This window comes from Eleutherodactylus coqui, chromosome 5 (genome assembly GCF_035609145.1).
Source record: "Eleutherodactylus coqui strain aEleCoq1 chromosome 5, aEleCoq1.hap1, whole genome shotgun sequence".
Taxonomy (NCBI): domain Eukaryota; kingdom Metazoa; phylum Chordata; class Amphibia; order Anura; family Eleutherodactylidae; genus Eleutherodactylus; species Eleutherodactylus coqui.
The window spans coordinates 275,228,299-275,300,387 of record NC_089841.1 but is presented as its reverse complement, the minus strand read 5'-3'; the positions used below and the strand labels follow the sequence as shown (position 1 = coordinate 275,300,387).

The 72,089-nt window shown below is 48.1% G+C and overlaps 1 protein-coding gene across 1 annotated transcript; it reads left to right on the top strand.

Moving 5' to 3' along the window:
* The first annotated feature begins 18,757 nt into the window (after nucleotides 1-18,757).
* Nucleotides 18,758-65,272, top strand: CIMAP1D (CIMAP1 family member D). The gene is made up of 4 exons (XM_066602078.1): nucleotides 18,758-18,809; nucleotides 25,205-25,315; nucleotides 25,428-25,541; nucleotides 64,788-65,272. The coding sequence occupies exons 1-4, from the start codon at nucleotides 18,758-18,760 to the stop codon at nucleotides 65,270-65,272; spliced, it is 762 nt and encodes a 253-aa protein (XP_066458175.1).
* The last annotated feature ends 6,817 nt before the right edge of the window (nucleotides 65,273-72,089 follow it).

Below are 72,089 nucleotides of genomic sequence, written 5' to 3'. Positions count from 1 at the left end.
AAAAATGGAGATGGAAAAATACCAAAAAATTGTTTGGTCCTCAACGCCAAAATAGGCCATGTCATGAAGGGGTTAAACACTCCTCCAGCCTTCTAGCCATCTTCTCCCCCAGCACAGCTGCCCCCTCCCCATTTAGATGCAGCCCGTCCCTACGGTAGAGCCTGTAGCCGACAGCAAAGTCAGCCCAGTTCTCCAGGAACCCAAATCCCTCCTTCTTACACCAACTCCGGAGCCACTTGTTTACCTCCCTAAGATCCTGCTGCCTTTCTAGTGTGGCTTTAGGTGCAGGTAGTATTTTCGAGAAAACTACCCTGGAGGTCCTCGCCCTAAGCTTGGACCCTAGGTCCCTGAAATCATTTTTGAGGGCCCTCCATTGACCTCTAACTTGTTCATTGGTGCCAACGTGCACCATGACCGCTGGATCCTCACCAGCCCCTCCCAGTAATCTGTCAATCCGATCCGCGATGTGTCGAACTCGAGCGCCAGGAAGACAACACACCGTCCGACGATCCCAGTCTTTATGGCAGATTGCCCTATCTGTCCCCCTAATAATTGAGTCCCCCACCACTAGGACCTGTCTAGCCTGCCCTATGCTCCCCGTCCCCGTCTCACTGGAGCAGTCATCCCCCTGGCGTTCAGAGGGCCTGTCCTGCTGCAGCGGTGCTGGCTCTGTAATGGCATCCCCCTCATCTGCCAACGTTGCAGACATGTTGGGTTGTGCCAGTTCAGGACCAGCCTCCCTGGTTCTCTTTCCTCTACGCCTCCTTCTTTCTGTCACCCAGCTTCTTGCCTGCTCTCCCTGCTCTTCCGTACTACCATCCGCCCCCGCCTCTACCCCAGCGAGTGTCTGCTCAGTCAGCACCAAACTCCTTTCCATGATGCCAATGGCTCTCAGTGTTGCCAGTTGCTCATTTAGATCCAGAATTTGGGCTTCTAAATGTGCGACGTGCACGCATCTTGCGCAACAGTATGCACGGCTGATCAAGGACCGCTCACATTGCACAAGTAGCACACTGGATGGCAGTGCCAGGCATGGAGCTCATCCTAATGGGGATCTACAATTTACTTGTGGAAGTAGTGAAGATAGACTTGTTCACACTCCGCTCACACGCTGCTGGCTCCGCTCAACCGCTCACACGCTGCTGCCTCCGCTCACACGCTGTCGCCTCCACTGGACTGCTCACACGCTGCTGCCTCTGCTCAACCGCTCACACTTTGCTGCCTCCGCTCAACCCCTCACACGCTGCTGCCTCTGCTCACACGCTGCTGCCTCCGCTCACACGCTGCTGCCTCTGCTCACACGCTGCTGCCTACGCTCACACGCTGTCGCCTCCACTGGACCGCTCACACGCTGCTGCCTCCGTTCAACCGATCACATGCCGCCGCTCTCGCGCAACCGCTCACCCGCTGCCGCCTCTGTGCAACCGCTCACCCGCTGAAACTTACGCGCAACCGTTCACACAAATTTTTTATTTATTTTTTCCCCCTCACAAACACTTAGACCCCAGACGCACACACAGACAGAAGACACAACTGGGGCGCACCAGATACACAGAAGACACACACTTAGCTCACAAACACACACAGAAGATACTTATCGGCTCCTGCGGCTCCTCCACTCCTCCTGGTGACGTCACCTGCTCTCCCGGCGGCCGCTCTCTCTGCCCTCCTGTCACAGTACCTGCTGCTCTGCTGCTCCGCTCTGTTCCCCTCCGCTGCTGCTGGCGCTGGACTCCTAGTGGCCTCTTGGTGTCGGGCGCCGGCTACTGCTCTGCTCCGCTCTGGTCTCACCTTACTGCCCCCGCACCTGCTTCGACGCTTCTGCCTCAGCGCGCGCTCAGTCACCTGCTCTCCCGGTGGCCGCTCACTCTGCCCTCCTGCTGTTGTTCCGGGACCTACTCCGCTCCGCTTCTGCACTCCTGCCGGCTTTTCCTCGGACTCCTGTCGCCTCCGGGCGCCGGTATCGGCCCCTGCGCTGCTCCGATGTCCCACCGCTCGTGCATACGCTTGTGTGAACGGCTTTAAATACGCAACTCCTGCTGCAGCGTGCGGGCGAACGATCGTGTGAAGGAAGCCTTACAGTTATGGATGTTAAGAAGCCTGTCAAGTTTTAAAGTCAAGCCTCTTTGGGCTCCAGCTTCCCTTGAGCGAGTGTAGTGACCCAGCACACCATCCCGGGCCCCTCCATACAGGTCATACATGTTTGTCCTATGTAGATGCACTGTGCAAAGCTTGTCCTGTCATTCCCAGTGTGTGTGTTGCACAGATGCGGCGCTTGAGAGGTTAACAGTAATAAAATCATTGTCTGCGTATAAGGCCTCATGTCCACTCAAAAAATACAATCTGCGCAGAATCGGTCGCAGATTTCCGTGGCGGATTCCGCGCGGATTTGCTTTAAATGGCATTTTTTTGCATGCAGATATCCGCACACATTGCTATCAATGTGATAGCAATGTTGCTGATCCGCGCGGATTCCGTGGCAAATGGAGCATGCCGCGTTTTTTCTCCCGCGCATGAAAAACGCAATTCTTTTAAAATGCCATCCACGGGTGCAAAAATTAATTTAATGGACCCGCGGATGGCAATGATTCCCTAGGGGCAAAATCTGCTGCGGATTCCGCGGTGGAAATCCATTTACCCAGTGGACATGAGGCCTAAATGTATCAGTTTGTCTTGTCATGTGGTGTGAGACAAGGTATACATAGGAGTGACTGAGAGCGGGAAAGGAGTTCCATCTTCAGGAGAGAGAGTGCTAACACAGAGCCACATGGGAGCACCTTCAGCTTCCATGTAGGTGAAGATGGAGGAAGAGGAGAGATATCGTGTACGAGTGAAGACTAGATGTGAATGGAGTGATTCCCAGGAATCTTAGAGCGAGAACAATCTACAATGGTTCTGTACAGAAGAACCCATCGCACAGGTACCAGTTCACACTACGGTTTTTTCCTGTGCAGCTGTACAGAGTCTGGATCACCGCACAGAGATCCGCTACTGAGTCACAACCACGCGCCTGCCGTGCTGGGTGTTAGTACTAAGGCTGTTGCTTTAAATAACTGCCAGAGAGTCTGTGGAGTGACCCCCTACCCCCTCCCTCCTCCGGAGTCCTCCCAGTCCAGGAGCGGTGCCGTACACATAATGTGGACTGTAGGACCGGTTTTCTTCCTGTGTATCCTCCCTACCTCTGAGCCTTAGCCTTGCTTGCACTTAAAGAAAACTGTACCTGCTTTGCTTTGAATAACTGTTTTGTAAAAGTTTATTCTTTAAGTAAAGTTATACGGGGCCCTAACCGTTCCTGGGGACCCAAGGTACTATGCACAAGTCTCTGTGTTAATTTCTTGGCCATGTAGCTTACCGGTGTGTGGCAATGGTGGCGTCACGAGTGATAACTACTACTACTCCCATCAACCCATTTATTGGCATTCCCTATTCTAGGGGTGTAAAAGCTGGCCTGCGATCCTGCTCTGGCCTTGGCTACGTGGCATCCCTCTGGGTCCAGAGCCTGGTCAGTGCCACCGTGACAAGCCAGCACTTAACCCTCCCAGCTCTTCACGTTAGTCAAGTGCCCGGAGTCATCCCTCTGGGGTGTTGCAGGAGCACTAGACTCTTGGCCGGCTCCCAGCTCTCTGAATCTTCTTTAGTAGAGTAGATAAACAACAAAAGAGGCCTGCGGTGCTCAAGGAGGATCCTCCATGGGATAGAGCGATTAGTAAGTGAGAAGACTAAAAGATGGGTTACTTCACCAGGGAGGCGTGCGGCCCGTGGGAACCAACCCCTGTTTCCAGAGCCGCAGTAATTCAAGCAAGGTGGTTTGAAGAAACAGGAACTGACACTTCAAGTGGCAACTTACTGAAAGGGGGGATGGCTTAGCTTTAACCCCCTAAACACATTGCAGAATACCCCTGGATGTTAATTTACCATTTTTAGTCATCTATATTTTATTGTATGTTTATTTTAGTATTTTATTGTGTTTTTGATCCATAAGGTATTTTGCCAGTACCGGCATGTAGCTGCTTCCAACATCATGGCTGGGTTACAACAAAGATCCGAATCATCAATGCAATCACTTTCCCAATAACTACATCAGCATGCGAAGGCTGGACACTCAAGAAAGCAGACAGAAGGATGGAGGCCTGTGAGCTGCAGTGCTGCCGGCGTATGCTGCGCATACCATGGACAGAGATGGCCACAAATAAGGCGATCCAAAAGTATCACTAGAAAGCAAAATCACCAAACAACGGCTCTCATACTTTGGTCATGTCATGTGAGCCAAAACCCTGGAAACAACATTAACACTCAGCACAGTCAGTGGATCCAGAAGAAGACACCATAGAACATGCTGGCTGGACACAATCATGGATGACACCAACATGACTGTGGAAAATCTGAAGGAAGCGGCCAAAGACAGGGAAGCATGGTGTATGATGATCCACAAACATGCTGTAATTCGCCACTTTTTAGTCTCACTAACTGATCATTCTATTGCCATTCTGTGTCCCGCTGCATTCCTCTTTTGTTATCTACTCTCCGTACTATCCCGGATCACTGGGTTGGATTGAATAGCTGCAACTTGCGCTCTCCTCAGTGGAAGTCCACAATGATCCTCTGCTACCCATTGAGGTTTCATACAAAACACCAACCCGCCTGTCAGGTGTTGTGGTGCATCCCGCACATGCAGGGGCGACCCCACCACACCAGGTGCCTTTTTCCTGTACATTTCCTATATTTCGGGGTGCTGTCCTTCCTTTTTATACATTTTATCTGGGCATCTTCTTTAATATTGTAACTTTTGACTTTCTAACAGCGGCTACAAAAGTTAGCAAGTTTCCACTTCTCTTTAAGTTGAAGGTCCTTTGCAAGACTGCTGGCTGGATAGTGTCCTGCATCCTCACCATTTCCTGGCAGCAACAATCCATATGTGAAGACATGTTGCAGAGTTGGTAGTTTAGATGGCAAGAGGTCTCAGGCTGTGCCAATAAAATTGCTCCTATCAGTGAGTGTTACTTCTCTAGTTTGTCTTTTGGGAGCCATTCTAACATTCACAACAATACAGTCAGACTTACAACATTTTCACCTGCAAGAAAGAAACATCAAGGCCAGATTCGGATCTCCTAAAGGGCTCCTCCAGCAAAACCACATTTTTCCATGCTTGCCCCCTCACCTGGTTGCCTATCCAGCTATGAATATCTCCTCTGTGTATTCCAGCCACCTCCATGCATTGCAGCCCCTGTCTGATGCTTATCAGACAATAGAGTGAGATTTTTTACTTTCACTCTGATGATGCATCAGCACAGCATTAGCTGTAGGCTGTACCATTTCTGCCTGCGTGGGGGACAGTTTATCATTAATTTGATATTTTTCTAAATAAGCTAATTACCATGAGTATACAGTCAGGAGGCTGAGCTGTGATCTCCTCTGTTATCACTGTGTGACAGGAGTTGAGTGATCATCAGCACTAACAGGATAGGATAGGAGATTATGTGTCCCTCATTTTTACATGCTCGTTTATCAAGCAAAACCAAATTACATCAATTTAAAAACATTTTTGAAAATCTCTAGTCAAGCTGCAACTTTTTAGCCTACCTCATTATTGAATTTTGAAAGTCGGAAAATTTGCCACACCCTCTTCCTACAGCAGCGTTATCTGGTCCTAATGCCGAGTTGGAGATCTTGGATGTCAAGAAGTCCAGAGGAAAGATTTGGGTATTTCATTGACTAGAAATCTTAGGAACCCGCTGAGACTATTAATGGACCCTCTCTCATCCATAAATTCCATCTGCGTCCCGGATCCAAGAAGGGGGTATTGTAAACTATTCTCTGTTACCAATCCCTATGCCTCGTCCTCAGCAGATGTGACTTACCCCTCTGGTTGCCCACCCATGCAGCTCCTGGACTCCTAATGGGCCAGTGCTATTAAAGGGGTTATAATAAACATTCATCTCCAAACCTGCTCCACTTGCTGTGTCCACATAAAGAAGACCTTCCTGCCTGGCGCCCTGCCAATCCATCATACCATGCAGGAGATTTCGTCATGTTGTCACTTTTCCATCACGCTACGTGGCAGGACCGCAGCCGTATTTTTGTTGTCTGATGGGACCCATTGAAGTCGATGCATTCTGTCGGTGATCGGGTCGGATGACCTGCTGTAGCTTCATGGCTTGCATTCTGACTAGGTTGACAAAGGAAAAGAAGATTGTCATGTTTTTTAGAACACCACCATGAAAAATAAAATAAGTTGGCTGCTCATTAATGCACAAAAGAAGCCGTCCACCAGGGGGCTGAAGGCGCAACAAGAAAAAACCTGTTTTCTGTGTAAATGTTGCCCTAGGCCCTGGACCTCGGGCACCTGGAGCAAACTACAGCTCTGGGTGACAGCAAGAGTCCCCCGCACCACGGGATGTCAGTCTGCTGGTGGCTTCTAGACTCAGACCTGCACCAGAGATTCTGCATCTTCATGTTAACTTTAGACCACATGTGTCAAACTCACTGACTGTGGGCCGAATCTGTCCCTCCATGCCATTTTATATCGCCCACAATGAGGTCAGGATGCAAAAAAAAACCACTTCTGCACCTTTCCCGGAGACCTTAGCCAACTATAGGCAGAAAGGAGCTACATGTGGGGCTCATTCACACCGACGGATGCCGTTCCAGTCCGTGAAGCATGCAGCCTGTTCAGACTGACACTGTGCGCACTCACCACATATTTGGACCTTCCTGCATTTTTTTGCACGCATACTAACAGTACTTTACAAAAAATGAAATTCCCATAGACCGCTCCTGCAGAGATGAGCGAGCACACTGGTCCAAGCTTGCTGCTCGTTCGAGTATTAGGGTGTTCGAGATGCTCGTTACTCGAGACGAACACCATGCGGTACTCGAGTCAATTCCATTTCCTTCCCCGCATGTTTAGCGCCATTTTCTAGCCAATAGACATGCGGGGAAGGCATTACCACTTCCTGCTGTGACATGCCAGCCCTATCCCACCCCACAGTAGTGAGTGGCTGGGGAGATCAGGTGACCGCTGAGTACTTAAACTGGTCCCGCCTCAGACACATGCTGGCAGAGGTTAGGGACAGTGCTGCTGCTGATATAGGGACTGATATTAGAGTAGGATCCAGTCTTCAAGAACCCCAACAGTCCTTCTTAGGGCTACTCACTCTTCATAGTGTGCATTACAGTTGTGGCTGGCTGGGAGCAGTAGTGCACCAGTTTTCTTTTTAAGCATCTTTGGTTGTGCATGCCATTACAACTATAGCGTTCTCAGTCTGCAGTGTATTACGCAGAGTTTAGGGACAGAGCCGCTTCTATAGGGAAAGTTATACAGTCCTGATTCTCCGTACAAGAACCCCAACGGTCCTTCTTAGGGCTACATCTGACCATGTGCTTTACAGTTGTGGCTGGCTGGTAGTAGTAGTGCATCCATTTTTTTATTACGCATCTAGACCTGTTCCCAGCCTGTCAGTAATAGCGTTCTCAGGCTGCAGTGCCGTACAACCAGCTCTCACCCTGAAACTGCCCTCTAACATCTCCTAGCCTGCTGCGAACGACTTCAGTTATACCGTTCTGTGTCTGCAGTGCATTAGACAGCGGTCTCACCGCTAAACAGTACTGTAATATTACCGGGGCCACTGCAGAGTATTTCAGCTCTGCCGCTGTGCAGAGAGTCTCACAATACCCTTTCCTTGGTGGGGTTGAGATCGCCGCAGTTACCAGCACTATCCACTGGCTTTACAGTCTTCTCCCCCTCCATACAGCCTCTCTTATCTACAAGTCTCTGCGAGCGGTAAATTACCCCTAGGTATCGGCGCAAGACAGCGGTCACAGCATAGAGCCTCCGCTATCTACAAGTCTCTGTGCGGTGAATTAAGCCACAGTTGTCAGCGCTGTACAGTGGGGTAATTTATTTGGGCCCTGCTCTATTCTTAACCCTTTGCAATCCAATTTTGGATTCAGGGTTTCCTTGGGGGCTTTCTCTTTTTGCCATTATACAATGGCGCTATCTGCAGGCTAGAGCCAGTACAGCGGTATGGGACATGCTGGAGAGGCCGCCTGCAACAGAGCGGTCAGTAATATACAGTAAGAATACCCTGACGGACGTCTTCCGACATCGGAGCTGTACAGCCTTCAATCAGAATGTCTTAGACGTCAGACAGTGGATTGGAAAGGGTTAATCCACCATGATGAGGAGTAGGGGTAAGGGTCGAGGACGTGGATGTGGAAGAGGACGCGGGCGTCCAAGTAAGGGTGTGGGCACAAGCTGAGTTCCTGGTCATGGTGAATCACAGCCGGCTGCTGTGGGATTAGGAGAGAGGCAAGTTTCTGGGCTCCCCAGCTTCATATCAGGCGGGGATTTCAAGCCCCGCATTCCAGAAAGCAATGCTCTGCCGGGGACCAGGAGGGAGCAACAGCCTGCAGCAGCGCCGCAGAATGCGGGGGAGGTGAGTAATGTTTTTTTTTTTGACAGGAGGAAAGAAATCTTCTAATTGATCGCACATCTGTTTGTGCAATCGCGAATTTAACGCGCAATCGCGCTAAATAAATCACGTCCGTGCGTTAAATTCGCGATCGCGCTAAAAATGGCGATCGGAACGAATTTTCGGCTCATTCGCTTTATAAGACACAGGAACTCCCCCCCCCCCCCGCTTTGGAGGCGGAAAAAGTGCATCTTATAAAGCGAAAAATACGGTAACTCACGGCACCTTGGGTCACACAAGGTGGAGGCTGGGACCCAGCCTGACCCAGGGCCCGCTCACATACCTCCCACACAGACTATTGCGGGTCCTACCTCGATCATGGTTTCTCGGCCTTATTATGCCACCTCCTCCTCCTGCTTGGTGTCTGGGGATCAGCGCTGGGCAACATGTATTTTCTCCTGTGTTACCACAGTTATCTGAGACTCTGGTTTGGGCCAAACAAAAGGAGAGTTACTGCATTAATGAGACGTTCACAGCTGCATAAGCATCCGAGTCCGCTTTATGCCCACGATTAATGAGGGTGTGAGCTGAGGCCGAGGTCCTTGACGGGGTGAAACTGCCTTGTTTGGGCACTCTGATTTCTTTATGTGTAATACTTTCCTTGGGTTCCTTTGGCTCCCCTATGCTGTGAGTGCACAAAGACTTCCCATTGCGATGTTTTACCTGTCCGGCACAAATACACTGACTGACTAGGGCAGAAATGTGGGCCGAGGTCCTTGGCGGGGTGAAACTCTGCCATATTTGGGCACTCTGATTTCTTCTTGTGTAATACCATCTTTGTGCACCGACAGCATAGGCGACACCAAGTAACTCAAAGACTTCCCATTGCGGTGTTCAGCTATCTGACACCTTCACAGAATGAATTGTGTGGGGACACATGGATTTCCCATTGCTATGTAACTCAGGGCACCTTGGGTCACACAAGGTGGAGGCTGGGACTAAACCTGACCCTGGGCCCGCTCACGTGCTTCCCACACAGAGTATTGCTGCATTGTGGAGATGTGTAGAAGTGCAGGCACCTGAGTCCCCTTTATGCCCACAGTTGCGGCTCCTGACAATTTTGTGACGGAGGTGGCACGGGATTGGAATGATGATCGTACATCAATTTATCATCCATTTTCATCAGCATTGTGGGCTATCACCCACACTTTCAAAGAGGGTCACTGCCTGGCCCTGCCAACCCTCTGCAGTGTGTGCCTCCGGTTCCTCCTCATGGCAGATGCACTTATAAATCGACATGAGGGTGGTATGGCTATGAAGCGAGCGTGTGGCATGAGGGCAGCTGAAGGCTGCGCAGGGACACTTTTGTGTGCGCTGTGGACGCAGGGTCATGCGGGGGGGGGGGGGGGAGGGGGGTTGGACAGCAATGCCAGCATGTAACCCAGTAGAAGAGAGAGCAGTGTCACCCGCAGGCAGTGATTGTCCTTGGTTGCAGCTAGTGTGGTGCTTAGCTAAGATGCGCCAGTGCATGTGCCTTGCCAATGAGGGTTTGTCCAAGGTAAATTGTTAGGGGGGTGACGCCAGACTCTTGACCCCATTTTGGCTTAATAGTGGGACCTGGGAGCCTCAGATGCACCCATGCATGATGCCCCTGCCCTTCCCTATCCATTTCTGTGGTGTTCCCATGACTTTTTGATGTTTTCTGGTGTTTGGTTATATACAAAAATGCTTGAGTTGCCCATTGACTTCAAGCTCTCGAGTATTAAGGAAAGTTCGACTCGAGCAACGAGCACCCGAGCATTTTGGTGCTCGCTCATCTCTAGTAAATACGCAGTGACCATGCATGTATTATGCATATATACTCCATCCCATTAACTTCAATGAGTAATTACAGTCCAAATGAAAAACACATGTAATAATAATCTTTATTTGTTTAGCGCCAACTTATTCCTCAGCGATTTCAAGGCTCACGGGGAACACAAACAATACAAAATCCACAGGAATTAAAAAAGCTACATGTGGTAGTTAATATTTAGAAACAAAGGGGCTGGGGTGATACAGGAGGTACAGGGGCAGGTGGTGGAGCATGGGGGTGGGGTGATACAGGAGGTACAGGGGCAGGTGGTGGAGCATGGGGGTGGGGTGATACAGGAGGTACAGGGGCAGTTGGGGGTGGGGTGATATAGAAGGTTACAAGGGCAGGCTATGGAGCACGGGGGTGGGGTAATATAGAAGGTACAGGGGCAGGCGGTGGAGCATGGGGGTGGGGTGATACAGGAGGTACAGGGGCAGTCAGGGGTGGGGTGATATAGAAGGTTACAAGGGCAGGCGGTGGAGCACTGGGGTGGGGTTATACAGGAGGCACAGGGGCAGCCGTAGTACAGGGGCAGGCTATGGAGCACGGGGGATGGGGTGATACAGGAAGTACAGAGGCAGGTGGAGCACGTGGGTGGGGTGATATATAGGGTTACAAGGGCAGGCAGTGGAGCACGGGGGTGGGGTGATACAGGGGGTACAGGGACAGTCGGAACATGGGGGTGGGGTGATACAGGGGGTACAGTGGCAGGCGGTGGAGCACGGGGGTGGGGTGATACAGGAAGTACAGGGGCAGTCGGAGCATGGGGGTGGGGTGATACAGAAGGTTACAAGGGCAGGCTATGGAGCACGGGGGATGGGGTGATATTGGAGGTACATGGGCAGCCGGAATACGGGGGATGGGGTGATATTAGAGGTACAGGGGCAGGCGGTGGAGCATGGGGGGTGGGGTGATACAGGAGGTACAGGGGCAGGTGGAGCAAGAAGGAATACAGCAATGTTACGATAACATGTGATATGTAGTTTTTAGGACACATACAGGGTGGGGGGGTAGTACAGGAGGTGCGGGGCAGGAAGTGTACATGCCATAGGGAGGGGCATGGAGTGTATTGTGGGGTGGGGGACCAGATCGGGATTTGGTATGCTTTTATGAGGTGCATCTTTAAGTCGTCTGACGATCCGCGCATCGGGGATTGTCCGGATGTTTTGCCCGGATCAGCAACCCAACCATATTGTGGATGTGGCCCTCGGGGAGATGCGTCTGACACCCCTGTTTAGGACAATGTTTTATACTTCATTTCATTCTCGGATTGTGTAACAGTATCGTCTTCAGAGCTCACAGGCTGAACCAGATGGACGTTGTCATTCAGCAAACATCCAGATAAGATCTATACATCTTCTATACAATCCAGGCAGCAGGAGATGAAGGGAAAAGTGGCATTCTGTTGGCGGCTCTGTGTTTATTCTATGGAGGAATAAGGACTGTAACCTTTCCCTTCGTCTCCTGCTGCCTGGATTCTAGACATCTTATCTGGATGGTTTTCTCGGTTCGGACCTAAGCCGGCTGTGCATTGTTCCCCTTGCCTTGGGAATTAGGCGTATATAACACCGAGGGATGTTCGCGGTCTCTAGTGCTGCTGTGTGAATTAGCGGATTATCAGCCTAACATACTATGTTACTAAGTCACACATGATGACATCATACCATTCAGGAGATTTCAGTCACGTTGTCACTTTACCATTACGTTACGTGGCAGGAACGCAGTATGTTTGCTATCTGATGGGACCCATTGAAGTCGATGCGTTGTGTCGGTGACTAGATCAGCTGCCGATGACCTGCTAAAGCCTCATGGGTTGCGTTATAAATGGACGTCATGGCACTAATGTCATCCCACTGCTGGGGACAGGTTGTATCTGTTGACTGACGGGTCTGTGAGTGAGATACAATGTAATGATTGCAGTCACAAATGGATACATGTAGCGCTTCCTGTTCTCTCCACCTATCAGAGCCTGATCATTTTTTGCCCTGTTTTTTTTCATGTGATGACAAGTGTCTTTACACGCAGCATAAAGGTGAACTATCCGTCACACATTGTATCAATCCGATGCAGCGATCCCTGAAGGGTTCGGATCATTCATGAGGTAAGGGGCGGGCGTTTTCTTTCTCTTTGATTTTCAGTCTGAATATCGGACAGAATTAGTCCCGGAAATAGTAGCCATTCATTTGATAGTCCGAGTAAAAAATAAAAAGCAGCATGTCCTGATCTTGTCTGATTCTTGGATGGGAATAGAACGTGTTAATGTGACGTTTTCGCACGTGGACAGGATGTCTGAGGATGCCGCGGGAGAGGTGAGCGCCGCACTGGTCCCTGCAGGGGCTCGGGTCGGGATCTGACCTGGCGGTCTGCAGGCGGCCTTGGGGCAAATTTTGCAGCACAATCCACATTTATTCTGCAGATTTCTGGAGTGTCTATTTTCAGATGGTTTTTGGACTGATATTCATATAAATATCCCATTGTATGGAGCTGTGGGGATATTTCACATAATGATCCACAAGTGTCCCTCTTACCATGCTGTGGGTTGAGAGATATTATGAGGATATAAAAATATATCGCACTTCTGAAGGCTAGAGATGAGCGAGCACCAAAATGCTCGGGTCCTCGTCATTTGAGTCGAGTTTTTAGTAAAATTCGAGAGTTCCATTTGAGTAACGAATCCCATTGACTTCACTGGGAGACTCGAGCATTTTTGCATTTGGCCCGCCGGCTGCGAGCTTTTTTTTCCCTGTGCTTGTTCTCTCTCTCTCTCTCTCTCTCTCTCTCTCTCTCTCTCTCTCCTCTGCCAAGCCAGCCACAAACTACCGTTGACGTGCGCAGTGGGGAGGGGTCAAATCTGACATGTCAGCGGTGGGGAGCGGCCAAAACTGGGGCGGGGTCGAACACGGCGTGATGCTCGCTCGAGTAGCAAGTACCATCAAGTATGCTAATACTCGAACGAGCATCAAACTCGGAAGAGTAGGTTCGCTCAACTCTAATGAAGGCGAGAAACCAAAAGGCACTAATTGACTCAATGAATGATTACCATGTTTGATGAAGCATCAACATAAAGAAGCCCGAACCTCGGGGCATTCCGTTAGTTAATAAAGGCTGCAGGATGGATGAGATTCCTCGTTATTGTGCTTTGCCGGATTCAGGAAGATTTAATATGTAACTATCAGGATTATCAATTCATAGCGGAAAAATCTCACTGAGGGTCGTCTCACACAGGAACGCGACAAAGCGCCAAAATCTCACTTTCGTTTTTGGCTGCAGGGAGCTGCGGTCGACAGCGTGTTTTAGCGCACCCTTCATTGTGATGAGTGATGAGGTGCGCTAAAATGACCAAGATACAGTAGACAGCGCTCCAAAATCAAACTCGTCTGTGAGGCCCCATTGACTTCAATAGGAGCATTACACGGCAATTACCGCAGCGTTAAAAACGCCGCGTTAATTGTGGTAAAAAATGCCCGTGTGCCTTAAAGCGGCTAGATGATGTGGGGTCACACAAAATAGGAATCGGATCGCTGCAGATGTTCTTCATCAATGTCTGAATGGGTTTTTGGGGAACCCGCCTGATGTAAGGTTGGGACAGCAACACAAAAACATCGACTATCGCTGAACAAACTATCGATTATTGTAAAACTATCAATATTTCGATATATCGACTTTTTAAAATGCTGTATAAAAATAAAGCAGGTCTGGGGTTAATAAAGCAAAAATCAGCAAATAAATTATAGTTTTCTTTTAGAACTTTAGGGTGCATTCAGACGACCGTATATCGGCCGGGTATTTACGACGGCCGGGTGTCTCTGTCTGCAGAGGGAGGAGGCTGGAAGGGCCAGGAGCAGTGCTCTGAGCTCCCGCCCCCTCTCCGCCCCTCTACACGATTTGCAATGAGAGGAGGTGGAGCGAGGGCGGGGCTAAGGTCCGGGAATTAGCTCCACCCCGTCCCACCTCTCCTCATTGAAAATAGTGCAGGGAGGTGGAGAGGATGCACCCTTAAACTGTTGAATTTCTTATTAACTTCTAACTATTAATAACAGGAAAATATATTAAAGTTACAGATGAAACTTAGAATTAATATTCGGTCTATGAGAAGAAGTATTTTATCATCGGCCCCAATAATCGTTATCTAGTATTAATGTGCTGCCTGCTCTCCCTTCACAAGGCTCCTTCCAGCAGACGTGACTGGGAGTGCAGGAAGATGATTGGAGGTAAGCACACTGAGACGAGGTGCTGCCAGGAGCTGCCGCTGGAGCTGACGGATGTGAGCGCGATCTCTGTGTGCTTGTGGGGCTGCCTGCCCTGCATTTTTTCAAGTTGCCGCTGAGGGACCAACGGTCTCCGTGGCAACCTGTAAACAATGCAGGGTCTGATAACGTGAACGCAGCGCCCCGAACAAAATGTCGGGTCTCCTTTTCTGGCTGCGACCTTCGTGCGTTCAGCGCAGCCCTCCATCTTTCATTTAGAAAGCATTGCCCACAGCCATGGCGTTAGATGCCAGCGTTCAGAGCCTGCATCTAACGCTATGAACAGACACATGTGGCGGAGGGGCCGAAGACCCCACTATTCTGAGAGTCGTTTACAGTCGTTTATTACTTAGGTGGCCAAGTGAAGGGGTATTATTACTTAGGTGGGTCAGTGAAGGGGCATTATTACTTAGGTGGGTCAGTAAAGGGGCATTATTACTTAGGTAGGCCAGTGAAGGGGCATTATTACTTAGGTGGGTCAGTGAAGGGGCATTATTACTTAAGTAGGTCAGTGAAGGGGCATTATTACTCAGGTGGGTCACTGAAGGGGCATTATTACTCAGATGAGCCACTGAAGGGGCATTATTACTTAGGTGGGTCAGTGAAGGGGCATTATTACTCAGGTGGGTCACTGAAGGGACATTATTACTTAGGTGGGCCAGTGAAGGGGCATTATTACTTAGGTGGCCAAGTGAAGGGGTATTATTACTTAGGTGGGTCAGTGAAGGGACATGATTACTCAGATGGCCCAGTGAAGGGGTATTATTACTCAGGTGAGCCACTGAAGGGGCATTATTACTCAGATTGGCCAGTGAAGGGGCATTATTACTTAGGTAGGCCAGTGAAGGGGCATTATTACTTAGGTGAGTCAGTGAAGGGGCATTATTACTTAAGTAGGTCAGTGAAGGGGCATTATTACTCAGGTGGGTCACTGAAGGGGCATTATTACTCAGATGAGCCACTGAAGGGGCATTATTACTTAGGTGGGTCAGTGAAGGGGCATTATTACTCAGGTGGGTCACTGAAGGGACATTATTACTTAGGTGGGCCAGTGAAGGGGCATTATTACTTAGGTGGCCAAGTGAAGGGGTATTATTACTTAGGTGGGTCAGTGAAGGGACATGATTACTCAGATGGCCCAGTGAAGGGGTATTATTACTCAGGTGAGCCACTGAAGGGGCATTATTACTCAGATTGGCCAGTGAAGGGGCATTATTACTTAGGTGGGTCACTGAAGGGGCATCATTACTTAGGTGTTTCACTGAAGGGGCATTATTACTCAGGTGGGTCACTGATGGGGCATTATTACTCAGGTGGGTCACTGCTGGGGCATTATTACTTAGGTGGGCCAGTGAAGGGGCATTATTACTCAGATGGGCCAGTGAAGGGGCATTATTACTCAGGTGTTTCACTGAAGGGGCATTATTACTCAGGTGGGTCACTGATGGGGCATTATTACTCAGGTGGGTCACTGATGGGACATTATTACTTAGGTGGGTCAGTGAAGGGGCATTATTACTCAGATGGGTCAGTGAAGGGACATGATTACTCAGATGGCCCAGTGAAGGGGTATTATTACTCAGGTGAGCCACTGAAGGGGCATTATTACTCAGATTGGCCAGTGAAGGGGCATTATTACTTAGGTGGGTCACTGAAGGGGCATCATTACTTAGGTGTTTCACTGAAGGGGCATTATTACTCAGGTGGGTCACTGATGGGGCATTATTACTCAGGTGGGTCACTGATGGGGCATTATTACTTAGGTGGGCCAGTGAAGGGGCATTATTACTCAGATGGGCCAGTGAAGGGGCATTATTACTCAGATGGGCCAGTGAAGGGGCATTATTACTCAGGTGGGCCAGTGAAGGGGCATTATTACTTAGGTGGGCTAGTAAAGGGGTATTATTACTTAGGTGGACCAGTGAAGGGACATTATTACATAGATGGGCCAGTGAAGGGGCATTATTACTTAGGTGAGCCAGTGAAGGGGCATTATTACTTAGGTGAGCCAGTGAAGGGGCATTATTACTTAGGTGGACCAGTGAAGGGGCATTATTACATAGATGGGCCAGTGAAGGGGCATTATTACTTAGGTGAGCCAGTGAAGGGGCATTATTACTCAGATTGGCCAGTGAAGGGGCATTATTACTTAGGTGGGTCACTGAAGGGGCATTATTACTTAGGTGTTTCACTGAAGGGGCATTATTACTCAGGTGGGTCACTGATGGGGCATTATTACTCAGGTGGGTCACTGATGGGGCATTATTACTCAGGTGGGTCACTGATGGGGCATTATTACTCAGGTGGGCCAGTGAAGGGGCATTATTACTCAGATGGGCCAGTGAAGGGGCATTATTACTCAGATGGGCCAGTGAAGGGGCATTATTACTCAGGTGGGCCAGTGAAGGGGCATTATTACTTAGGTGGGCCAGTAAAGGGGTATTATTACTTAGGTGGACCAGTGAAGGGACATTATTACATAGATGGGCCAGTGAAGGGGCATTATTACTTAGGTGAGCCAGTGAAGGGGCATTATTACTTAGGTGAGCCAGTGAAGGGGCATTATTACTTAGGTGAGCCAGTGAAGGGGCATTATTACTTAGGTGAGCCAGTGAAGGGGCATTATTACTTAGGTGGACCAGTGAAGGGGCATTATTACATAGATGGGCCAGTGAAGGGGCATTATTACTTAGGTGAGCCAGTGAAGGGGCATTATTACTTAGGTAGGCCAGTGAAGGGGCATTATTACTTAGGTGGGTCACTGAAGGGGCATTATTACTTAGGTAGGCCAGTGAAGGGGCATTATTACTCAGGTGAGCCACTGAAGGGGCATTATTACTCAGATTGGCCAGTGAAGGGGCATTATTACTTAGGTGGGTCACTGAAGGGGCATTATTACTTAGGTAGGCCAGTGAAGGGGCATTATTACTTAGGTAGGCCAGTGAAGGGGCATTATTACTTAGGTGGGCCAGTGAAGGGGCATTATTACTTAGGTGGGCCAGTGAAGGGGCATTATTACTTAGGTGGGCCAGTGAAGGGGCATTATTACTTAAGTGGGCCAGTGAAGGGGCATTATTACTCATGGGCCTAAAAAGGGGAATTATTAATTATGGGACAGAAAGGGCAGCATTCTTTTTATATCTTATCTTCTTTTCTTGCGTTCTCCATCGGCCCTCCTCAGGCAGAGACTTGCAGTCTCGCTACTCCTAGGCCAGATTCACATGGACATAAGCTTCTCTGCACTTGCTGTTATGGGGCATTTATGCAGAAGGAGCGTTGTGTATTTGCACGTGTATCACATGTATTACTGTACTTTGCACATACACAAGTCGTACACAATTGTTCTCAGCAGCTATTGAAATGGGTTCAACATGTTCTCTTTCCCTGTGCATTTTGTAAGCAACCGAACTGTGTGCAAACATGCTTGTGTGACTCTGCTCTTACTGTAAAGAACCCCCTCCTATGTTGGTGTAGAAACCTTCTTTCCTGCAGACGTAGAGGGCGCCACCTTGTTACAGTCACAGTCCTGGGTATCATAGATAATGGGAGAGAACTTACCTCCTTATAGAAGCTGATCAGGTTGGTCCGACAGGAGCGACCCCCCGACATAAGCCCGCTGATACGGAGTTATACCGCTATTGTCCCAGAGGTCCTCCAGCGTCTCTTAGAAGCCCTTCATACATTGTACCCACAATAGGAGTCAGACTCACCTGTAGCTTCCAGGTTTAAGTATTGACCCCTTTGTGAATATTAACACCACATTTGTGATGCCCCGCCGATCCAGTGGAACAGACCCGTGACCATAGAGTCCTTACATAGAAGTAACTATGGCCTGTCTATCACATGACTTCATTCACAAACATCACCACACTGACTACAAAGTATCAAATGTACAATAAAGTAACAGCGCTGATTCCATGAATGTGACGCCTGCAGGGGCGGATGCAGGAGATAAAGGGTTAAGGAAGCCTGCAATAGTCATAATGGAGCCGGTCTTGCACCAGTGACTTGGAACCTGAGTGAGTGGGGCGGATGGCCGTGTTGGGGAGGGGTGATGAGACAGCCATGGGATAAGCTTACACCTATTAGAACATCCTCCGGTCACATTACCATGCTGTGACCTGCAGTGACAAGACAAGCTCACTAATGGGGTCCAGGTGAAATTCTGCAATCCACTGGACTGATTCCATTATTTTTCTGCATAGCATTTACTGATGAAGAGGCGGCCGAGCGATGGGCGAAACATGGGAGCGCATGCTGAAAGAAAACCCCCCATGATTGCAGCGAAGGAGAGCGGTAGGTAGCGCCCGGGCGGTTGGTCTTCCTAGATCCCGTCCATTCTGTAGATCTTATTTGTCTTCTTTCTTCCATAGAGCATCTTGTATTTTAACATAATCTATAGCTAAAACTGCCAGCATGGCGCAATAAACCGTAGGAGCGGTCGCTGGTGGCCTGCCGCATCTACAGACTTGGAGGGGATTCCTGTTTGGATGATGGTCAGAGGAATCTGTATTGCATGGCTCCATATTCCACAAATCAAGGGATACATTACATACAGGATTAGGCTAACAGACAATGAGAAGAACTGGGGCTTATTCACACGAGCGATATCAGCCGGCCGATATACATGACCATCTGATGCATTAGATTCCAATGCATGAGTTCAGATGGCCAATGTTCGGGTTCGTAAACACGGTCGGCCGGAAAAGATGGCGCGTACGGTGTGCATTACGCTCGTTTTTACGCCAGCCAGAAAAGATAGTTCTGGACCTATGTTTTCGGCTGGAATACGGCGGTTGGTCCCATAGACTCCTAAGTTTAGCAGCAGCAATGCTAAGCTCTCTCCCCCACTCCACCCCTTGCTGGATGTTGGCAAAGGGAGGGGACGGGGCGGGAGATTAACACACTAGCGCCCACCTTCTCCCTTTGCCGACAGCCGGAGAGGGGGAGCGAGTTTAGCAGACCTAAACTCTCCCCCCCCCCCCACCCAACAGTATCCTGGACTTAACGTATACTCGCCGCACCCGGGCTGCCTGAACGGGCGTATAAACGGGAGATGCAGCCGTGACTTGGTCATGGCCGTCTCATGTGATTTTTAGCGGCGCTTTGGCAATGACGCAGCGCTTGTGTGAAGGAGCCCTGAGGGCCTTGTTCACAAGAGCTTACTATCTAGGAGTCAATAAGGGTGACACGAGGTGATAGGATGGTATATTCACACACACATACATATAGTGCAGTAGGGTGCACGGAGCGTGTGGAATACTGTGAGATGAAGGTGGAAGGTTAGATTAGGGGATGGGATTGGCCTCCTTAAGGAGATGAAGTTTTAGAGCTCCCTTAAGACTGTGGGTGTTGGAGATGAACCTGATTGTCTGTAGTAGCACATCCCAGAGAACTGGTGCAGCTTGGAGAAAGTCTTGGAGATGCAAGAGGAAGTTTGGATTATGGAGCAACTGAAGTAATTAGATGACCAGAGAGCTGAGGGAGGATATACAACGTGGTGCAGCACTGAGGAGAGCCTTATAAATGAGAGTGATGAATGACAATTGTATTCTCTAGTGGACAGGCAACCAGTACAATGACCGGCACAGGGTGGAGACATCAGTGCAGTGACCGGCACAGGGTGGAGACATCAGTGCAGTGACCGGCACAGGGTGGAGACATCAGTGCAGTGACCGGCACAGGGCGGAGGCTTTGGTGCAGTGACTGGCACAGGGTGGACGTTTTGGGAAGTGAGCAGCACAAAGTGGAGGCATTGGTGCAGTGACTGGCACAGAGTGGAAGAATCATTGTAGTGCCTGGCACAAGGTGGAGGCATTGATGCAGTGACCGGCGCAGGGTGGAGGCATCGGTGCAGTGACTGGCACAGGGTGGAGGCATTGATGCAGTGACCGGCACAAGGTGGTGGCATTAGTGCAGTGACTGGTACAATGTGGAGGCATCGGTGCAGTGACTGGCACAGAACGGAAGTATTGAGAAGTGACCGGCACAGGGTGGAGGCATCGGTGCAGTGACTGGCACAAGGCGGAAGTTTTGGGAAGTGAGCGGCACAAAATTGGAGCCATTGGTGCAGTGACTGGCACAGAGCAGAAGTATCAGTGTAGTGCCTGGCACAAGGTGGAGGCATTGATGCAGTGACCAGCACAGGGTAGAGGCATCGGTGCAGTGACTGGCACAGGGTGGAGGCATTGATGCAGTGACCGGCACAGGGTGGGGGCATCAGTGCAGTGACTGGCACAGGGTGGAGGCATCAGTGCAGTGACCGGCACAAGGTGGAGGCATCAGTGCAGTGACCGGCACAAGGTGGAGGCATCAGTGCAGTGACTGGTACAATGTGGAGGCATCGGTGCAGTGACTGGCACAGAGCGGAAGTATTGAGAAGTGACCCGCACAGGGTGGAGGCATCGGTGCAGTGATTGGCACAGCGTGGAGGCATTGATGCAGTGACTGGCACAGGGTGGAGTCATCAGTGCAGTGACTGGCACAGGGTGGAGGCATCAGTGTAGTGACTGGTACAATGTGGAGGCATCGGTGCAGTGACTGGCACAGAGCGGAAGCATTGAGAAGTGACCAGCACAGGGTGGAGGCATCGGTGCAGTGACTGGCACAGGGTGGAGGCATCGGTGCAGTGACTGGCACAGTGTAAAGCTTGGAAAGAAAGATGGGCTTGGCTGCTTCATTTAAAACTGCTTAGAAAGGGAGTTTAGTGAGTGGAAGACTGATTAATAGTGAGTTCCACCATACAAGATGAGAATGGATCAAGCCAACAAGATGAGTTTTTGCTTTTTCTTCAGGTTGAAAGGGAAAATATCTGTCATTAATAGATATTGCTGTAAGCTTTTAACATCAAGGGGACAAATAATTGCCATCCTAGGGACTGTGGGTTGGTATTAGTGTATCTTGACGCCACCGGAACTAGGGGGTAGAGTCAAAATACACTCCCACAACCAACACCCCCTGCAGGATTGGCTGCCCAGGGCAGCTTCCGCCAAGTGCTGCGCTGCTCACAGTCGGCTCCACTGCCGCTGTGTAGCGTTCAAAGCAGGCAAATTAGAGCCCGCTGTTGTTCCGTGGATGATGTGTGCGGTGCTGTGCGTGTCTAGAGATCCGCTGCTCACACTCACCCCACCGGCACAGTGCATCGCAGTCCTCCATCTCGCACTCCAACAGTGGGCACGGGAGCTGCTCTCACGGACTCCTCTGCTGCCTGGACCGCTTCCAAAGTCTGCTGTCTGAAGGTCCCCCGCTGACACATGCCATCAGGTGTCAGTGGGGCCGGCGCCACAGCTGTTGCTTCAGTTCTGCCAGCTCCGCAACACTGCGACTTCCTCAGCCAGCTGAAGGAAACTACAGCGACCAGAGGGGTGGATTTACAGTAGGCGGCTGTGGAGCGCAGAATAAAAGCAGCAGCAGCCTATTAAGGCCGACTGGCGGAGGGGAAATTTAGAGGAGCAGGCTGGGGAGATTATGACAGCAGACGGCTGGGGAGCGGCGGAGCCGACATTGCCAGCAGCAACAGACCATGAAGTCCGAGCGGCGGAGGGGACATTCACAGGAGCAGCAGCCCATTTATCCCGAGCATTGGGGGGGAAGGAGGGGAACTTCACTTCAGCAGCCTGGGGAGATGAAGCCCTGGGCAGTCAATCAAGTGGGGGGCGTTGTTTGTGTGAGTGTATCTTGTCGCCACCCCCTAGTTCCGGTGGCGTCAAGATACACTAATACCCTGTAGGTCTTCACCCTCTAACCCTTTCAGGTGAGTTGTGGTCATCAGCTACTGTGAATCCCCAGGGTGCTACCAGCTGCTGACTGTTGTCGCGAACAGGTGAAAGAGTCGGACAAACCAAGGGCCAGTAGACCAGAGAAGAGACAGAGCCAAAGGTACAGAGCATGGTCAGAACCAGGAGGACTACAAAGTACAGAACAGAAGGTCACAATCACAGGCAGTCAGAAGTGGACAGGATAAAAGTAAACTATATCAAGTACAAAAACAATAAAAACAGGAATGCAGGTAATTAAATAAGGTTCAGTTTCAGATCAGGAAGTCAGACGGAGCCCGGGGCTGAGCACACAAACACCAGGCAATCTCCACAATGATTGGCACAGGCAGAAGGCGCGAGCAGCTTATATAGCAAGTACTACTCACTCATTGGCTGCATGGGAGGAACAGGGACTGATCGTCTGTCAACCAGGCCCGGCCGGCAGAGCAGAAGACTTCGGAGCCAAATCAAACCCACACTCTGGAATAATACCCAAAGTCCCTTATGCTACCGCCAGGGTCAAAGAGAGGAGCCTTGACATGTAGGTTCATAACATTTGGAAGCTTTTTACAGAATGCAGACATGAAGGAAACTTTCCATGACAATTGTGACAACGGAAGCAGTATGTTAAATATGTTAAAGTATAGCTGTACTTCCTGATCATTCTACTCCCCAACTCTCTATAGGACACCAAGAGAAATGTCAGTATTATGGAGGACAGTATACAGCAGTGCTGAGCAGTGTAGTTGTGATTCCAGTAGCCGTCAGTGCCAGTAAGCACTTGCTATTAGCTGCAGCAACACATCTGTGTCACTCTGCTTCTGTCTCCCTCCTTCTCTAGACTGTATCTAGCAGCATAAGACAACATCCTCCGCTCACTTTCTATGTTCCATCTTGTTATCTCTTGTGAGGGACAAGCGTCGTTTGACAACAGGCAGTGGCAGCATATTAGGAAAAAGGGAGGTCCCTAGTGGGCAGCACTTTAGAGGCATTTTTCAGCACGAAAACTTTATTTGAGGTAAAGCGATTTGCACTTTTGCTTATTATTACATTGGCTATCGCATAAGCACAAGTTGTCGCAAAGTGTGGTGACCATTTAAAGAATGTTATCGGCTAGCACAACATATACTTCAAATTTGATTCCCAATTTAGGCTTTGTTCACACGGATATCTTGGTCATAGACTGGTAGAGTTGGAAGGCTCCTCTGGGGTCATTGGGTCCTCCGGGGGTCATTGGGTCCTCCGGGGTCATCGGGTCCTCTGGGGGTCATTGGGTCCTCCGGGGGTCATTGGGTCCTCCGGGGTCATCAGGTCCTCTGGGGGTCATTGGGTCCTCTGGGGGTCATTGGGTCCTCCGGGGTCATCGGGTCCTCTGGGGGTCATCGGGTCCTCTGGGGGTCATTGGGTCCTCTGGGGGTCATTGGGTCCAACCCCCTGCTCAGTGCAGCATCACTAAATCATCCCAGACAGATGTCTGTCCGCCTCTGAAGACTTCCATTGTAGGAGAACTCCCCACCTCCTGTGGCAATGTTGTTACCGGCTGCAGGATGGCTATCAGTCCTGATCCTCTATGACCAGTTATCATCTGTTTTTGTATCTCATTATTTTTTACTCCATAACACGACACGCTGCGCTATTCTCACCTTCAAGAAGCAACCAGATCTTGATAGAGTATAAGTAGCGCCGGTGTGAGCAGAGCCACAACCTCGGGTGCTTCTAGACGGAACCATTATATCGTTCCAAAAATCATCCATACGAGCGAAAACGAACAGTGATCTTCAGTCTAAACGCAGACCAACGCCGACCGATAATCGCTTACTTTTCGCTTGCCGTTCGTTTTCTCCCCGTTGGCTCGTTGACTTACCGTTGGGTGTAACCGATGCTCGTTCAGTCCTCTCAGTCACTTATGCCGAATGTGGAAGGCTGAACCATTGTGAATGATGTCTGGTTCTGTGAGCCAACCATGTATCTGCCTGTATGAACGGAGCGCTCGAACCAACGATGATGTCAGTCGCTTGTTTGCTTGTTCACACGATAAATGGGCTCGTCTAAAAGGACCCTTAAATGTCACGACCAGCGAATAAGATATTCCCCACGGTATGTAGGAAGTACACGTGTTACTGCGTACTTGTAGCGTGTGAGAGAAACGTGCGCGGCCCGCCGGACCGGCAGCCATGTGAGCCTGGCCCAATAGATGAGGGTCTCTGATGTCTCGCGGTTCTCTACAAGCTACAGAAGCAACCATCGGCTCACCAGCTTGTGTGGCTCGGCAGGGGATTCATCCGCAGCACGGAGATGAAGCCGCTTCTTGGGTGATAGAAACATTATTTCCGACTTCAGTGTATAAAAGTTTATTTGACTGTTTTAAAAAAGGAAGAAAAGATGGCGTCCCATATAAAGTCAAGGCAAACGTGTTTCAGGCTCTTGATCGCAACATACAGCAAATGTAGAGGAACACCCAAGTATGAACACCAGTGAGATCAGGAAAAGGCCACGCCAGGACCCTACTGCCCACTGATGAGGGGCAAACACCCCAAAACAGCGCTCTGTGTGAAGACTTGCATAAAGGGTCAAGCATTGATTTGCAGGAATGCCGCCATCCACTAGGTGGCGCCTCAGAGGCATTGTTCCATCTCCCTTATTTGCATCAGGAAGAAGCGTAATGGATTAACAGTTTTAAGTTTTGCATGTAACCAAAACCGCAGTAATCTTCCACAGAAATGCATAAAGTCACATTTAGAATTCAGTCCCAATGGGAAGTGAGTGCACCCATGCATTCTCCAGTAAGCTTCTCGTGCAGAAGCTTTCTCCGCTAGCCCCCCACAGGCAGGCCAGTTGACCCCCCTGTTACATATAAAGAACCTGTATTACCATGCTGAGATACCTGCACCTCCTAATATTGCATATGACCACAGTTCCTGACTCTTCCTTTAGGTCCCGGTCCTGGAAGGTACAACCTGCCCCCTACAGTAGGGTTTGTGGGCCACGACTACACCAAGTACTCCAATCCAGCATATTCCTTCCATGGACAGACAAGTCACTCCGGTGAGTGTGAGGTTTAAGTCTTTGCAGTGATACATTGATACATTGTATCTCCTTTATATTGACTATCTATTGTTCCTTTCACTTGTTTCTCTCTTCTTTCTGGCTTCTTCAGCTCATCTGAGTGATTGCAGTCCGGGACCTCGCTATTATGTAGAGCCATGCATAACCCGCTATGGCCGGAGTGCTGGACCTGCCTACTCCATGCTGATGCGAGGTAAGACTGCAGGTAAGTGCAGGTAAGTTACCTACATTGTAACGCACAGTAGGGTCTCCTGGATGTCTACTATAGTAGGCGGTGGATGGCATCACTGATGCACACAATGCCCTTCACTAGCAGTAAGGAGCTGGTATAGCTGGCACCAGGTTACCCCGTATGTTTGTATTCTATCATGTCACATTCTGGAAGCACCTGAGAGCAGCAGTTGTGGTGGCCGAAGGCACCTGAGCATAAGTCAATGTCATTACACCTGTCAGCTGCATATTCAGCCCCTTCCACCCCCCAGGGTTGTATGCAGATCCTGCTGCTGTAGAAATATTAGCATTTACCCAAGTCCTTGTCATGTTCATGCAACTTTCTGGAGACCACCTGTTGCTGACGGCAGCCGTTGGAGGTTGTGCAGACAGTACAAGGGCTGTTACACTACTCACCCCGTGGCATTACGGTGACGCACATTAATCAATAGCGAGAGCATAGGATTAGTGTCTACAAGCAGTCTGAACCAAGACAGCCTAATCCCATGCAGTCACCGGACTCAGCGCCTCTTCACATGGATGCAGAGGAGAGGACCCATCCATTTCAGTTGTGCAAAAAGAAACTACAACCCGCTCCGTCCTTCTGTGTATTTGGGCACCAAAGGTGGCACCATAGAAGTCAATAGGGGGTGTGCAAATGCGGGCGCTATCCGCAGGGAGATGTGCGATACGCTGCGTAACTCCACCGGAAAGAGAACGCATCTGGGACTCATTAGACCAATTAGCCATTTCAGTCGGTGTGTTTGTGTGCCGCATGTAAATGAATACCTCCCGCGGGCAGACCATGTGCGGTAACATACGGCGACACAAAACAAGCCGCCTTCACAGTGCAAAGAGGTGGCGCTAAGGGCTACTTTTCTGCACATTTGCGCACCAAATGTCCACATAGAAGTTGGTGGTGGACGCGCAAAGGCGTAACAGACTGTGGAACACACTGCGCCATTCTGCGAGAAAAAGAGCACATTTGAAACTAATTATGCCAAATATCCATTCAGATCGGGGCGCGGCTGCGTCCCTGCGCCAAAACCATGCCCTTCGAGTGCAAAAAGTACAGTAAAATACGCTTATACGTGCGCAAAAAAGGAATGTTCATAGCGCAAATAAATATATTCCGCTGAGTTCCGTACAAAAACACATGCGCCCGCGTGCCGGAGCCGCAGACTTGTATCGAGCATGCTATCTGCACGAACCGCAAAAAATGCAGTATTGTCTGATTCTCTACTGTTGGAGGGCTCATTCACACGGGGCGCTAGCCGCGCAGCACTCTTGTGCTTAACCCCTTAATGACCCCGATACACCTTTTGACTGCCTGTATCGGTGATCTATGTATAAAGAGAGATCATGTAGCGACCTGTCTTCATACATCCCGGGTGCCGGCTGTTTCGTACGGTGCGATGAGCCCCGCAACTCATCAGGGCTGTTAACTAGAGATGAGCGAGTACCAAAATGCTCGGGTGCTCGTTACTCGAGTCGAACTTCCCACGATGCTCGAGGGTTCGTTTCCAGTAACGAACCCCATTAAAGTCAATGGGCGACCCGAGCATTTTTGTATTTCGCTGATGCTCGCTAAGGTTTTCATTTGTGAAAATCTGCAAAAACCCAAGAAAGTGATGGGAACGACACAGCAACGGATAGGGCAGGCGAGGGGCTACATGTTGGGCTGCATCTCAAGTTCACAGGTCCCACTATTGAGCCACAATACCGGCAAGAGTGCCCCCCCCCCTCCCAACAACTTTTACTTCTGAAAAGCCCTCATTAGCATGGCATACCTTAGCTAAGCACCACACTACCTCCAACAAAGCACAATCACTGCCTGCGGGACACTCTGCTGCCACTTCTCCTGGGTTACATGCTGCCCAACCCCCCCCCCCCCCCGCACGACCCAGTGTCCACAGCGCACACCAAAGTGTCCCTGCGCAGCCTTCAGCTGCCCTCATGCCACGCCACACTCATGTCTATTTATAAGTGCGTCTGCCATGAGGAGGAACCGCAGGCACACACTGCAGAGGGTTGGCACGGCTAGGCAGCGACCCTCTTTAAAAGGGGCTGGGCGATAGCCCACAATGCTGTACAGAAGCAATGAGAAATATAATCCTGTGCCACCGCCATCAGGAGCTGCACACGTGGGCATAGCAATGGGGAATCCATGTGCCACACAGTATTCATTCTGTCAAGGTGTCGCATAGCTCAATCCACACTGCAAGGGGAAAGCAGTCAGCACTCTGCCCCCTACCCAAGTCAGTCAGTGCCTTTGTGCCAGACAGGTCAAACACCGCGATGGGAACTAAGTTTGCACCAACAGCATAGGTGGGTCCTAGGAAACCCAAGACATGAACCAAAAATCGATCTGAGCGGCCAAACATGGCAGACTTGCACCGCGCCCACGACATAGGCCTCGGCCCACAGCTTCAGCAATCCTAGGCAGGAAGCCGACTGTCACTGCACCCAGGACATAGGCCTCTGCACAAATCCTCAGCAATCGTGGACCTAGAGCAGACTCTAATGCTAGCTTAGCTGTGCACGTCTCATTAGCGCTGTATTGATCCTGTAGTTTGTCCCAATGCAGTGCCCCGGATAGTAGAGCTAACGTCAGATTAAATGCAGGTGGGCTTCGGCCCACACTGCATGCCCCGGTCTGACCGGGGTTTTTAATACATAGACACAGGCAGGTACAACTCACTAATGTGAAGTCCGTGTGAACCGACAGCATGGGTGGCTCCCTGGAACCCACTGGCGGTACATAAATATATCCCATTGCAGTGCCCAGCACAGCTGAGGTAACGTCAGATAAAATACAGGTGGGCTTCGGCCTACACTGCATGCCCCAGTCAGACTGGGTTATTTTTTTGGGGCCATGTACGTGGAACACCGCGATGGGAACACTTAGTGCACCCATACTATGCACAGACCCCTGTAATATTCCTGTAGCAAAGGTATAAACTGACCCAACTAACAGTTATGTTGCAGAAGTCTAGGGAGACCCTATTAACACTTCTGTAGTTACAGTATAGCCGGACCCCAGTAACATTTCCGTTACAGCAGTATAGGCAGAGCCCAGTATTAGTGGGATTTCAGTAGTAACAGTATAGACAGATAGACAACACCTATGTGGAAAAGCTAGTATTTTCTGAGACAAGAGAGGGGCATTTGATTGCAATGAAAAGGATATTCAAGGCACTGAAAGTCTGCACTCCTCCTCATCTCAAGCTGAAATATGGAAAGGCTTCATTCATATGTTTTCTGTTGTCCATTTCAAAGTGTTAGCAAATAGCAATCCAAGTTTCCAGCTACTACCACGCATCTTTCTTAGGAATTACCAAAGATGATCACAAGTAAAGGCCTCATCATCGGTCAGTCCAAAATCATTCAGGGAGTATGTGGTTCTCAGCTGGCCTGCTTCCACCAAGGATCGGTACCTGCTGCTACTCTGTGCCCAGCCCTGCAGGGATGCTGTGTTCTATAGTCACCTGTATTCCGACCTCACCTGTACGCTTATCTTTGGACTTAGCATTACCAACAAGTTGGAAGCCACCATTGCTCTACCAGTCGGCTGAAAGCTTCAGCTAGGGATAACGGACTACTACCGCGGTTTTAATTAGTTGGTTTTCGGAATGTGGCCAGGATTAAGTGGGCCGTGGCGGGGGGGGGGGGGCTTTCTTATTGTGTCGTTTAAGGTGAAATTCTTGGGCTGCCGCCAGACGGACCACTGCGAAAGCATTTGCCAAGAATGTTTTCATTGTGGGAGGAGGAGGAGGGGGATGTTTTTGAGGCAGTACTTGTCCTTTCCACATGTCCGTGGTTATATGCACCTTCCCAGTAACTGCGTCGCTGAAAAATTGTTGCGCCTGGGGATCTAGTAGCGCGGTCTCGCCACCATCATCTCTTTGGGAAGCCTCCGTTTCCACAACCCTGCAACATAGCAGTAGCAGCAGTATATCAGCAGAGCCCAGAATTAGTTACATTTCAGTGGTAACAGTATGGGCAGACCCCAGTAACATTTCATTGGCAGCAGTAGGGAGAGACCCCAGTAACATTTCATTTGCACCAGTATAGACAGACCCCAGTAACATTTCAGTAGTATCAGTAGGACAGGCCCCAGTAACATGTCAGTTCCAGCAGTGCAGACAGACCCCAGTAACATTTCAGTAGTAGTAACAGTATAGACAGACCCCTTTAACATTTTCGTTGCAGCAGTGTAGGCTGACCCCAGTAAAATTTCATTTGCAGCAGTGCAGACAGACCCCAGTAACATTTCAGTTCCAGCAGTGCAGACAGACCCCAGTAACATTTCAGTTCCAGCAGTGCAGACACACCCCAGTAACATTTCAGTAGTAGTAACAGTATAGACAGACCCCTTTAACATTTTCGTTGCAGCAGTGTAGGCTGACCCCAGTAAAATTTCATTTGCAGCAGTGCAGACAGACCCCAATAACATTTCAGTTCCAGCAGTGCAGACAGACCCCAGTAACATTTCAGTTCCAGCAGTGCAGACAGACCCCAGTAACATTTCAATAGTATCAGTAGGGACAGGCCCCAGTAACATTTCATTTGCAGCAGTGCAGACAGACCCCAGTAACATTTCAGTTCCAGCAGTGCAGACAGACCCCAGTAACAGTTCAGTAGTAGTAACAGTATAGACAGACCCCTTTAACATTTCCGTTGCAGCAATGTAGGCTGACCCCAGGAAAATTTCCTTTGCAGCAGTGCAGACAGACCCCAGTAACATTTCAGTTCCAGCAGTGCAGACAGACCCCGGTAATATTTCAGTAGTATCAATAGGGACAGGCCCCAGTAACACTTCATTTGCAGCAGTGCAGACAGACCCCAGTAACATTTCAGTTCCAGCAGTGCAGACAGACCCCAGTAACATTTCAGTAGTATCAGTATGGGCAGACCCCAGTAACTTTTCATTTGCAGCAGTATAGACAGACCCCAGTAACATTTCAGTAGTATCAGTAGGGACAGGCCCCAGTAACATTTCAGTTCCAGCAGTGCAGATAGACCCCAGTAACATTTCAGTAGTAGTAACAGTACAGACAGACCCCTTTAACATTTCCGTTGCAGCAGTGTAGGCTGACCCCAGTAAAATTTCATTTGCAGCAGTGCAGACAGACCCCAGTAACATTTCAGTTCCAGCAGTGCAGACAGACCCCAGTAACATTTCAGTACTATCAGTAGGACAGGCCCCAGTAACATTTCAGTTCCAGCAGTGCAGACAGACCCCAGTAACATTTCAGTAGTAGTAACAGTATAGACAGACCCCAGTAACATTTCCGTTGCAGCAGTGTAGGCTGACCCCAGTAACATTTCATTTGCAGCAGTATTGACAGACTGCAGTAACTTTTCTGTTGTAGTAACAGTATAGACAGACCCCAGTAACATTTCCGTTGCAGCAGTATAGGCAGAGCCCAGTATTTGTAACATTTCAGTAGTAGCAGTATAGACAGGCCCCAGTAACATTTACGTAGAAGCAGTATAGGCAAAGCAGCAGATTCACATTTCCCTGGCAGCAGTGTAGGGAGAGCATAGTATTTGTAACATTTCAGTAGTAGCTGTATAGACAGGCCCCAGTAACATTTACGTAGAAGCAGTATAAGGAGAGACCAGTATTAGTTACATTTCAGTTATAGCAGTATAGACCTGCCCCAGTAACATTTACATTGACTCAGTATGGGCAAAGCAGCAGATTCACATTTCCCTTGCAGCAGTATAGGGAGAGCACAGTATTTGTAACATTTCAGTAGTAGCAGTATAGACAGGCCCCAGTAACATTTACATTGAAGCAGTATGGGCAGAGCCCAGTATTAGTAACATTACAGTAGTAGCAGTATAGACAAACCAAGTCCTGTCCTGCGGCTACACTTGCCTCCCCCTCTGAAGACCCGTCCTCAGTTGGCTTATCACACCAGGTGGAGTCAGTCACCTTATCGTCCAGCGGCCCTTCCTCCGAATCCTCTGTGCGCTCCTCCGTCGGACTTACTGCCCATACTACTATCTCACTGATAGACAACTGTGTCTCATCATCATCGACCTCCTGACCCACTAAAAGCTCTTGAGACAGTTGCCAGAAGTCCCCAGCCTCATCCCCCGGACCACGGGAACTTTCCAAAGGTTGGGCATCGGTCACAACAAACTCCTCAGGTGGGAGAGGAACCATTTTTTCCCAATCAGCGCTGGGGCCCGAAAACAGTTCCTAGGAGTCTGCCTGCTCATCTGAATGTGTCATTTTCATGGAGTGAGGAGGCTAGGAGGAAGGAGGAGCAGCAGCCAGAGTATTCAGAGTTGCAGCAGTGGACTGTGTAGAAGACTGGGTGGTCGATACATTGCTGGATGCACTTTCTGCCATCCACAACAGGACCTGCTCACACTGCTCTGTTTGTAATAAAGGTCTACCACGTGGACCCAAAAATTGTGATATGAAGGTGGGGACCCCAGAAACTTGCCTCCCTCCTACTCCCGCAGCAGCCGGCTGTGATTCACCTGGACCAGGAACTCGGCCTGTGCCCACACCCTCACTTGGACCTCCGCGTCCTCTAGGCCTACCCCTACCCCTCAGCATGGTGGATTAAGAATAGAGCAGACACAGAGCGGTGTAAAAAATTTTTGAATTCTTATTGGCGTGCAGTTGGAGTGAGACAGCGCTTTTGTAACGCTAACTGTCACCAGGAAAAAAAATTATTCAGAAGACTGCAAGCAGGCCTAGCTGTGCAATATGCAATACTGATACTCCTGAGCTCACACCAGCGACGCAGTGAAATGCAGAAAGTCACAGATAGCCCTAAACAGGTGCTTTTTTGGGGTACTTGTTGACAGGATTCCACACTATCACTGTCCCTGCCTCACCAATACTGCCCCTATACTCTGTAGAATTGGCTGCAGACTGAGAGCCCAAGATAAAAGAAAAAAATTTGGTGCAAAGCTGCTCCTAGCAGCAACAACTGTAATTCACACAGTCAGATGTGGCCCTAAGAAGGACCGTTGGGGTTCTTGTACACTACCCACTGTCCCTGCCTGACCAATACTGCCCCTATACTACGTAGTACAGACTGCAGCCTAAGAATGCTATAGCTGTAATGGGGCTGCACGCCCGATATACCAAAAAAAAAAATATTGTGCAAAACTGCTCCCAGCAGCCACAACAGTAATGCACACGTTGAGATGTGGCCCTAAGAAGGACCGTTGGGGTTCTTGCAGATGCTAACACTCTCCCTATAGCTGTCACAGCTGTGGCAGGAGTTTCCTTCATCCCCGCGGAGACCGCGGGGATGAAGGAACCCTCTGTCACAGCTGTCACAGCTGTGGCAGAAGTCCGCGGCATGCTATCCCATTGCTTTCACTGCTGCCGGTCCCATTGAAAGCAGTTGTTTCTGACAAGCCCTGCAGAATGATTATCGGAGAAGGGCTTGAAATATAAGCCCTTCCCGGATAATCATAAAAAAGTGGTTAAAAAAGTAATAAATAAGTTACTCACCTCTCCTGCTGTCAGCCGCGTCCTCCAGCTGGCTCCCCGGCACTGCTACTGAGCTCTTTCAGCAGACAGGGATTTAAAAATCCCCGCCTCCTGAAAGGGCTGTGCGGATTGGCTGAGGGCTCAGCCAATAGCAGCTACTGCTTAGCTATTGGCTGAGCGCTCAGCCAATGACAGATAGCTCTTAGCTATTCATTCATTCAAAAAACGCTAGTGGGTGGGAGCCCTAATACTCGGACGAGTATGCTCGCTCATCTCTACTGTTAACCTTTTAAATGCCGCTATCAATTCTGACAGCAGCATTTAAATCCTCTGAATCATCATGGAGAATGCCTGTCAAGCATCACAAGTTGTTGTCCCCTTTGGGACTTAACAAAAAAGTAAAAATAAAAACAATAAAGTTTTACTAATTATTAAAAAAAAAAAGTTCCAAAAGCCCCATTTTGCCATATTTGTAATAAAAGAATATAAATAATAAAACAAAAATACATATTTGGTATCTCTGCATCCGTAAAAGTCCAATCTATCAAAGTAACCCATTAATTACTGCGCACGGCGAATATCGTCTGGAAAAAAAAATAAATAAAAAAATTGCCTGAAATGCGCTTTTTTGGTCAGTCTGTCTCCAAGAAAAAATGCAATAAAAAGCGATCAAAAAGTCGTATGTATTCCAAAATGGTGCCAAAGCAAACTGCAGGACGTCCCGCAGGAAATGAGCCGCGCACAACGACGTCGACGGAAAAATTAAAAAGCTATTGTGCGCAGAAAATAATTTAAAAAATAAAGTATCCAAAAAATTACAAGTACTACAGCAAAAAAAACCTGCATAGGTTTAATATCGCATTAATTGCACCGACCCCACAAAGTTATCAGGCCATTTTTGTTGCAGTTTGAGCGCCGTAGAAACAAGACGCACCGAAAGATGGTGGAATGTCATTTTTTTTTCAGTACATTGTATGATACATTAAATTGAAAACTACAACTCGCCCTGCAAAAAACAAGCCCTCATACAGTGACGGCGATGGAGAAATAAAGGAGTTACGATTTTTTAAAAGGGGGAGGAAAAAGTGGAAATTAAAAAAAAAAAAATGGAAAAAAGCTCCGTCACTAAGGGGTTAAAAACACGCGGCTTTTAGAACCAATGGTTTCCTTTGGGAACGTTCCGTTTTCTTCCCATTGGTTCTAATAGCCGCGTGTTTTTAAGCCCGTGATTTTTGCGCGCAGCTCTTGTGTGAATGAGGCGTAAGGCGGCTCGCACGGCCCACAGTTTACATGCTGCCATTATTCCATTGGGGCTACAGACTAGCGTTTGCGTTGAAGCACTGTCTTCTCTATTTTTGTGTGTTTTAGCACTGTCTTACTGCAGCCATCACCCGTCACAATGATTGGCTGCCTTATAAAATGCTGCCAAACGCTGTACAATGCATACAACAACTCTGCTCGAAATGGCGGTAAAACGCAGCATTTTGTGAAAGTGGCCCAATGAGCTGGTTATAACCTGCAGGTCAGATAAGATCAGCTGTGGCTAAACTGGAATATACTGATCCCTTGTACTAGAATTCCCCCATAAGTGCTGTGGAGTGGGAGATAAGCAGGCAAACTAGGAAAAAGAACAAACGTATCAGAAAATGTATCACATGTACTTAATTAGAGGAGCCAACAGAGGGCAGCAGAACAGCATCATCATATCCGGGTGTCATTGTAGCAAACACGGAGGCAAGAAGGGCAGGTCCGTCCCACTTGTATCCGGGAATAGTCCGTCTGCAGCAGAGCGCCCACTAAAGGCTGACAGCGCAGCAGCCGGTGTACACTGTAGACCCGCCCGTACATGCTGCGGCAGCAGGGAGTGCCCTCCTAGCAAGCAAAGTCCCCTTGCTTGCTAGATTGGGGGTAATAGGCTGCACTGGATGGACGTGTCATTTTTGGGCCCGACATACTATGTAACATAGTCATACAAGCAATATAAACTATGCTTACGGCTCAGGGGGCACTGAGGTGGGCTGTGTGTTCCCTCACTATCAGTCCTGGTAACCAGTGCTCAGTCCATGCGGACCAACGCAGCACGGACGAAGCAGCGGGTGTCGGGGCTGACTGTGAGAGAACAGTAGAAGAAGGCCACCCTCAGCTTCAGCGCCCCTGCACCATGAGAGAATCCGTCTAAGAGACATAAATGACTTATTAAACCCCAGGCCATATTAATCCGTTAGTGATGCCGCCATTTGGGGAGGATTTTCATCTCCGCTTTTCAAAAGCCATAACTTTTTCATTTTTCCGTCACAATGGCCGTGCGCAGGCTTGTTTATGCGTGGCGAACTGTAGGGTTTTTTGTGCCATTTGTGGGCACTGTGGCAGCCTGCGGGTTACTCGCTCTCTGAGATCGCTATCTTGTCAATTCAAAAGTGTTGGCACCGCATGCGTAAAGGCTCAGGACCTCCGAAGTACTTCGACTTCTGGCTTCTACCAGTTTTATTTCACAGACATCAAACACGTACTGGAAAATAATATGAATTCAGAGTCCCCACCACTATCCCCTATGGTGTCTAGAGGGCATCCTCCACTGTCAGACCTGTGATGGGCCCTAGTCTGGTCCACAGCGGCCCTCAACCTCTCACTCTGGCTTTCAGCAGGGGACTGAATGTGTCTGGAGATCTGAGCTCCTGCAGACATACCTGCACATCTGTCCCTGCTGATTAGCACACTTTCCAGTACCCATATATCTATATTACACTCCAGTTCGGCACTATGGAGCAATTCCAGCAACCCCATTGGTTCTGATTCACAATTCCAGCAATCTCATTGGTTGTTTGGCTTGTCTGATTCAACCTGATTGGTTGTTAGTGCCGAACTGGAGTGTCATATAGATATACGCTTCCAGTACGGGCCATTCTGTGCTCTGCCTTGCCGCAGTACATATAATGTATTTAGACATTTTTTGGAGGGCAGGGAGAAAAAACATCAATTCTGTCATTGTTTTTTTTTACAGCGTTAATCATGCGTGACATGACGGATTTTTATCTGCGATCGATACGATCAGGACGATACCGTAATTATTATTTTTATACATTTTCCCACTTTTTTTTGGACATTATTATTATTTTACATTGTTGCATTCACAGCCCTCTAACCTTGTTATTTTCCCGTGGGCGGAGCTCTGTGGGGGCTTGTTTCTTGCCTGATGAGCCGTAGTTTTTATTAGTATATTTTGGGGCACAAACGGCTTTTTTGATCACTTTTATTGTGTCTTTTTGGGAGGCAAGATAATGTGTTATTGCTCACAATAGCAATCACAGGCCATGGCAGGCAGAGTATGGCAACCATCGATTACATAATGGAGGGCCGATGACGTCCCTCTGTGAACCCTTCACATGTCACAATGTACATTGTTTGTAGTGTGTAAGGGGTTAACAGCAGGGATCAGAGTTCTCACTAATTCCCACTGCTGTAGTGGAAGGCCGTCTCCTGCTGCGGGAGGGTGTAGGCTCAGAAGTCTACGTCCTGTTGAGTTGCCCACCACCCTGCCAGCATGTAAACTTACATCCTGTGACGTTAATGGGTTAATGTAGAAATAAATTCAGATAGCCACTTTCAAAACAAAAGAAAATCAGTTTTAGACCGCCTGCATGCGGCCAGATTTGCATTGCGGAATACGCAGTGGGCATGCGCCTCCAGATGACACAGCAAATACTTTCCAAAGCTTGCTATCGATAAGAAAATCGCAGCATGCTATAATTCTAGGCGGATTCCTTGCGGACAGCTTCCAATGAAGTCAATGGACGCTGTATGACCCACGGCCAAACTGCACTTACCACTGCGGAAAGGCCACGGGATCTGCATCATCGCCTAGAGGTGGCGCTGCACAATCTGTACTGCATGACGGCCGGCAGATCCACAGTGCAGAATAAGGCCGACTGCACACGACCCGGTCAGATTCCGCATGCAGGTTCCAGCAGCAGAATCCAACCCGGTGCCCCTCCGGATTCGTCTTTATTCTGTACTGCAGCCAGAAGAAGAATCTGGCCAGGTACGCAGGGTCACCAGGTTGGATTCCAGGTTTGGGATCCTGTATGCGGAATGCGACACGGTCGTGTGTAGGTGGTCTTAGATCAACTTTGCCCTCCGTTCTAAAATGATGGCAGGGATCTGGCTAATGGAAGAGAGAATACAGTTAGAAGAAAGTAGTAGAACAATTTTTATATAATAAATACACAATTGCAGTGTAGCAAAGTCCAGCCTAGTGCAGCGTCCAAGGAGCGGGCCCACAGCCGAGGAGATAGCGGGCTGATGAAGGTTTCTGTCACGGTGGCTCTACCGTCTCCTCCCATGAGGGTAGATCGGGACCCGTCCAAGTTACTGCAGTGGGAGGTCACAGGGAAAGGGTAGCTAGCAGTTATCTAAAAGTCCGTTGTCACTCGTGACGTCACCGCCATGTGCGGCGAATCTTGAAGTGAGAATAAAGCAGTCCACCTATAGGGATAACTTACTGGACAAACCGGGATCGGTCGGTAATGTCCCTTTATTTAATTCCAATAAAGTTCCAATACAACAATAACAGTTCGGCACAATTTACACTCTCAGGTGATGGTGTGACAGGGAGGACTTCTCGGGGTGATCCAGACAATCCACAGTCCTGGTTATCTGTATGATCCCGCTCACGGCCACTCTCTCTCTCTTTCTCTCCAACTCTCTACCAGTCATCACTCGCTCTTCTGGTGTCATTCTCTCTCAGTCTCAGTGCTGATAGTGGCACTGGCACATCCTGGGTGAAGCAGTCCCAGGCCAAGCTAAGGGATACCTTTCAGCCTCTTCCATTCTGGACCACACAGACCAGACAATGTCTGTGTGGCTCGCTCACTTGCAGACTCTAAACTGAAGTGTCCTCTCTCACTAACATCCTTACCAACATATATATTAAACAGTCACATGACATACAACCTGATGCATTCCTCAGACATAACCTAGACGTTAACCCATTCAGGGTGGCTTCAGACGAGCGGGTATTTTGTGCATGCATACGCACGCACTAAAACACGTGTCTCTTAGCCCTAATGCATTCACTATGGTGTGTTCACATCTCCGTGTTTTACAGGCGTGTGCCTGCAAAGATAGGACATGCGTGCACCATAGGGAATGCGCGCATTGTTTTTAATGGAGCTGTGGCTGCTGCCAGCGGCTACATTGAAGACAATGGTCTGCTGGCCCCCTGCATTCTTTTTCAGGGAAGGGCTTTACATATAAGCTCTTCCCTGAAAAACAAAAATTTTAGTGTAAAAATAAAAAAATATACTTACCTGTCCACCACTGCCGTGACCTCCGTGGGGATGAAGAACACATCTGCCGCATGCGGCAGACGTTTTCTTCATCCCGACTAGTAAAAAGAATTCCCTGTTGCTACATCTGCCCCATCTGTGACAGATGCAGCAGAGGAATTTTTTAATTCTCTACCGCAGCTGTCACACATGACAGCTACAGTAGAGGATCCTGCTGCCGGCACCCTGTCAATTAATTTCAGGGAAGGGCTTTAAATATAAGCCCTTCCCTGAAAACCCAGTAAAAGTGCTTTAAAAAACAAAAATAATAGATACTCACCTCCCTTCAGCTGCTGAGGCTCAGCCACATCTTCTCCTGCTGTCCCCAGCTCTGTGGTGCTGATCTATCAGCAGGCGGGGATTTAAAATCCCTGCCTGCTGAAAGAGCTGAATGTGATTGGCTGAGCACCTCAGCCAATCACAATCAGCTCTTTCAGCATGCAGCAGATGTGTTCTTCATCCCCACAGAGGACACGGCAGCGGCGGATAGGTATGTTTATCTTTTAAACTAACATTTTTGTTTTTCAGGGTAGGGCATATATATGTAAAGCTCTTCCCTGAAAAACAATACAGGGGGCCGGCAGCAGCCGCGGCTCCATTGAAAACAATGCATTCATGCGTGTTTTTGCACATACATGGGTGCACACTTACGTATGCACAAAAACACGCTCGTTCGAAGCCCCCCTCAGTGCTGCAAAGGTGCAATACACATCAAATGGACACTACATGTAAGACACTGGCGATACCATCAGCACGAGACAAACATTTAACATGGAGGGGCCCCGCTAACTCTGGGCCACTACACAAGCATCTGCATCCACACACATACTAGTTGGAATCCATGCCTCTGTATGTGAACTGTACAGCAATGGTCGTGAATACATAGTGGAACAATCTGTAGAAGTGCTTTCTCTCTTGGAGCCAGGGCTAGTTTTTGTAGGTGGCACATCAGACAACTGGCAAGAGCCATTGTAACCTGTGGGACTGCGCAGACCCCTCTGAGTAACGGGAAGGCTTGCCGAGAGGAGTAAAGATTAAGATATAAATTCTAGACACTCCAAGTGGCTTGCAGGGAAGTTCTTCTCCTCTAGAGGGCGACAACACTCGTCAGCTGTGACCGCGGCCTTATCTGCATTCCCTCCCCAATGTCATGCTGTCTGGGTTAGTCACCTATACCTCAATGCTCTCGGTGCATTAATTAGTGAGAGCGGTACACAATGCTAATATTAATTAGGCTTCGTTAACAACCTCTGACTGTTATTGTCTCTACGGATGTTCTGTAGCGCTGAAGGCTCGGTGCCGGCTGATGGCGACATACACTTCACATTATTACATAGGTCTACTTGTACCCCCAAATATTCCCAAGATCAGTGTCTGAGATACAGTCTCTGCTGCTACCCATTTGTATCCGAGAAGGTTACGAGGACCCATCCGGATACGTCTATTTCAGGCTGTTTTCACACACGAAAATCTGGCATGGATATGAACCCCTAGGCTTTTGAATGGGGTTATACACATGAGCAATTTTTTTTTTGAGTGCGGCATGTCCTATCTTTGGGCGTTCCCTCAGAACACATTGCATTGCCCATTGTTTTCAATGGGGCCGGTGGAGCATTGCACGGCACGCAAAGTGCACGCCAGTGTGATGCCAAACGATGGGAAACAATGGGAAACCCTCTGCGCTCTCCCACCACGGCGGAGGATCTTTACTTCCCTGAAGTGATGCAAGCCGGTTTTAACACAAGAATGCATCACATCCACGAGGCATGTTGGTGAGCGCGATGTCAGGTCTTCATCGCACTCGTCCGTGTGAAGTTAGCCTCAAGAATTACTTTTATGAATAGTTACAACTGGGTGCTAGTTTTCCCTTGTCAAAGGCATTGTCTATAACTTGCTGGCAGTATCAGGCTGTGTGGGGACACCCCTTGGACAAGGGAAATGGTAACACCCAGTTGTCAATTTATTCATCCATTTCAAGTAGAAATAACACATGTTCGGGAAATTCAATTGTTCTGTCAATATACTGTGAGGCTCCAAATCAGAGGGGGTTATGGCGGCCGCCGTGAGAAAGCAATGGACACAGAGATCAGGGCCGTGTCTACAAGCAATCTACCTTTATTACAAAACATCTTCCTCTATATAGTATTTTAAAGGAGGGTGGTCTATTGTCACTATGTGTACATTTCAGCCAGTCATGTGCTTTTACATAGATAGCAGTTAATCATTAAGGCCTTGTCTTTACTGGACACTGTTGTATACTGACCTTTGAACAGATAAGGAAGAATGTAAGATATATATATATACTTCTGCTGAGGACTATTCTAGATTTCTATTCCTGTAACAATGCAATCTTGCCATGCAAACAACATATGAATGTACAAGCGTATATCAGAGATGTTCATAGGAGACAGGATGAAGTATATATGTTTAGGCCCATAGCCTTCAGCACAATGTAGTTAGTATTTACTAGCACTGACATGTCAGCTGATGGGTCGGCTCTCTTTAATTTCACTATACATATTTATAGTCAAACCATAAAAATACCTTATTATTGGAGGAATCTTATATAGTGTATTAATTCCAATTCCATTTGCCAAGATAATGCAAGACGGCCAGTGAGAATGTTATATTCCTTGTGACTGGGCTAAGTATTTATGAGTCAACAATGGAAATTGGCTCTGCACTTGCAGTTACATCCTATGGAAAGGAATCGGAAGCGGTGTTGTGTCTCCGAAGGATTGCTGCCATCCAATAGATGGCGCTGTAGGTATTTTTCCATCCTTCTTATTTGCATCCTATAGAAATGAGTGTAGAGAGGAGCATCTGACCAGACTGTTGGGAGGTGTTGGGACCGGTGGATGTGGGCACACAAGGTGACCAGTCTCAGGACATCCCCTACAGACCACCAGTAGAGAGGAGCATCTGACCAGACTGTTAGGAGGTGTTGGGACCAGTGGATGGGGGCACACAAGGTGACCGGGCTCAGGACGCCCACTATAGACCACTAATAGAGATGATGTTGTCCACCATCCAGAGACAGGTGGCGCCATCGTTACATGCATGTGTCTGTCAGAACCATTTCTAGTTGTTTGTCTGAAGGACATTTAGTCTCACGGCAAGCATTAGATGTACGGCCTGTGACACCCACCTTCACCTTTGCAGTGATGTTGTGAATTATGAAACTGGAACCAGATTGTCTTCAGTGATGAATCCAGGTTTAGTTTGGCCTATGACAACGACCATGTTCGTATCTGGAGACCTCAGGGTGAGCGCCTCAATCCTGCCTTTGCTGTGGAGCAGCACACTGCCCACAGCTGGTGGGGCCATCGCATACAACAGTCGCCATCCCTAGTAGTGGTAGAAGGGACAATGACAGCTCAGCGATATGCTCAGGACATCCTGCAGACACATGTGTTCCTCTCATGGAGGCTTCCAAGAGGCATTTTCCAACATTGTCACACTGCCATGGCTGCCCATTCGTCAGAATGATTGCCAATAGAACATGTATGGGGCCATCTGGGTTGCCAACTTCAACAGCCTAGGTGTTTGCACAATCTAGAGGCTCAGTTATAGCAAATGTGGAGTGATATGCTGCAGGACACCATATGGAACCTGTATGCCTACATGCCTGCCCGTATCACATCTTATATTGTGGCGGTCGAGCGCAGACCTTTCTTGGGAAGACAGTGGGGAAAGAAGGTGTTTGTCAGTGGTCGCTCTGCTATCCCTATCCGTGATGTCTAGACACGGCCTTGCCCGGCTGTGCACAATGGCAATAGGGATAACAGTCATAATGACGGGTGAAATTGAAATGTTCTAGTGATGCCAGTACCTTTGAGTGGAAGAGATCCGGTTGGGTTGAAATAAGAGTCCACACCAGCTTTAATAATGTAAACCGAAGGTACATAGTTTACTCCACACTTACAACAGAGTCCAACAACTATTCTAACCTTGCAGTTTCCAAATTAACATTGACTATAACAGTTTTCCCAAGAGTATGAACATTACAACAAAAGTTCCTCAACTGAAAAGGTGAACCCGCTAGTCTCAGTTATCTGCGGGGCCTTCTCCGGTCGGTATTGGTAGAGAAAAAGAACTAAGACAAAGCCGTCTCTCACGTGACTTTGGTTATCCCAGGGTTTTAACAGACCCACGTTTCTGGTAACTGTTTTCCTCCGCATACCGAGGGGTCTGCCCAGTCGGGCATTCCTCTCCCAGCAGGGATAAAAAAAACTCCACTTTGGCCTACAGAACTTGACTTAAGCTTGCTTAGGCTCCACTTAGACTCTCATTCTGTCCCTCCTTGTTCTTTCTGTCTTCCTTTTCTTCCTTCTCCCCTCCCAACCTTTTTACTGGGTTTTTATTGTTAGTCCCACAACCAATCCCAAGCTAGAGGGTAATCTGCCTAACCAATCCTTGAGCTACTTTGGGTGACTGACAGGGCACACCAGGTTAGGATGACACAGACATCAGACAATGACCAAATCTTGACCCAGACGGAGCCAATACACATAACACACATTTTTATTATGCATATTAAAGTGCTGAAGGGTCCCTTCTCTGGGACACCACAGTATCCAAGCTAGAGGCGGTACAACAGGGTACTAGAGCCTCCATGCCTGCCCATATCCCATCTTGTATCCAAGCTAGAGGTGAGACAACAGGGTACTAGAGCCTCCATGCCCACCTGTATCACATCTTATATCCAAGCCAGAGGTGGTACAACAGGGTACTAGAGCCTCCATGCCTGCCCATATCCCATCTTGTATCCAAGCTAGAGGTGGGACAACAGGGTACTAGAGCCTCCATGCCCACCTGTATCACATCTTATATCCAAGCTAGAGGCGGTACAACAGGGTACTAGAGCTGCCATGCCCGCTCGTATCACATCTTGTATCTAAGCTAGATGTGATACAAGGTACTAGAGCCTCCATGCCTGCCCGTATCACATCTTGTATCCAAGCTAGAGGCGGTACAACAGGGTACTAGAGCCTCTATGCCCGCCCGTATCACATCTTGTATCCAAGCTAGAGGCGATACAACAGGGTACTAGAGCCTCCATGCCCGCCTGTATTACATCTTGTATCCAAGCTAGAGGCGGTACAACAGGGTACTAAAGCCTCCATGCCCGCCCGTATCACATCTTGTATCCAAGCTAGAGGCGATACAACAGGGTACTAGAGCCTCCATGCCCGCCCGTATCACATCTTGTATCCAAGCTAGAGGCGGTACAACAGGGTACTAGAGCCTCCATGCCCGCCTGCATCACATCTAGTATCCAAGCTAGAGGTGGGACAACAGGGTACTAGAGCCTCCATGCCCACCTGTATCACATCTTATATCCAAGCTAGAGGCGGTACAACAGGGTACTAGAGCTGCCATGCCCGCTCGTATCACATCTTGTATCTAAGCTAGATGTGATACAAGGTACTAGAGCCTCCATGCCTGCCCGTATCACATCTTGTATCCAAGCTAGAGGCAGTACAACAGGGTACTAGAGCCTCTATGCCCGCCCGTATCACATCTTGTATCCAAGCTAGAGGCGATACAACAGGGTACTAGAGCCTCCATGCCCGCCTGTATTACATCTTGTATCCAAGCTAGAGGCGGTACAACAGGGTACTAAAGCCTCCATGCCCGCCCGTATCACATCTTGTATCCAAGCTAGAGGCGATACAACAGGGTACTAGAGCCTCCATGCCCGCCCGTATCACATCTTGTATCCAAGCTAGAGGCGGTACAACAGGGTACTAGAGCCTCCATGCCCGCCTGCATCACATCTAGTATCCAAGCTAGAGGTGGTACAACAGGGTACTAGAGCCTCCATGCCCGCCTGTATTACATCTTGTATCCAAGCTAGAGGCGGTACAACAGGGTACTAGAGCCTCCATGCCCTCCTGTATCACATCTTGTATCTAAGCTAGAGGCGGTACAATAGGGTACTAGAGCCTCCATGCCCACCGTATCACATCTTGTATCCAAGCTAGAGGTATCTCCTTTTGCCATATTTATAATAAAAGAATCTAAATAATAAAACTCAAACATATTTGGTATCGCCGCGTCCGTAGAAGTCTGCCCTATCAAGTTTACACATTATTTACCCCGCAGGGTGAACGGTGTTGGAAAACAAATATAAAGAATGCCAGAATGTAGCTTTTTTGGTCAACCTGTATCCAAGAAAAAAAATTAAAAAGTCATATGAACTCCAAAGTGGTACCAATAGAAACTGCAGGACGTCCCTCTAAAGATGAGCCTCACACAACTGTGACAAAGGAAAAGGAAAACAATTCTGACGGTCAGAAGATGGCGGCAGAAAATCAGTAAAAAATGTAATATCTTTGAGAAAAAATTAAAGTAGTACAGGAAAAAAATAACTACAGTGGTGCCTTAGATTTAGAGTTTAATCCGTTCCTTGACGGAGCTCTTAACCCAAAACACTCGGAAGTCAAATTAATTTTCCCCATTGAAATGAATGGAAAAGCCAATAATCCGTTCTGGATCGCAAGCTGTCCCATTGAAAGCAGTAGGATGCCAGCACCCCTGCAGTGATTTTCGGGGAAGGGCTTTAAATATAAGCCCTTCCCTGAAATCATCCCTAGGTGTAGTAATAAATAAAAAATTGTATACTCACCTGTCCGCCGCTGCCGGGGCTCAGGCGTGTCTAGCCGCCGCTTGTTCTGCCTGCACTGCTCTGAAGCTTTTCAGCAGGCAGGAATTTAAAATCCCTGCCCGCTGAAAGGGCTGCCTGTGATTAGTCACAGTGCTCAGCCAATCACAGGCAGCGCTCAACCATTCATTGAATTCAATTTTCAGAGGGTATCTTATAATACTTACCTAGTAGCCGGTGTTCGGTCCCTCACGCTGCTCTCCGGCACTGCTGCAGGCTGCTGTATCCTACTGCATGCTGACAGAACAGTTCTTCCCAGTAGCAGAGCTTGAATAACCAAACAAGGGGCCCGAACGCCGGCTGCTAGGTGAGTATTGTTTTTTTTTTTTTTTTTACATGTAGTGTAGCTAGGGCTTATTTGGGGGGGGGTTTATATTTCAAGCCCTCCCCACTAAAAAAAAAAAAAAATCGGAGTAGGGCTTATTATCGGGGAGACATAGCCAAACAAGCAGGAGCAAGAAAAGTGAGAAACAAGAGAAAAATCGGAGAAACAGTGAGTAACAGAGAAGGAGAGTCAGCTGTGACAGTGAGTAAAGGAACAATAAAAGATAGGAAGAGAGGGAGATAAAGAAATAAAGAGATGGGCATATAAAGAGGTATGCTGAACGAAATTCAGAGTAAGCTCCCAGGATATGAATGTGTTAGGGCGCCTACACACTAGCGATATTTTTTCTTGCGATGCGAGAGCGATGATTATAAGACCAATGATTTTCAATGGTTTCATACTCATTTGCGATTTTTACTCTCAAGCCGCGTAGCGCAGAGATAAAATCTGTGATATTGTGATATTGCTCTGTGTTTTCAATTGCTGCTGCCGCCAACCCCATTGAAAGCATAGGGAGGACATCATAGACTGCTGTCACAGCTGTGACAGCTATGGCGGAGGATTCCTTCATCCCCGTGGGGAAGAACTGACATTTGCAGGCAGCAGTTATCTATTATGGTCCAAGAGTATGTCAGCTGCTGCTGAATGCACTGAGACATGGTGTTGGCCCCTTTGACTTCTGGGTGTCCACGCTGGATGAGTGGCTACAGGTTGCACAACATGCTTTAGAGATGCTTGCCTGCCCCATTGCCAGTGTGCTATCAGACAGGGTGCTCAGCACAGCGGGAGGGGGGGGGGGGGGGGGGTGATAACTGACAGACACATCCGCCCGGCCACAGACAATGAGGATCGCCTGACGTTTATAAAAATGAGCCAGGCATGGATTTCACCCAACTTCTGCACCCCCATGGCAGATTCCACTGATTAGTTGCCATACTGGCAATTTTTACTTCCATATGACTGAGCATAGATGTATATCAAAGACCACACTGCCCCCTCAAGGTGTTGGTGTTGTTGCTGGTGGTGGTCGAATTGCTGCTGTTCTCCTTCTCCTGCCATATCTCCTCTTTCTCCCAAAATTAAAATTTTCTAAGAAACATCTGTGGCTCTACAGCTGTTCCTTGGAGAAGGCCCGTACTTGGCTGTTCTGTTCACTTGGTAGAATTTGTCTTTTGCAAGCTTTATGACATTGCGGCACACCGGCAGTCTTGCATAATGACATTTTTGAAAGCTCTACAGTGGTTCCTCAGAGGAGGTCTGTGCTTGAGTCTTGTCTTCATTTGGCAGAATTTCTCCTTATAAACTTTATGACATTGCTTTTAGAAGAAGCAGCTCACCTGCCGTCTTACATGACATAATTGTTGGTGGTTCTTTGGAGAAGGCTTGTGCTTCCGTGTTTTCACCTGATCGAATTTGCTCCTATAAAATTTGTGATATTGCTTTTGACCAAGCACCAAACCTGCTGTCTGTCTTGGCACAATTTTTTATCTAGAAGATCCTATGTGGACCTCCTTTTGTTTTCAGTGACACCGCTGTGCTACAATTGACCCCTGCGCCAATGTACACTATTTTGAACATTTTTTGGGAGGAGCACAGTGTTCCCCAGATGTATGGCTGAATTCCCATGTAATTTGGAGGGGCTTTGTCTACATTGGGGACCTTCTGGAGGGCAAATTAGTGAACCTGATTTTTCACTGCCATTGACTTTAGTGGGAGTTGGAATTGGCTGTCCCTATTTACAATGATTTTCGTGAAATTGTCCTGATGCCGACATCCATATCGTATAGAGAAAGTCCCGCAGCGCTCCTTAGTAATGCACAGCACGTGCAGAGCCCCCTGTGCAGCTGCGGACCTTCAGCCTCAGGTATATTCTGTTAGCAGCAATAAAGTGGCAGCATCAGTGGGGTAATAAGCAAAAAAGAGGTTTATTGCTCCATAAAAGTGACGACGTTTCGACTCGGTGAGTCTTTATCAAGCCTGACACATTGCCATAGGTACAAGGTTTATATAGCAAGTAACATCACAAGACACAAGGACAGCCCCGAGAAGGAGGCGATTAACACAGACTTACCAAACACGTTACAACTAGAGATGAGCGAACGTACTCGTCCGAGCTTGATACTCGTTCGAGTATTAGCGTGTTCGAGATGCTCGTTACTAGAGGCGAGCACCACACGGTGTTCGAGTTACTTTCACTTTCCTCTCTGAGACGTTAGCGCGCTTTTCTGGCCAATAGAAAGACAGGGAAGGCATTACAACTTCCCCCTGTGACGTTCAAGCCCTATACCACCCCCCTGCTGTGAGTGGCTGGGGAGATCAGGTGTCACCCGAGTATATAAATCGGCCCCTCCCGCGGCTCGCCACAGATCGTTCTGACATAGAGGAGGGAAAGTGCTGTTGGTGTCGGAGCTGCTATAGGGAGAGCGTTAGGAGTTATTTTAGGCTTCAAGAACCCCAACGGTCCTTCTTAGGGCCACATCTGACCGTGTGTAGTACTGTTGAGGCTGCTTTTAGAAATGTTGCACAATTTTATTTTTTTTTATATCGGCCGTGCAGAGCATTGCGTCCGCAGTCATTGTACAGAGTATAGGGCCAGTACTGGTGAGGCAGGGAAAGAGATATTCAGGCTATATAGGCAGCGGGCTTTTTCCAAAAAATTGGGGAAAAATACTATATTTGAGCTGCCTGTGACCGTCTTCAGTTTACTGCGTGTCTGCTGGGGGTAGTAGTCCTAATTAATACGCAGCTAAGCGTTACAGCAGGCTTGCGCAAAATTGTTTCCTGGATCTGCTGTCTCTGTTACATCAGCACCGTTATCCCGCCAGAGGGAAACAGTATACATAATATTATACGCTGCCTACAGTATCTATCTGCTGGGGGTAGTAGTCCTAATTAATACGCAGCTAAGCGTTACAGCAGGCTTGCGCAAAATTGTTTCCTGGATCTGCTGTCTCTGTTACATCAGCGCCGTCATCCCGCCAGAGGGAAACAGTATACATAATATTATACGCTGCCTACAGTATCTATCTGCTGGGGGTAGTAGTCCTAATTAATACGCAGCTAAGCGTTACAGCAGGCTTGCGCAAAATTGTTTCCTGGATCTGCTGTCTCTGTTACATCAGCGCCGTTATCCCGCCAGAGGGAAACAGTATACATAATATTATACGCTGCCTACAGTATCTATCTGCTGGGGGTAGTAGTCCTAATTAATACGCAGCTAAGCGTTACAGCAGCCTTGCGCAAAATTGTTTCCTGGATCTGCTGTGCGTTCCGTAAGGGAAGTCAGCCTCCAACCACAGGCCAATAAGCGGCACATTTAATTACAGCGTTCTGTTTCTGCACTACTGGTAATACAGCATGCTGAGGGGTAGGGGTAGGCCTAGAGGACGTGGACGCGGGCGAGGACGCAGAGGCCCAAGTCAGGGTGTGGGCACAGGCCGAGCTCCTGATCCAGGTGTATCGCAGCCGACTGCTGCGGGATTGGGAGATAGGCACGTTTCTGGCGTCCCCACATTCATCTCACAATTAATGGGTCCACGCGGTAGACCTTTATTAGAAAATGAGCAGTGTGAGCAGGTCCTGTCGTGGATGGCAGAAAGTGCATCCAGCAATCTATCGACCACCCAGAATTCTGCGCCGTCCACTGCTGCAACTCTGAATCCTCTGGCTGCTGCTCCTCCTTCCTCCCAGCCTCCTCACTCCATGAAAATGACACATTCTGAGGAGCAGGCAGACTCCCAGGAACTGTTCTCGGGCCCCTGCCCAGAATGGCCCGCAATGGTTCCTCTCCCACCGGAGGAGTTTGTCGTGACCGATGCCCAACCTTTGGAAAGTTCCCAGGGTCTGGGGGATGAGGCTGGGGACTTCCGGCAACTGTCTCAAGAGCTTTCAGTGGGTGAGGAGGACGATGACGATGAGACACAGTTGTCTATCAGTGAGGTAGTAGTAAGGGCAGTAAGTCCGAGGGAGGAGCACACAGAGGATTCGGAGGAAGAGCAGCAGGACGATGAGGTGACTGACCCCACCTGGTTTGCTACGCCTACTGAGGACAGGTCTTCAGAGGGGGAGGCAAGTGCAGCAACAGGGCAGGTTGGAAGAGGCAGTGCGGTGGCCAGGGGTAGAGGCAGGGCCAGACCGAATAATCCACCAACTGTTTCCCAAAGCGCCCCCTAGCGCCATGCCACCCTGCAGAGGCCGAGGTGCTCAAAGGTCTGGCAGTTTTTTACTGAGAGTGCAGACGACCGACGAACAGTGGTGTGCAACCTTTGTCGCGCCAAGATCAGCCGGGGAGCCACCACCACCAGCCTCACCACCACCAGCATGCGCAGACATATGATGGCCAAGCACCCCACAAGGTGGGACGAAGGCCGTTCACCGCCTCCGGTTTGCACCGCTGCCTCTCCCCCTGTGCCCCAACCTGCCACTGAGATCCAACCCCCCTCTCAGGACACAGGCACGACCGTCTCCTTGCCTGCACCCACACCCTCACCTCCGCTGTGCTCGGCCCCATCCACCAATGTCTCTCAGCGCACCGTCCAGCCATCGCTAGCGCAAGTGTTGGAGCGCAAGCGCAAGTACGCCGCCACGCACACACACGCTCAAGCGTTAAACGTGCACATAGCCAAATTTATCGGCCTGGAGATGCTGCCGTATAGGGTTGTGGAAACGGAGGCTTTCAAAGGTATGATGGCGGCCGCGCTACTCAGTTCCCAATCGCCACTACTTTTCCTGATGTGCCGTCCCAGCCCTGCACGACCACATCTCCCGCAACATTGTACGCGCCCTCACCAACGCGGTTACTGCCAAGGTCCACTTAACAACGGACGTGTGGACAAGCACAGGCGGGCAGGGCCACTATATTTCCCTGACGGCACATTGGGTGAATTTAGTGGAGGCTGGGACCGAGTCAGAGCCTGGGACCGCTCACGTCCTACCCACCCCCAGAATTGCGGGCCCCAGCTCGGTGGTGGTATCTGCGGCAATGTATGCTTCCTCCACTAAACCACCCTGCTCCTCCTCCTACGCCACCTGTGTCTCGCAATCAAGATGTGTCAGCAGCAGCACGTCGCCAGCAGTCGGTGTCGCGCGGTGTGGCAGCACAGCAGTGGGCAAGCGTCAGCAGGCCGTGCTGAAACTACTCCCCTTAGGAGAGAAGAGGCACACGGCCCACGAACTGCTGCAGGGTCTGACAGAGCAGACCGACCGCTGGCTTACGCCGCTGAGCCTCCAACCGGGCATGGTCGTGTGTGACAACGGCCGTAACCTGGTGGCGGCTCTGCAGCTCGGCAGCCTCACACACGTGCCATGCCTGGCCCACGTCTTTAATTTGGTGGTTCAGCGCTTTCTGAAAAGCTACCCACGCTTGTCAGACCTGCTCGGAAAGGTGCGCCGGGTCAGCGCACATTTCCGCAAGTCCCACACGGACGCTGCCACCCTGCGGACCCTGCAACATCGGTTTCATCTGCCAGTGCACCGACTGCTGTGCGACGTGCCCACACGGTGGAACTCTACGCTCCACATGTTGGCCAGGCTCTATGAGCAGCGTAGAGCTATAGTGGAATACCAACTCCAACATGGGCGGCGCAGTGGGAGTCAGCCTCCTCAATTCTTTACAGAAGAGTGGGCCTGGTTGGCAGACATCTGCCAGGTCCTTGGAAACTTTGAGGAGTCTACCCAGATGGTGAGCGGCGATGCTACAATCATTAGCGTCACCATTCCTCTGCTATGCCTCTTGAGAAGTTCCCTGCAAAGCATAAAGGCAGACGCTTTGCGCTCGGAAACAGAGGCGGGGGAAGACAGTATGTCGCTGGATAGTCAGAGCACCCTCCTGTCTATATCTCAGCGCGTTGAGGAGGAGGAGGAGGAGGGGGAGGAGGATGAGGAGGAGGGGGAAGAGACAGCTTGGGCCACTGCTGAGGGTACCCATGCTGCTTGCCTGTCATCTTTTCAGCGTGTATGGCCTGAGGAGGAGGAGGAGGAGGATCCTGAAAGTGATCTTCCTAGTGAGGACAGCCATGTGTTGCGTACAGGTACCCTGACACACATGGCTGACTTCATGTTAGGATGCCTTTCTCGTGACCCTCGCGTTACACGCATTCTGGCCACTACGGATTACTGGGTGTACACACTGCTCGACCCACGGTATAAGGAGAACCTTTCCACTCTCATACCCGAAGAGGAAAGGGGTTCGAGAGTGATGCTATACCACAGGACCCTGGCGGACAAACTAATGGTAAAATTCCCATCCGACAGCGCTAGTGGCCGAAGGCGCAGTTCCGAGGGCCAGGTAGCAGGGGAGGCGCGGAGATCAGGCAGCATGTACAGCGCAGGCAGGGGAACACTCTCCAAGGCCTTTGCCAGCTTTATGGCTCCCCAGCAAGACTGTGTCACCGCTCCCCAGTCAAGGCTGAGTCGGCGGGAGCACTGTAAAAGGATGGTGAGGGAGTACGTAGCCGATCGCACGACCGTCCTCCGTGACGCCTCTGCCCCCTACAACTACTGGGTGTCGAAGCTGGACACGTGGCCTGAACTCGCGCTGTATGCCCTGGAGGTGCTTGCTTGTCCTGCGGCTAGCGTCCTGTCAGAGAGGGTGTTTAGTGCGGCTGGGGGAATCATCATAGATAAGCGTACCCGCCTGTCAACCGACAGTGCCGACAGGCTTACACTCATCAAGATGAACAAAGCCTGGATTTCCCCAGACTTCTGTTCTCCACCAGCGGACAGCAGCGATACGTAAGCAATACGTAGGCTGCACCCGCGGATGGAAGCATTGTTCTCTATCACCATCAAAAACGTGGACCTTTTAGCTTCATCAATCTGTGTATTCTATTCATCCTCCTCCTCCTGAAACCTCACGTAATCACGCCGAACGGGCAATTTTTCTTAGGCCCACAAGGCTCAGTCATATAATTTTTGTAAACAATGTTTATACGTTTCAATTCTCATTAAAGCGTTGAAACTTTCACCTGAACCAATTTTTATTTTAACTGGGCTGCCTCCAGGCCTAGTTACCAATTAAGCCACATTAACCAAAGCGATTAATGGGTTTCACCTGCCCTCTTGGTTGGGCATGGGCAATTTTTCTGACGTACATTAGTACTGTTGGTACACCAATTTTTTTGGGCCCTCGCCTACAGTGTAATCCAATTAATTTTTTGCCCACCTGCATTAAAGCTGACATTACCTCAGCTGTGCTGGGCACTGCAATGGGATATACTTATGTACCGCCGGTGGCTTCCTGGCACCCACCCATACTGTCGGTCCACACGGAGTTGTAACTGCATGTGTCCACTTCTAAAGAACCCCAGTCTGACTGGGGCATGCAGTGTGGGCCGAAGCCCACCTGCATTAAACATGACATTACCTCAGCTGTGCTGGGCAATGCAATGGGATATATTTATGTACCGCCGGTGGCTTCCTGGCACCCACCCATGCCGTGGGTCCACACGGAGTTGTAACTGCATGTGTCCACTTCTAAAGAGCCCCAGTCTGACTGGGGCATGCAGTGTGGGCCGAAGCCCACCTGCATTAAACATGACATTACCTCAGCTGTGATGGGCAATGCAATGGGATATATTTATGTACCGCCGGTGGCTTTCTGGCACCCACCCATGCTGTCGGTCCACAGGGACTTCACAATAAGGAGTTGTACCTGCCTGTGTCTATGAATTAAAAACTCCGGTCAGGTTGGGGCATGCAGTGTGGGCCGAAGCCCACCTGCATTTAATCGGACGTTACCTCAGCTGTGATGGGCAATGCAATGGGATATATTTATGTACCGCCGGTGGATTCCAGGGAGCCACCCATGCTGTGGGTGCACACGGAATTCCCATTGCGGAGTTGTACCTGCCTGTGACTATTTATAAAAAAACGCGGTCTGACTGGGGCATGCAGACACCTTGACAGAATGAATAGTGTGTGGCACATGGGTTCCCCATTGCTATGCCCACGTGTGCAGCTCCAGATGGAGGTGGCACAGGATTATATTTCTTATTGCTTCTGTACAGCATTGTGGGCTATCGCCCCACTCCTTTTAAAGAGGGTCGCTGCCTAGCCGTGCCAACCCTCTGCAGTGTGTGCCTGCGGTTCCTCCTCATGACAGATGCACTTATAAATAGACATGAGGGTGGTGTGGCTAAGAGGCCAGCGTGTGGCATGAGGGCAGCTGAAGGCTGCGCAGGGACACTTTGGTGTGTGCTGTGGACACTGCGTCGTACGGGGGGGGGGGGGGGTTGTTGGGCAGCATGTAACCCAGGAGAAGTGGCAGTGGAGTGTCATGCAGGCAGTGATTGTGCTTTGTTGTAGCTAGTGTGGTGCTTAGCTAAGGTATGCCATGCTAATGAGGGCTTTTCAGAAGTAAAAGTTGTTGGGAGGGGGGGGGCACTCTTGCAGCTATTGTGGCTTAATAGTGGGACCTGGGAACTTGAGATGCAGCCCAACATGTAGCCCCTCGCCTGCCCTATGCGTTTCTGTGTCCTTCCCATCACTTTCTTGAATTGCCCCGATTTTCACAAACGAAAACCTTAGCGAGCATCGGCGATATACAAAAATGCTCGGGTCGCCCATTGACTTCAATCGGGTTCGTTACTCGAAACGAACCCTTGAGCATCGCGGGAAGTTCGTCCCGAGTAACGAGCACCCAAGCATTTTGGTGCTCGCTCATCTCTAGTTACAACACATAAACATAGATTCTGTAATAGCTGTAAAGACTCCATGTGTTGGGCCGCTCCAGACGTACACGCTGTATACAGCGTCTGAATAATCACAGCTCGCATGCGCGGACCAGCGGGTGACCTCAAAATCGCGTCATCGGTTCATTGCACATGCGCGAATCGCCAACCGCGGTGACGAAACATGGCGCCGGCAGAAGAGAGACGTCCGGGACGCATATTTCCCTTTTCAGCCGCAGTTCTCTGGCGCGGCGCATTCAGCCAATCAGCTGGCTGGAATCGGCACCACGTAACTACACAGCGTGCACGCGGATTGCCTTCAGCAGCCATGCACTACACACTACAGTTAAGCAGCACGGGGTTAGGTTTAGGGTTAGGGTTAACTAAACCTAACCCTAACCACAACCCTAAACACTAAACCTAACCCTATACCTAACCCTATACCTAACCCTAAACCCTAACCCTAAACACTAAACCTAACCCTATACCTAACCCTATACCTAACCCTATACCTAACCCTATACCCTAACCCTAAACCCTAACCCTAACCCTAACCCTATACCCTAAACACTAAACCTAACCCTATACCTAACCCTAAACCTAACCCTAAACCCTAACCCTAAACACTAAACCTAACCCTAAACCTAACCCTAACCCTAAACCTAACCCTAAACCCTAACCCTAAACACTAAACCTAACCCTAACCCTCAACCCTAACCCTAAACAATAAAACCTAACCCTACACCTAACCCTAAACACTAAACCTAACCCTATACCTAACCCTAAACCCTAACCCTAAACACTAAACCTAACCCTATACCTAACCCTAAACACTAAACCTAACCCTATACCTAACCCTAAACCCTTACCCTGTGCTGCTTAACTGTAGTGTGTAGTGCACCGCTGCTGAAGGCAATGTGCGTGCACGCTGTGTAGTCATGTGGTGCCGATTCCAGCCAGCTGATTGGCTGAATGCGCCGCGCCGGAGAACTGCGGCTGAAAAGGGTAATATGCGTCCCGGACTGCTTAACCTAAGAGTAAACTGCTAATATGCGTCCCGGACGTCTCTCTTCTGCTGGCGCCATGTTTTGACTGGCTGAGACGGTCCGTCACCGCGGTTGGCGCAATGAGCCGATGACGTGATTTTGAGGTCACCCGCTGGTCCGCGCATGCGAGCTGTGATTATTCAGACGCTGTATACAGCGTGTACGTCTGGAGCGGCCCAACACATGGAGTCTTTACAGCTATTACAGAATCTATGTTTATGTGTTGTAACGTGTTTGGTAAGTGTGTGTTAATCCCTCCTTCTCGGGGCTGTCCTTGTGTCTTGTGATGTTACTTGCTATATAAACCTTGTACCTATGGCAATGTGTCAGGCTTGATAAAGACTCACCTAGTCGAAACGTCGTCACTTTTATGGAGCAATAAACCTCTTTTTTGCCTATTACCCCACTGATGCTGCCACTTTATTGCCGACATGAACTGATTATTGCACTAATTGTTCATCACTACTAATAAGGAATAATTATCTAATGGAATTGGGCTGCTAAGGGCAAGGACACATGATCCGGCCTCGCAGACAGCCAATGTTTACCTCAACATCATCTCTCTATTGATCACCACAGGTCAATTACAAAAAACTGTAACTGCTGCTGAACCACAGCAAAAATCAGTGATTTTGCCAGAGTGAAGTTTTGCAGTAGACCAAGTGTTAAGGGAGGCAGGGATGGTGCGACTGCAGCGGTAGGTTTCCAGATGGTGGTTCCTCAGCAGACCCGGGTACATCCATTGGCCCAGTTGCACTGAGCTGACAACATATGGGTTCTCAGCCAACAAATCAGACCAGACTGGTGGCGAGGTAACGGCAAGTATTTTATGAACTCCAAATTTATTAACAGGAACTTACAGCGGTTTTGCCAGTGTTAACTCTTTGCATTCAGGCTCTTGCCATAGAAGACAGGGCTGCACAGAGTCCAACAGATCTCAAGCATCAGGTCAGCGTGCGGCTTTACAGCAGCTTAGTCCCGGTGCCCTTTTATATTCACTCCATCAGGTCAGCGTGCGGCTTTACAGCAGCTTAGTCCCGGTACCCTTTTATATTCACTCCATCAGGTCAATCTGCTTGCTCTGCACTCCGTGAGCCGAGAAGGAATATCCTTGCATGTCTCAACCAGCATCTTCTCCCTCAAAACACAACACACAAGACGCGCTCCTTTTATCTCCTCCCTCCTAACCTCGCATTGTCGGAGAGATCTCGTCCTTGTGCATTGTCATCACAATTTAGATTACATCCAATAGTGGTAATATACGGCGCTTGGTCCTTGGCTTTAATCCCGTCCAATAGCAGATGTATGGCGCAAGAAAAAAGCCTCTGCTCCTGTAATCAAGCATGAGCAGGTCAGGTCCCTTGTTGTACTTTCGGCCTTCTCCTTTCCAGGGTAGAGAGTGCTCAATGAGCACTATGTACTAAAAAGTGAAAGTGGAAGTATTATTTCCACTATGCGACCCAGTGATCATGTAACCGACGGGAGCTCCTTGTTACAGCAGAGCTGCAGGGTCCTAGCAGACCCCGATCAGCTCTGTCAGTGACTGATGTCACTAAAGGGGATGTCTTCCCTGTAACTGGGGCTCCTATGGATGTGGCTCCTATGGATGCCCCAACTACAGTGGGAGAGTGGGAAATAAAAAAAAAGATAAAAAGGACCATGTTAATGACCCCCAGAGGACTTATATGACATCATGCAGGACAAAGATGGTAAAAACATAGTTACAAAAACAAGTTAAAAAAATTACAGAATACAATAAAAATATATACATAAAAAAGAAATAACCCGACGCCAATCAAAACCGTCGCCGTGTGCGCCCTGCAATCCAAGACTATACGAATTATAGATCAAAACGTCCAAAACAAAATGAGGAACCCGATCGCCTGCGTAAATATACAAATTAAAAAAAACACAACTATAAATTAAAAAAATAAAATTTCCCTTGATAAAACTAAAAAATGGGAAAAAAAAGTCAGTGAAAAAAGATATTAAAAAAACAGCCCGATATGTCACAGCTGAAGGAAAGAAAATATAGCAGTAAAACCACCACAGGGGTAAAACCCCTAAAAAGCGACTGGTCCTTTAGGACGGAAACAACCTGGTCCTTGAAGGGTTAAAGCAACAGTTTCCTCCTATAACATTTAGAAACAAACAGGATACATAAAAGACACAAAAGCACAGAATGTAGAGGTGGTCCCACATTACAAAGGGACATGATGAGCCCGACAGCATCACCGACCCCTCAGCTGCCGCCTCCGGGACAGAGAACTTACTAGGGAACATGAGGAGGGGAAACTCCAGGGTTCCCCTTTAACTATGGAAGCTTGCGTTCTCACATTTTGGCCGGGGAGCTTAGATGGCACTCTTGGCTCTTTTACATACAAAAATGAGAGACCTTAAAGGGGTCCTCCCAACAAAAACATGTATCACCTATCCACAGGACACATGCTAAATGTTTGATCGCTGGGGGTCTGACAGCTGGAACCCCCTGGCATCAGGAGAGCAGTATACCCCAAGTCTGCCGCGGCATTTGAAGTGCTGGTATACACGTCATCGCAGCTCCACCTACTAACTCTGCAGGAAGCTGAGCAATTTACTGGGCTATGGCCGACTGCATGCAACCAACTTGGATTCCAGATGCAGGATTCTGCGGCGGGATCCAACCCTGTACCCAGACGGCATCCACACGAGCCTGTCTTCTTTATCTGTACCGCATATGGTCCGGACAGTTTGCCGCCGGATGTGCCCAGTACAGGTTTTCCCATGCCATCGCTAGGCGATGATGCGGAATCCGCGACTTGTTCTCAATGTTGATTGTGGACGGGCCGTGGCTTGGACAGCTTCCATTGACTTCAGTGGAAACCATCCATGTGGACACCGCACTGAACTAGAGCATGCTGCGATTTTTTTCTCCGCAAGCGGAAAATTGCAATTGTTTTCTGCTCGTGTGTAGGAAAAAGCACTTGTTACGTCTGCATAGAACGTGCTGGACCAGCAACTGCAGACGTGCACAGTACTTACATAGTAACATAGTATGTAAGGCCGAATAAAGACAATGTCCATCTAGTCCAGCCTGTAAGACCCTTTTTGTTGATCCAGAGGAAGGCAAAAAACCCCAAGAGACAGAAGCCAATTAGCCCTTTTTGGGGAAAAATTCCTTCCCGACTCCCTAATGGCAATCAGACTGTTCCCTGGATCAACCCCTAATAGTTCCTCCCTGACTGTAGACCCGGATCACCAACCCCGCTGGTCACCTACTGTCTATATCCTGTAATATCATAAAGAGACATCTAGTCCCTCTTAAACTGCTCTATGGATTTTGCCATCACCACGTCCTCAGGCAGAGAGTTCCACAGTCTCACTGCTCTTACAGTAAAGAACCCCCTTCTGTGTTGGTGATGAAACCTGCTTTCCTCTAGACGTAGCGGATGCCCTCTTGTTACCGTTGCAGTCCGGGGTGTAAACAGATCCTGGCAGAGATCCTTGTATTGTCCCCTCATGTACTTATACATGGTTATTTGGTCGCCTCTTAACCTTCTTTTTTCCGGGGTGAATAATCCCAGTTTTGGTGCCTCTCTGGGTATTCCAGTCCCGTCATTCCATGTATTAGTTTAGTTGCCCTTCTTTGAACCCCCTCCAGCACTGTGACATCTTTCCTGAGCCCCGGTGACCAGAACTGTGCGCAGTATTCCATGTGAGGCCTGACAAGTGCCTTATATAGTGGGAGGATAATGTTCTCGCCCCTCGCCCCTATACCTCTTTTACTGCACCCCAAGACTTTATTTGCCTTTGCAGCAGCTGACTGGCATTGGTTACTCCAGTTAAGTCTATAATCCACTAGTACCCCCAGGTCTTTTCCCTAGCGGTACCCCATTAAGCGAATATTGGTGACATCCGTTTCTCCTGCCCATGTGCATAACCTTACATTTATCAACATTGAACTTCATTTGCCATTTTTCTCCCCAAGCCCCCGGCTTATCTCGGTCCGTTTGTAGCCGTACATTGTCCTCCGTTGCATTAATTATATTGTATAATTTAGTGTCATCTGCAAATATTGATATTTTGCTGTGCGGCCCCTCTATCAGGTCATTGATAAATATATTAAACAGAGTGGGGCCTAATACTGAGCCCTTTGGCACCCCACTACAGTGTTTTCCCGAAAATAAGACAGTGGCTTATATTAATTTTGTTCAAAAAGGTTTAACTTTTTTTACATGTATAGCTGCCTGGACACTATTTAAATTGACTTTTTAAATTAACTGTTAGCAGGGCTTAATTTTGGAGTAGGGCTTATATTTCAAGCATCCTCAAAAAGCCTGAAAAATCATTTTGCATTCTCAAAAATTCTGGAAAATCATGCTATGTCTTATTTTCAGGGAAACGGGGTAGTAACGGTGGCCCGATTAGAGTATGATCCATTTATTACCACCCTCTGCTTTCTATCGTTGAGCCAATTCTTTACCCAGATACACACATTTTCGCCCAGTCCGAGCTGCCTCATTTTGTATATTAGCCTATTATGCGGCACGGTGTCAAAGGCTTTAGAGAAGTCCAGATATACAAGATCAATAGATTCTCCCTGGTCCAGCCTTACTTCATCGTAGAAACTGATCAGATTAGTCTTACATGATCGCCCCCTCATGAATCCATGCTGGTGAGGAGTTATTCCGTTGTTCTCCTTGAGGCATGGGCGGAGTGTCAGGGGGTGCTGGGGTCGCAATGGCGACCCGGCCCTTGAGCTTAAGGGGGCCCAGAGGTCGCCCTCCCACCATTAACAAACATACATTCATGCCGCGCTGTCAGCCGTGCAGTCCAGCCGACAGGATGAGCCAGAGAGGAAGCCGGGGAGGGGTGAGGAGAAGGAGGTGCCCCGGGGGGATGCACGGCACAGCACTGTGTAACAGGATGATGTCATCGTGCACTGTGTAACAGGATGATGTCATCGTGCACGTCGGTCCGTATGTGCCCTGCTGCTGCTGCTGAGGGTCACGAACTGCAGTTCATTCTGGTATGTGTGCTTTTAGGTGGATCATTTGCTTAGTGGGGATGGCTTTTGGACTGAGGGGCAGCAAGGGTTGATGTTCTGCCGCTCTGCTACCTGAATGCTGCTATTGGACAGAGTGGGCTAGTGGGGAAGGGAAGGGGGCAACTGTGGACAATTCTTTTTCAGATCATTATATATATATATAATGCATAAAAAGTCATAGAATGTTATATAACTTTGTCCTGGACCCCTTTTAAATTGAAACGGACCCACTAATGAGCTGCAGATTTCTTTTCCACCTTCATAAACCCACCACTATCAATGTTTATTGTCAGGGGAAGCTGCGGTCAGTCAATTTAACCCCTTAGGCCGCCTGCAGAAGGCGGGGTCAGATCCGGCTGCAAGAATTCTCGCAGCGGGACCCGACCCGAGCGCCTGCAGAGAGCAGCGCGTCACTCACCTGCTCCCGCGGCCTCGGATCTTTCATGTGGCGGCTGCCGGGCATGCGCAGAGCGGAGCCGGCGGCCGGTGAGTGCGGCACAGAAATAGAGCATGCCGCGATTTGTTTGCCGCGCGACATTTCGAGCGGCCAAGTCGCGGCCCTCTGTAGAGGATTGCGTTTGTTAGCGCAATCCTATGGCAGCTTCCAGGGGTGGAAATTCCACGGGAAATCCCGCTGCAGAATTTCCGCCCGTCTGCAGGCGGTCTTAGTACCAAAGCCTCTTTGCGTCTTTTTCAGTTCTTTTCATCGTCGTAATCCAAAAACCATGACTTTTACATTTTTCCGTCAACATGGCCGTATGAGGACTTGCTTTTGCAGGACAAGTTGTATTTTTTAACCCCTTAAGGACATGGCCTATTTTGGGCTTAAAGGGGTTGTCCCACGCCGAAACTGGTTTTCTTTTTTTATTCAATAGGCCCCCTCGTTCGGCGCGAGACAAACCCAAGGGATGGGTTAAAAAAAAAAAAGTTTAGTACTTACCCGAATCCCCGCGCTGCGGCAACTTCTTACTTACCTTACCAAGATGGCCGCTGGGATCTTCACCCACGATGCACCGCGGGTCTTCTCCCATGGTGCACCGTGGGCTCTGTGCGGTCCATTGCCGATTCCAGCCTCCTGATTGGCTGGAATCGGCACACGTGACGGAGCGGAGCTACGAGGACCAGCTCTCCGGCACGAGCGGCCCCATTCACCAGGGAGAAGACCGGACTGCGCAAGCGCGTCTAATCGGGCGATTAGACGCTGAAATTAGACGGATCCATGGAGACGAGGACGCTAACAACGGAGCAGGTAAGTGAATAACTTCTGTATGGCTCATAATTAATGCACGATGTACATTACAAAGTGCATTAATATGGCCATACAGAAGTGTATAACCCCACTTGCTTTCGCGGGACAACCCCTTTAAGGACGCAACGATTTTTAGCAGATTTTTATCTCCATTTTTCAAAAGCCATAACTTTTTTATTTTTCCGTCGCTGCGGCCGTATAAGGGCTTGTTTTTTGCGAACTGTAGTTTTTATTGGTGCCATTTTTGGGAACATAGACTATATTGTAAAACTTAATTATTTTTTTTTTATGATAACAGGGAGAGAAAACGTATCAATTCTGCCATAGATTTTTTGGGTTTTTTTTTACAGCGTTAATCATGCAGCATAAATGACACAATACATTTTTTCTGCGGGTCGGTACGGTTACAACGAGACCAAAATTCTAATATTTGTTTTTAGGTTTTTCTACTTTTCTGCAATAAAAACCCTTTTTTTTTTAAATCTTTTTTTTTTTTTTATATCGCTGCATTCAAAGTCCTGTAACTTTTTTATTTTTCCATGGGCGGAGCTCTGTGGGGGCTTATTTTTTGTGAGATGACCTGTAGCTTTTATTGGTACCATTTTGGGGAATGTACAGCTTTTTTGATCACTTTTATTGCATTTTTTGGAAGGCAAAATGCTAAAAATTAGCATTTTGCCTCTGTTTTTTAGCTTTTTTTCTACACTTTTTGCCATACAAAATAAAAAGCGTGTTCAACTTTTTGTACACATCGTTACAGACGCGTCAATACCAAATATGTGGGGTTTTAATTTTTTTTTACCTTATCTTTTTTTTACACCATCTGAGTCCCTCTGAGGGACTTAAAGCACTGCACTGATGATCAATGTGATAAGGCATGGCAGGACTTCTGTCCTGCCATGCCTTATCGCTTATACAGCAATCCCAGGCACTGGCAACGCAAGATGCCATGGCTACAGGCCGGGCTCTCTACGATCTATATAGATCGCGGCAGGGAAGGGGTTAACAGCGGGAGGCGCATCTCCGATGCACCCCAGCTGGCTATGAAGCACTTCAGCCAACCACAATCAGAGCTACCAGCAGGCGGGGATTTTAAATCCCCGGCTGCTGATAGCTCAGAACTACAGAGTCGGGGACAGCGCCAGAAGTCGCGGCTGAGCCCCGGCAGCTGAAGGGAGGTGAGTATTGTTTTTTTAAAATTTTTGCCACAGATGTGGCAGATGTAGCAGCAGGGAATTCTTTTAACTAGCGGGGGTGAAGGAAACATCTGCCGCATGCGGCACATGTGTTCTTCATGCCCGCTGGGGTCACAGCAGTGGCGGAGGGGTAATTTTTTTTTTGTTTTGCACTAAAATGTTTCTTTTTCAGGGAAGGGCTTATATGTAAAGCCCTTCCCTGAAAAAGAATGCAGGGGGCCGGCAGAGCATTGTTTTCAATGGAGCCGCCGGCAGCAGCCACAGCTCCAGTGACAACAAGCACGCAGCTGTGTTAACGCGTGCTTTTGCTCGTACCTAGGTGCGAATGTATGTACACACCTAAGTACGCACAAAAACACGCTCGTGTGAACCCACCCTTAATGAAAATAAAATAAGTTTATATTTGTAAGCTTTTCCCCTATTATTACTGGGGGGGGGGCACGCGGGCCCACAAGCCTGTAGGTACGCCCCTGCCTTGAGGTACTTGTCGATGGCATCTCTCAGAAACCCCCCAAATATTTTTCCAGTTACTGAAGTGAGACTTACCAGCCTGTAGTTACCAGGCTCTCTTTTGGACCCCTTTTTGTATATTGGAACCACGTTGGCAATGCGCCAATCCAGTGGTACAACCCCGGTCTTGATAGTGTCCACAAATATTAGATATAGCGGCCTAGCTATCACATCACTTAGTTTCCTTAGTACCCTTGGGTGTATTCCATCTGGGCCCGGTGATTTATCGATTTTAATCTTCTGTAACCGACTCTGCACTTCCTCCTGTGTTAGGTATGACATATGTAGCGGGGGGGGGGGGGGGGCAGGTTATTTTGGTCCCCTGCATCTCATGTGACATTTCTTTTTCGTTCGTGAATACACTTGAAAAGAAACTATTTAATAGATTTGCCTTCCCTCCATCGTCTTTAATGATTTCTCCTGCATTATTTGTTAAAGGGCCTTTGCACTCAGTGCAAATCCTTTTGCTGTTAATATAGTTGAAGAATAGTTTCAGGTTGTTTTTGTTCTCTTTGGCGATCCGTCTTTCTGCTTCCTCCTTGGCAGTTTTGATCGTATCTTTCGATCTGCTATCTATATACCATCTATCTATTCATCCATCTATCTATATACTATCTATCTATATACTATCTATTCATCTATCTATCTATCTATCTATATACTATCTATCTCTAGATAGTATATAGATAGAAGATAGATAGTATATAGATAGATGGATTGATAGTATATAGATAGTTATGGGATAGATAGTATATAGATATAGATAGTATATAGATAGATAGATAGTGTATAGATAGTAGATAGATAGATAGTGTATAGATAGTGTATAGATAGTGTATAGATAGTGTATAGATAGTATATAGATAGATAGATAGATAGATATGAGATAGATAGATAGATAGATAGATAGATAGATAGATAGATAGACAGATATGGGATAGATAGATAGTATATAGATATGGGATAGATAGATAGTATATAGATAGATAGCAGATAGATAGATATGGGATAGATAGATAGTATATAGATAGATAGCAGATAGATAGATAGATAGATAGTATATAGATAGCAGCTAGGTAGATGGTATATAGATAGATAGTAGATAGATAGTATATAGATAGATATGGGATACATAGATAGTATATAGATAGCAGATAGATAGATAGTATATATATATAGATAGATAGATAGATAAAGGAGGGAGACAGACACACACATATGCACTTACCCCAGGGACTGGTCCACTTCTCCTTCATGTGACAGCAGCAGCAACTCAGAAGCTACCCGTTCAGCAGGAAGCAGGTGGTAGCACATGATCATTGTGCTTTGCCACCCCATGTGACTTCTTCCCTCCTCCCCTGCCGACCAATGTGAGTTCCTCCCTCCTCCTCCCTGCTCTGCCGAGCCTTCCTCTCACGCTGGCTGTTCCGGCTGCCGCATGATGAGAATTTTTCTTCAGTCAGAATGGCCAGCGATTAATGCACTAAATGTGCATGTTGGTATTGCGGATGGCGGCCTCAGGGCCCCCTGAGCGCAGCGGCCGGGTCGCCATGGCGACCCCAGCACCCCCTGATGCTACGCCTAAGGGCTTACTCCCATCTTTTATCTTATTGTTGGATATGCATATTGGGGGAATCTATCTATCTATCTATCTATCTATCTATCTATCTATCTATCTATCTATCTATCTATCTATCTATCTATCCATCCTTACGGTTTGCTGTACACCCCAATGCTGTGACCCTCTATGTTTTATAGACGATAAGGAGATGGTTCCCGGTCCAGGAGTCTACAGACCTGAGAAGTGCCTTCTTCCATCACATCGGAAGCCACCATCATACTCTCTGAGCTCCAGAACGCGCTACAGAACAGTGGATCAGGTACCAGCTCCAAACACGTATTCGCTGCCTCCAGTGGTGGGTCCCCATGTCCCTGTGAAAGTCTCTGCCCCTGCCTTCAGTCTCTCTGGCCGGACACATCATGGGGGTCATTCTGAAGATCTGGCTCAAACACCGGGTCCAGCGCACTATAACCAGGCAGATAATAGTAGCTACATGCGAAGAGGTCCAGCTTACTCCATGCTTGGGAGACACCAGACCTCAAAAGTAGAGTTTGTCACCCCGGGTCCTGGTGCTCACAGTCCAGAGAAAGCAACCTATCACAAGAAGAAAGCACCTGCATACTCTATGGGAATTCGACATTCTGAATATACTACGCCTCTTATAATAGAAGTACCCAACTGACTTTTACCATCATGTCATAAAGCTACATAAGTCTTAAATCAAGATACATCACATAAAACATTTCCATCTATGAACTGTATATTAACATGTTAGCGACCTAATAGTCAGTGTGAACGGAAAGTCCTGGATTATTGTGACTACTTAACATGATTTACCTCCGCATCAGGCCTCCTTCATGTGAGCGACAAAGTCGTGCGATTTTCTCGTGTTGCTACAAACTGCATGTATGTGAAGCCCGTGCCGTCCTACGGGTTCCTTCACACATGCGATGTTTTTTAGCATGCGACATCTCCACACAAAAACCTTGTCGGTCCGGCGATACGCCCGCGACTTGTGAGGTTTTGTAGCCCATACTTCTCTATGGATCGCTCCTCTCTGTTGTATCGCATTAAAAACGCAATTTTCGTGCGATGCAACTTTAACAGTAGGAAATCCAACTGTCAAAGCCCTAAACTAAACCCTAGCTACAGGAAAAAATAATAAAAAAGTATACATCGCCTTAGAAAGCGCTGTCAGACGGCTGCATCTTCTCCCCAGGCCCCCGCCACTATTCTCTCTCATCTCTTCTGGCCAGGGATTGAAAAATCATCGCCTCCTGGAAGCGCTGCCTCTGATTTGCTGATGCTTAGCCAGTCACAGCTAGTGCTCGATGAACCAATCACAGCCATTCATTGAGTGTTGGCTCTGATTGGCTAAGCGTCAGCCAATCACAGCCAGCGCTTGCAAGAGGTGGGGATTTTTCAATCCCTGGCCAGAAGAGATGAAAAACAGTGCCTGGGACTGGGGCAGAAGATGCAGCAGAGCCACGGAAAGCGTTTCTAAGGTGATGTAAATTTTAAACTTTTTTTTTGCAGCTAGGGCTTATTTTTGGGGTGGGGCTTATAGATAAAAAAATCCTCGCATATGATGCTACAAAGTCGCATGACTTTGTAGCAGCACATGTGACTTTGTAGCGCTACAAAATGGCGGTATCACCAGGAGAAACCACAGTGATATCATACAGACCAGTGATGCAATATGGCTGTGATTTTCTATCGTGGCGATGCTGTGTCGCCCGTGTGAGCGAGGCCTTACCATTAGTCACTAATCCTGAGTTACAGCTTGTATTACAACCCTGCATTTTCGATTCTGTGGATTGTTAAAGGAAACAGTCAAGAAACTTGCTGATAGGTTCCTAACAATTCAGCTAAACTTGCATAATGCAGTGGAGACTTTAGATCAGACGACTATCTTCCAAATAATTGTTCAAAAGAGCGAATGCAAGTGACAGTCATTGTGTGTGAACTCGGTCACCGAAAGGACGGCGAGGGATGAAGCGCTCACTAGGCGCTGCCTGTGTCACCTAAAAACAGGATAGTGATCTCTGTAAAGCTTCGGAGGAACAAAAGCCTAGGCAACATTGTATCTGCGAGCCTCTTCACACAGGACAATCGATCCCGTTGGCTTACACAGAAGGGCTTCTACACGCCAGCAATAAAAACATCTGCATTCACGGACAATCAGTACAAAGTAAAAGGTTTAATAATTGTAACTGCATTAATGTAACATAATAGGACGTGTCTGCTGGGACATCCAGTATGTGCGGCGCACCCCGAGAAAGAGCCCAACATGGCAGAGGAAGAAGAACCTCTCTGCGGATTCAGAAGCTCTAAAACATCTTGCAGAATACAGAATGGCGATATAGAGAGATTTACAAGCTATAGGAGTGGATCGGACCAAAGGAGACTGGAAATCAAATGATTCTAAAACTAAGTACGAGGATCGCGGCCGGTATGAAGCAGACAGATCCGCTCTCTACACACCAGAAGCTGCGGCATTCCAAACATTTACATCTAATTAATAATTTAGGAACGAGAAAAACCGATTGCGCTTTATATCTAAAACCGTATCGTTCAGAATATCTGTTTATTATCTTCTTCTGCTTGTCCATGGTGGTGATTATCATTAACTGTGCAACGTGATTTAGGGGCATAATATATTCTAGAAATCATGTGACGTTGTAAATATTCTTTCTGATAATAAGTATGATGTTTGCGCCGTATGATATTTGCGGTTGTAAAATCATGACATGTTTGAGATCTCCATCGCCACTAGTAGTTTTTCCATTGGCCTTTATAGAAAGCTCTCAAAGGGTTAAAAGGTAGGCGTTCTTTCTTTTCAATTGCTGTGAATAGTCTGTATAAACGGACTGGTATGGAGTGTTTATTGGGGTGTGCTACCCCTGTGTATGGAGTGTTTATGGGGTGTGATACTCTGTTTATTGGGGGTGTTATACGCCTGTGTATGGAGTGTTTATTAGTGTGAGATACTCATGTGTATGCAGCGTTTATTGGGGTGTGATACTCATGTCTATGGAGTGTTTATTGGGCTGTGATTCTCATGTGTATGGAGTGTTTATTGGGGGTGTGATACGCGTGTGTATGGAGTGCTTATTGGGGTGTTCAACTCGTGTGTATGGAGTGTTTATTGGGGGTGTGATACTCATGTGTATGAAGTGTTTATTACGGTGTGATACGCCTGTGTATGGAGTGTTTAATAGCGTGTGATACTCATGTGTATGGAGTGTTTATGGGGGTGTGATACGCCTGTGTATGGAGTGTTTATTGGGGTGTGATACTCATGTGTATGAAGTGTTTAATAGCGTGTGATACTCATGTGTATGGAGTGTTTATGGGGGTGTGATACTCATGTGTATGGAGTGTTTATTTGAGTGTGACATGCATGTGGATGGAGTGTTAATTGGGGTGTGATACGCGTGTGTATGGAGTGTTTATTCGGGTGTGATACTCATGTGTATGGAGTGTTTAATAGCGTGTGATACTCATGTGTATGGAGTGTTTATGGGGGTGTGATACTCATGTGTATGGAGTGTTTATTTGAGTGTGACATGCATGTGGATGGAGTGTTAATTGGGGTGTGATACACGTGTGTATGGAGTGTTTATTCGGGTGTGATACTCATGTGTATGGAGTGTTTAATAGCGTGTGATACTCATGTGTATGGAGTGTTTATGGGGGTGTGATACTCATGTGTATGGAGTGTTTATTTGAGTGTGACATGCATGTGGATGGAGTGTTAATTGGGGTGTGATACGCGTGTGTATGGAGTGTTTATTGGGGTGTGATACTCATGTGTATGGAGTGTTTATTGGGGTGTGATATGCGTGTGTATGGAGTGTTTATTGGGAGTGTGATACGCATGTGTATGGAGTGTTTATTACGTTGTGATACTCATGTGTATGGAGTGTTTATTGGGGTGTGATATGCGTGTGTATGGAGTGTTTATTGGGATTTGATATGCGTGTGTATGGAGTGTCTATTGGAGTGTGATACGCGTGTGTATGGAGTGTTTTTTGGGGTGTGATACGCATGTGTATGGAGTGTTTATTGGGGGTGTGATTCTCATGTGTATAAGGTGTTTATTAGGGTGTCATACTCATGTGTATGGCGTGTTTATTGGGGTGTGATACGCGTGTGTATGGAGTATTTATTTGGGTGTGATAGTCATGTGTATGGAGTGTTTATTGGGCTGTGATTCGCCTGTGTATGGAGTGTTTATTGGGGTGTGATATGCGTGTGTATGGAGTGTTTATTGGAGTATGATACGCATGTGTATTGAGTGTTTATTGGGGTGTGATACTCATGTGTATAAGGTGTTTATTAGGGTGTCATACTCATGTGTATGGAGTGTTTATTGTGGTGTGATACGCGTGTGTATGGAGTGTTTATTGGGGGTGTGATACTCATGTGTATAAGGTGTTTATTAGGGTGTCATACTCATGTGTATGGAGTGTTTATTGTGGTGTGATACGCGTGTGTATGAAGTGTTTATTAGGGGTGTTATACGCGTGTGTATGGAGTGTTTAATAGCGTGTTATACTCATGTGTATGGAGTGTTTATTGGGGTGTGATGCACCTATGTATGGAGTGTTTATTGGGGTGTGATACTCATGTGTATGGAGTGTTTATTTGAGTGTGACATGCATGTGTATGGAGTGTTAAATGGGGTGTGATACTCATGTGTATGGAGTGTTTATTGGGGTGTGATACACCTATGTATGGAGTGTTTATTGGGGTGTGATACTCATGTGTATGGAGTGTTTATTTGAGTGTGACATGCATGTGTATGGAGTGTTAATTGGGGTGTGATACTCGTGTGTATGGAGTGTTTATTCGGGTGTTATACTCATGTGTATGGAGTGTTTATTGGGTTGTGATATGCGTGTGTATGGAGTGGTTATTGGGATTTGATATGCGTGTGTATGGAGTGTTTATTGGAGTGTGATACGCGTGTGTATGGAGTGTTTTTTGGAGTGTGATACGCGTGTGCATGGAGTGTTTATTGGGGGTGTGATACTCATGTGTATAAGGTGTTTATTAGGGTGTCATACTCATGTGTATAGAGTGTTTATTGGGGTGTGATACGCGTGTGTATGGATTGTTTATTGGGGTGTGATACTCATGTGTATGGAGTGTTTATTGGGGTGTGATACGCCTGTGTATGGAGTGTTTATTAGGATGTAATACTCATGTGTATCGAGTGCTTATTGGGGTGTGATACGCCTGTGTATGGAGTGTTTATTGGTGTGATACTCATGTGTATGGAGAGTTTATTTGAGTGTGATATGCATGTGTATGGAGTGTTTATTGGGGTTTGATATGCGTGTGTATGGAGTGTTTATTGGGGTGTGATACGCCTGTGTATGGAGTGTTTATTGGGGTTTGATATGCGTGTGTATGGAGTGTTTATTGGGGTGTGATACGCCTGTGTATGGAGTGTTTATTGGGCTGTGATTCGCCTGTGTATGGAGTGTTTATTGGGGTGTGATACTCATGTGTATGGAGTGTTTATTGGGGTGTGATATGCGTGTGTATGGAGTGTTTATTGGAGTGTGATACGCGTGTGTATGGAGTGTTTTTTGGGGTGTGATAATCATGTGTATGTGGTGTTTATTAGGGTGTCATACTTATGTGTATGGAGTGTTTATTGGGGTGTGATACGCGTGTGTATGAAGTGTTTATTAGGGCGTGATACTCATGTGTCTAGAGTGTTTATTGGGGTGTGATACGCATGTGTATGGAGTGTTTATTGGGGTGTGATACTCATGTGTATGGAGTGTTTATTGGGGTGTGATACGCCTGTGTATGGAGTGTTTATTAGGGTGTAATACTCATGTTTATGGAGTGTTTATTGGGGGTGTGATACGCGTGTGTATGAAGTGTTTATTGGGAGTGTTATACTCGTGTGTATGGAGTGTTTAATAGCGTGTGATACTCATGTGTATGGAGTGTTTATTGGGGTGTGATACGCCTGTGTATGGAGTGTTTATTGGGGTGTGATACTTATGTGTATGGAGTGTTTATTTGAGTGTGATATGCATGTGTATGGAGTGTTTATTGGGGTGTGATACGCGTGTGTTTGGATTGTTTATTGGGGTGTGATACTCATGTGTATGGAGTGTTTATTGGGGTGTGATACGCCTGTGTGTGGAGTGTTTATTAGGGTGTAATACTCATGTGTATCGAGTGCTTATTGGGGTGTGATACGCCTGTGTATGGAGTGTTTATTGGAGTGTGATACTCATGTGTATGGAGAGTTTATTTGAGTGCGATATGCATGTGTATGGAGTGTTTATTGGGGTTTGATATGCGTGTGTATGGAGTGTTTATTGGGGTGTGATACTCATGTGTATGGAGTGTTAATTGGGGTGTGATATGCGTGTGTATGGAGTGTTTATTGGAGTGTGATACGCGTGTGTATGGAGTGCTTTTTGGGGTTTGATACTCATGTGTATGTGGTGTTTATTAGGGTGTCATACTTATGTGTATGGAGTGTTTATTGGGGTGTGATACGCGTGTGTATGAAGTGTTTATTAGGGCGTGATACTCATGTGTCTAGAGTGTTTATTGGGGTGTGATACGCATGTGTATGGAGTGTTTATTGGGGTGTGATACTCATGTGTATGGAGTGTTTATTGGGGTGTGATACGCCTGTGTATGGAGTGTTTATTAGGGTGTGATACTCATATGTATGGAGAGTTTATTTGAGTGTGATATGCATGTGTATGGAGTGTTTATTGGGGTTTGATATGTGTGTGTATGGAGTGTTTATTGGGGTGTGATATGCCTGTGTATGGAGTGTTTATTGGGCTGTGATTCGCCTGTGTATGGAGTGTTTATTGGGGTGTGATACTCATGTGTATGGAGTGTTTATTGGGGTGTGATATGCGTGTGTATGGAGTGTTTATTGGAGTGTGATACGCGTGTGTATGGAGTGTGTTTTAGGGTGTGATACTCATGTGTATGTGGTGTTTATTAGGGTGTCATACTTATGTGTATGGAGTGTTTATTGGGGTGTGATACGCGTGTGTATGAAGTGTTTATTAGGGCGTGATTCTCATGTGTCTAGAGTGTTTATTGGGGTCTGATACGCATGTGTATGGAGTGTTTATTGGGGTGTGATACTCATGTGTATGGAGTGTTTATTGGGGTGTGATACGCGTGTGTATGGAGTGTTTATTGGGGTGTGATACGCGTGTGTATGGAGTATTTATTTGGGTGTGATAGTCATGTGTATGGAGTGTTTATTGGGCTGTGATTCGCCTGTGTATGGAGTGTTTATTGGGGTGTGATATGCGTGTGTATGGAGTGTTTATTGGAGTGTGATACGCATGTGTATTGAGTGTTTTTTGGGGTGTGATACTCATGTGTATAAGGTGTTTATTAGGGTGTCATACTCATGTGTATGGAGTGTTTATTGTGGTGTGATACGCGTGTGTATGGAGTGTTTATTGGGGGTGTGATACTCATGTGTATAA

Excerpts from the sequence above, each read along its gene's own strand:
- CIMAP1D (XM_066602078.1), top strand. The coding sequence starts at position 18,758 with ATGGGAGCGCATGCTGAAAGAAAACCCCCCATGATTGCAGCGAAGGAG. Across the intron at positions 25,316-25,427 it reads TGGACAGACAAGTCACTCCG|CTCATCTGAGTGATTGCAGT; the intron begins GTGAGTGTGAGG and ends TGGCTTCTTCAG. Across the intron at positions 25,542-64,787 it reads GATGCGAGGTAAGACTGCAG|ACGATAAGGAGATGGTTCCC; the intron begins GTAAGTGCAGGT and ends TATGTTTTATAG.